This window comes from Microtus oregoni, unplaced genomic scaffold, assembly GCF_018167655.1.
Source record: "Microtus oregoni isolate MIOR12 unplaced genomic scaffold, Mior012 000050F_ref0000143, whole genome shotgun sequence".
NCBI classification, from domain to species: Eukaryota; Metazoa; Chordata; class Mammalia; order Rodentia; family Cricetidae; genus Microtus; species Microtus oregoni.
The window spans coordinates 8,445,352-8,517,440 of NW_024543256.1; the positions used below are offsets into that span (position 1 = coordinate 8,445,352).

Below are 72,089 nucleotides of genomic sequence, written 5' to 3' on the forward strand. Positions count from 1 at the left end.
TGTGCCTAGTGGGTACATGTGGGGACTAGAAGATGATGTCAGAATATCTTTATCAACTGCTTTTCTGCCTTATATGTTGAAGTAGGGTCTCTGTTGAATCTGGAACTCTATTTGGACAGTCAGCCAGCCAGCCCTCAGGAGCCACCTGTTTCCAATTATCCAGGTTTTCCTTATCCCCTCATCCTTCTGTGCCCCTCTCACACCATAACGGGGCTACAAGTATGTGCCACCATGCTTGGCTTGTGTAGGAGTGCCTGGGACTGAATCTTCGTGCATGGACAGCAAGCACTTTTCCTGCTGAATTATCTATCTCCCCAGCCCCGAGAAAGGTTTAATTGAGGGTGGGAGATGCAACTGAAATATGGGAAACACTGTTCAATGGACTGGAGGCCCAGAATGGTGGCGGGGGCGGGGGGGGCGATTAAGCTGAGTGTTCTCAATCTCTGCTTCCTTCCTGTAGATGTAATGTAAACTCTGAAGATGCTTTTCTTGGGTATTCTGGCACAGTAGAATAAGGGAATCATCACACCTGTGACTGGCAGGAAGGACTGTCTGGGGTGACACTAGGAATAAGACAAGCTCTTTGAAGGGAATTTGTGCTGATTCTGTAGTATTTACTACCAGCCCCCACCCCTTTCTTTCTTCTTTTTCTTCCTCCTCGTACTCCTCTTTCTTCAGATACTTTTTGTTTGGTTGGTTTTGAGGCAGAGTCTTATACTATAGCCCAGACAGGTCTGAAATTTACTATGTAGCGTAGGATGGCTTTGAACTCACAGCAATCCTCTTATCTCGGGTTTCTGAGTGAGTGGTGGGGTTAGAGGCAGGAGTCACTCAGCCCAGCTTGGACTGGGTAGGTGGGAGGAGTACGAAGGATTGGTGACCAAGATGGAAAGAGGCCTCTGAGTTACAGTGAGGGCATAGGCTTGGGGAGGCTAATCTTGGATGTCAACTTGACACGTCTGGGAAGAGAGAACCTTGGTGAAAGTATTGCCTCAGTCAGACTGTCCTGTGAGTACATATGCAGGGCATTTAATTGATTGCCAACTCATAGAGGAGGACTCAGCCCTCCTTTTCAGTTGAGTGGTGGTGGCGCACGCCTTTAATCCCAGTACTCGGGAGGCAGAGGCAGAGGCAGGCAGATCTCTGGGAGTTCGAGGCCAGCCTGGTCTACAAGAGCTAGTTCCAGGACAGGCTCCAAAGCTACAGAGAAACCCTGCTTTGAAAAACCAAAAGAAAAAAAGACGAAGAAAGAAAGATTCAGGATTTTCACCTCCCTCCTTGAGCAGTGCTGCTGGGGTTCTGCTTGTCTCTCTGGGGTGAGCTCTAGTCAGACATGGGGTGGTCACCACCCAGCTTGCCCAATTACCCTCTGCCCTAACAGAGAGACACACCACGCTCTGATCACTGACCGTTCCCGTGCAGTCTAGAAGGATGTTTGGATCCTAGTGTGTCACCTCCCCATTCATTCTTAGTGTGAGTTCCACACTGGCTATGTATTCTATATATCTGAGACCTCTGGTTACAAATTTGGGCAGCGGAGCAACAAATCTTATCAGAGGCTCTGATGTTCACTTTACCCACTCCCGGAGTAAAGATTTCATGTGTTTAACCAAACCAAATGAGCCTGGCTTCTAGATATAATTGTCTAGTCATTTGAATCCCATCAATGTCCCCATCCACAAATGGGGCTTCATATTTAGCTCACAGTATATATATTACAAGAACAGTTTCTTGCCCCTATTAGATAGTCGATAAGCATTGATTTTTGTAATAGAACAACATCAAAGGAGGAAAAAAAATCTCATGTAGCTGGGACTATATCCGGAGAGGCTTTATAGAGAAGGTGACATTGATGCAAAGGTTATTAGATGAATGACCTTTGAAGAGTAAGCACAATAGCCTAATGACTAGTAAGAAAAGGAAAAGGAGTGAGCAAATGCGTGGGTGGTAACAAAGCTCTGGTAGGATGGGGCAGTGGGTGGGGAGATGAGGGATGGTGCTTAGCAGTGGGGCCTATTGAAAGCTAAATCTTTTGAGAGACAGAATCAAATTGTGAAAAGTGGGGTGTCATGTAGCAAGCACTCTACAGACTGAGCTAGGTCTCCAGCCCCATGAAAAAATTTTAACTACTAACTAATCATAACATGGTTTCTGAGGAAGTAGAAGAAACAGTCTTCTTAAGTTGGTGTCAATCCTGAGAACTTAATGGTTTCTTTTTAAATTTTTTTTCGGGAGGATGAGTTTTCAGAGGGACTCTTGGTAAGTAGCTCAGGGTGGCCTTGAACTACCTATGTAGCCCAGGCTGGTCCAGAACTTATCATTGTCCTGCCCCAGCACCAAAATACTGGGATTGCAGACTTGAGCCACCAAGTGGGGCTTGCAGTTTTGTCCTTGAATTTTAGCACTTTCAGAAATCAACGATTTCATGAGTACTAAATGATCTGATTGAAGGAAATGATGAGGTTTGAAATAAGGATTGAATAACTGAAGTGTAGGTGTGAGGGGGGTTTCAAAATGTCCCTGGTGAAATAGTAGAAAGGACGCCTTTCTAAACTCCTTATTCCCGGTGCTGAACTTGAAGCATAAATTGCCTTCTTTGCACTTAAGAATTGGAAGTTCCCCGTCTCAGTTCAGGGCTTCTTTTAGACTTCTTCAGGGTCCTTTATGCCGTGCAAGCGTAGGGCATTAGGACCCAGCATTGTTGTAGTGAGAGTGGTTGAATCTCATCTCTCAATTTTTCTCTCCAGCTCCCTCCTCTCCCTTTGTCATTCTCTCTGCCTGCTGCCTCGGCAGAGCGCCTCTAGCTCTCCCTGTGCTGCCTGCGCCTTGACAGCCCCGGCTGCGCAAAGCAGAAAGATTAGTTGGGACCTGCCTTGGCGACTCCATGGCATCCCCACGAACTGTAACTATCGTGGCCCTCTCTGTGGCCCTGGGACTCTTCTTTGTTTTCATGGGGACTATCAAGTTGACCCCCAGGCTCAGCAAGGATGCCTACAATGAGATGGTAAGTGATGTAGACGAGCAATGAGGAGCGCACCCCTATGGGATTGTGACTACCTCTCCGTCTTTCTTTTCTTTCTTTTCTCCGCTCCGGTGCGGTGCCTTTCCCTAACCTCTCCTCTAACCGCGGACCCTCCCTTCTCCCTAACAACTTTACAGCTCAGAAGGAACAGCTGGACAAAAAACGATTTCATTGTGGGCTATGCCGGGAACAACTGTTTCGGTGCCACTGCATGCCAATTGGGGGAGGGGCTGCCCAGCGAGGACCCCCAATTTTAAGTCAAGCAAAAGGCTGAGACCTGCATAGCACCTGTCATTGACGAGCCTTTCCCTCTTCCCAGCACACACCCAAAGTCCCAGCCACAGCCAGTCTCCAAGTCGGAGTCTTTCCCTCTAAGCAAAGAGTTTAGCTAGCCAGAGTTTATTTATTTTAGGGAGGAACAAAGGGGAAAGAGAAGAAGAGCTGGGGGTGGGGTGAGGAGCCGGGCTCCTAAAGCTAGGGGTTTGTAGGGGCTGGCGAGGTATTCTTCCTCATCCCGTGTGCAGAGCTGACGGTATGCCTTTAGGCGCCCGGGTGCGATCTGGATCTTGGAGACAAAGCAGTCTTGCCCCAAATAAAGGTCATGGAGCTTCTTCTGCTTCTACCCCTTCACTGGAGGGGAAAGCTGGATGTCTTGTTTTCTCTATCAATCTATCAAGTCTGTTCGTCCTGTCCTGCAAAACCGTCTGTAATCCCCACCGTGCCTCCGGTGGCTGCCCAGAGCCAGGCCCTCTGCAGGTTTCCTCTCTGCAGAGTTAGAATGCCCAGAGGTGACTGGCCAAAACAGCTCCGCAAACTGGGGGCTGGGCTGCCTTTCCCAGTTAGGTGCCATGAGGACTTACGTAGTGGAGTACTTGGAGATAGCAAGAGATGTTTCTAGCACTTTCGGTCTCTCACCTCCGCCCCTGTCACTTTGCCGATTCCATTCCCCCGCCCCGGTTGCAGGGACAAGCTTCTAGTAGCCTACACCAGAGTGCCAGTAATGAGTGTAAGCACATTACTGGGCTCTCAAGGTCAAGATGAAAATGAGCTTAGGGGAAAAGAGAAGAAAGAGAGACAAGAGGCAAAAGGACCTCGACTTTAGGGCCAAGGCAGGAAGGAATAGCCTCACACACTGAGAGGGATTAATTGCCCTCCTAGGGCCCACCGCAGAGCTTTCCAGGGCCCCTTCAACAGGAGCCGTAAATGGAGGAAGTCTGGCAAATTGTAGATGTTCAGAAAATACTTGAACACAGCTCAGGCTTGAGCGTTCTGTTTCTTCCTCACCACAGGATTACTCTTGGGTGGGGGAAGCGGGCTTAGGTCTAGTCCCAGAGGCAAATCCTAATATGCTTCTCCTTCTCATCTCCCCTCCTCCCAGTATGTTAGACCAGATGGATTTGAAAGCAGGTCAAAATAAGTAGCCAAGGCTGCCTGCACTGGGGAAGGGGGTAGGGTGAGGTAGCAAAAGCCACCAAAGGGCTTCAAGAGGTTAGAACACTGGCAAGCAGTGGAGGGGAAATGCTTTTATGCTTTTGTCTTGGCTGCACCAGTTCAGTGTTTGATTTTAGAGGCACGAATGTGCTCTTGCTTTACTTTTCGTATGTACATTTATTTATACATTTGTGCACGTACACCAGAGGTATTTTAAGCTTTCCCTTTCTTTAGGTACATAGCTTTCTTCACTATGTTTCCTGTACTCTGAACCTCTACCCAGCTGCCTTAGAGGACCCCCAAGCTGCACCCTAAGTACAGTGTTAGGCTCTGCAGGCAATTCGGCTAAGATGGAGTCACCACCGGAAAGCTTCCTACCAGCTTGGCAGGAGCTCATGAGGAGTACTAGCCACAAATGGGTTTAGAGTGAGCTTCTTCCTAGGAAGTGGAGCTGTCTGTTGCAGCCTAACGAAAGCAAGAGAAAACAGCCTGGAGATCTCCTGGCATATACAGAAAAAGGTTTAAATTGGTATACTCTAACAGAGCAATAGGGAACAATTGCGTGTGTGTTAGATCACTTTTGTGTTTCTGTACTATGGGGCTTTTGGAGGGGTGGAAATCTAACTGCAAGGTGGATGTCGCAGTGGTCTGAAGCTTATAGAGGATTTTCAGACTGCCCTTTCCAGGGTCTCCTCCTGCACTGAGTGTCAGGCTGTGGCTGCTGATGGCTTTCTGACATCAGCAGGCTAACTGCGTAGTGCCTAGACTCATCCCAGCTTTAATCTTGAGCCCATTTGAAAATGAGGCAGTATTCAGTTCTTGAACAAAATGTGCTCAATATACGTTTGTGGACAGCATCCAGCATGCTAAGGCAAGAGATTTGGAAGTTCCAGGTTAGCCTGAGATACATAGCAAGACCTTGTCTCTAAAAGCATATATACATTTTCTCTCTCTCTCTCTCTCTCTCTCTCTCTCTCTCTCTGTGTGTGTGTGTGTGTATTCTCCAAAAAGAATATATATATTCTCCAAAGTGATATATATATATATACATATATACACACACACATATATATATTTGTGGGATGGTTGGGTGAATTAATGAGTCATTGTAGCATTGCCTCATCACCATCCTTCAATCTTTTCTGGTTTATTCTTGATTATGAACCATTTCTTGTTTCTGAGAGGGGGTCAATGGTCCTTCAGAACACCAAATGTGGGGCAGATGGAATGATTCGTTCCCATTTTGAAGTGACTTTTCTGCATTAGTGGAGTTAGTCACATATTGACTGCAGTGACATTTCTCATGAGATTTCAAGGGGGTGATGGGTGATGCTGGTGTAGTTATGCTGTTTATTCAGAACATCTCCGAGAGGTAGATTCATTTTATTAGACCTTTCTGTTTTACTAATGGATAATTGGAGCACACCAGGTTTAACGATTTATCCAAGATTATAGAGAAGGCTATTGTTGGAGAGGAGATTGGAAATCATGTGCACAGAGAGTCATTGAATTTTTTTGTTGATAAAACCTACAACTGACTCTTAAAAATACCTGACATTCTTCTTTCTTTTTCTTTTGTATGAGTTCAATTCCCCAATCTATATTTTGAGGGGTTGTTCTTTTTCTGAGCCAATTTTTAAAATTTTGACTTACACATCTCTTTTCTGTCTATTTTTTTTACCTCTACTTTAAAGCCATTATACGTTAGGCATGTCAAGCCCACTTTTAATCCCAGCATTTGAGAGGCAGAGGCACGTGAATATCTGTGAGTCTGAAGCCAACCTAGGCTACACAGAGAGACTCTGTCTCTAGAAAAAATAAATAAAGCTATTATGTTATCTTAGACATTACTTTCTCTATGAAGAATAACTAGAAAAAGTGCTAGAAACCAAACAAAAGACTATATATGAGGGCTGGAGAGATGGTTCAGCAATTAAAAGCACTGACTGCTCTTCCAGAAGACCCAGATTCAAATCCCAGCACCCACATGGCAGCTCACAACTGTCTGTAACTCCCGACACCCTCACACAGACACACATGCAAGCAAAACACCAAGGCACATAAAATAAGAATAAACCATTAAAACAAAAGACTATATATGAACTTTTCTCCTGGCTTGACTGGAGAATACAGGAAATATTAGTTGGAAGAGTGCAGGGTTTGGATTCATTCAAATCAGAGTTAGATTTCTGGCACTCTTGGTTCCCTTATTTGTAACATGGGAATGAGAATTCCTACCTCAAAAGGTTGTAAACATTAGCTGAGACACATGTTTATAATGTCTGATACAGTAGGTGTTCAAGGAAATCTTTGAGTAGGTGATGGTGATAATTGATTCTATTTTATGCAGTGGTTTTCTAACTAATTTTAATGGTCATTTAAGGGGCTAGAATCTAGTGCATAGGAAAACAAAATGTACTTTCATGTGCTCTTGTGAACAGACCTTTATGCAATCAGACAATACTGAAGACTCCACTTGCTGCTGTACAATACAGTGACACTCCTACAGAATTAGCACATGCATCTCTAAATAATCCATTTGGTATGTGTTGTCTCATACCTCCCCCAGATTAAGGAAGTGTTGTTATACAGTCTTCTATATCCAAAGTGAATCCTGTATGATCAGAGATGCCCTTGACTGAATGCCTCATTTGTTCACTTGAATTGGGAGACAATGCTTATAGATGCTGCTAAGTAGCTTCCTGCGCGGGAACTAGGGGTATATGAATGGCTAACCTGCATGCAATCTGTATTCAGCTTTTTAAAGTGGTGGTTTTATCCTGTGAGCACAGGAGACCACATATGTATTAGTAAGAAAACACCAACATGCTGTCACAAAGAAGCCAAAGGATTTGGACCTTGGGGACCATAGGGTAAGTCTCTAATTCTTTGCATCCCCTCACAGAAAAGATTTGTTAATTCTGTTAATTTGGTTATCTGTAGTTAGTTAAGTGCTCCCCTGTTTGTGTAACCCTAATGAGACATTCTCAACATGTTTGTGCAGTTTATTTAATGTCCATAGGCAATCTTTTATGCTTCCAATCAGTGCCATTAATTGCTTTCCAACTAGGTAATAGGGTAGTAATTCACCGATGCTTAGACTTCTTGGAAGAGGTGCAGTATATCTATTTCCTTAGGGAGAAAATAGACCCTCAGGTGTGATGTGACTTGCTTAGTTCGCACAGCTAGCCACACAAGCTGAACCATACACATTACACCAAAGCTGTGTCTGGAAGCTTGTAGACTCTGTTTGGCCAACATCTGCCTTTATTTCTGAGTGGTTTTGACTTAACAGTGGAGGACAGATTCACCTGCCCTGAGAAGAATATAGGCAGAATCCCCTTCGCTTAATGGGATCAGGTTTGTTAGAGTTCTTTTTAGGTAAGTATAAATGACAATGGAAAGTGGAAGCCCTGAAAAGGTGCTTATCATTCATGTGAATAGTTGGCAATTTAATGTGATGAGCTTTTATTGCATTCAGATAATGCTCTATGATTCACAGGTGGCTTTTTTTTCTACAAAAATTCATGAAAATCATACGTGAGTCAGCATATTTTGCAGCACTTGTGTAGGTTTTATGTGGTCTAAGATAGTAACTAGGCTGAGACTTTGGGCAAAATATATTTTTGTAAGTGCACCTTTCAACTTGCATATAATTCTGTCCAGAAATTTTATTGGAGTCTAACACACAGACAACACATACTTGTACTGTTCCAGAAAATTTCAGAATCTCCCCATATAAATATGTATGTACCCATTAGAAGCAGATGACCAGCACTCCATCAAGGTCTATGCCCTTCTCAGTTCTGCCCTGCCAAGGGTAACTTTGCTGTCCAGATTTCTAATTCTCTCTCTCTCTCTCTCTCTCTCTCTCTCTCTCTCTCTCTCTCTGTGTGTGTGTGTGTGTGTGTGTGTGTTACTCTCACTTGAAGCTATGGTACTGTGAATCTTTAATTACATTTCCAAAATAATCATCTAATTTATAAAAGGGGAAACTGAGGCAATAAGATACCTGTAATTTTATCCAAGCAATAAAACAAATGCAGGTCCAAGGATACTGTCGCATTGCCTTTGAAGAGATTCGAAACATTTGACTCAACACTTCTGTTTCCCACTTCTTTGCCTCTTCAGGAAACTATGGCTTCAGGGTCTGCTTCATTTGAATGGAAAAATAAAGGTAGACATAAAAAAGTGAATTGGGACAGGTTTTTTGGAAAGTGAGTCAGTCGGCTCTTTTTATTTTACCATTAATACCATTAATGCCTTCAGAGATCTAGTTACTACAGATCCATGGCATGTGAGCTTTCTATTGCTAGAAGTGAGGTAGCCGGGTGGTGGCGACACACGCTTTTAATCCCAGCACTCAGGAGGCAGAGGCAGGAGGATCTCTGTGAGTTTGAGGGCAGCTTGGTCTACAAGAGCTAGTTCCAGGACAGAGCTACAGAGAAATCCTGTCTCAAAAAAAAGTGAGGTAGCCTTCCTCAAGCATTAAGAAAGGGGCTGCCAATGGTAGGAGACTTTTGATGTCTCTCTTCTACTCTACAACAGAAAGAATATCATCCCATTTCTAATAAACTATACAGTCTCCATTTGAGTCATGGATAATAGGTCCAATGTGTGTGTGCTCAGTTTAGAACTAAAGATTTGATGAAATGCCTTACCCACATTCAGTTTTCTCTTGAGAAGAAAGAGGGAAGAAAGAAGCAACAAGGGTTCAGTGGTGCAGTGTTTTCCTGTCTTTGTGCATGAAGCCCTAGGTTTGATTTCCAGTGCTGAAAAGAAGGTTTCTTCTGGGTGTGGGTACAAGGACATGAGGGTGACTGCTTAAAGATTCCACAATACCATAGATAAAAATCTATTCTGGCGTGTTAAGTGATTTGTGCTGGGGGTGGGGGCTGGCATTCAGAGAAGCTACTCAGTCCATAGCTGGATGTTCTGGGACCTGAAGATACTATAGGATCTCTAAGAAGCCGACTTTCTCCCCTCTGTGCATCCTCCAGAAGCTCAAACTTTAGAATTTAGGGATCCCTCCTTGAAAAACTTAGTGTTAATTAAGAACAGTACTTGTAAACACTAGCTTTTCCTTTAGGGTCCCACTGTCACTGACACCATCTGAGGAGATTTGATATGCCTCCACTATACCCACTACATTATTTTATGTGACACTCAACACTCTATCACACTTACATAGCTCAGTAGCTATCCCTTTTCAACGTCAAACCACAAGAAGGTAAGGCCTCACGGAATCAAATAAGCAGGGCTCACAGGGACTCACAGAGACCAGAGAGACAATCAGGGGCCCTGTATGGGTCAAAGCTAGGTCCTCTGCATATACATTATTGTTATGTAGCTGGGTGTTCTTGTGGAACTCCCAGCCGTGGGAGTGGGGATATTTCTCTGACTCTTTTGCCTGCTCTTGGAACCCTTTTCCTCCTACTGAGTTGCCTCGTCCAGTTTTGCTATGAGGATATGTGCCTAGTGTTAATTGTAACTTGATATGCCATATTCAGTGGCTAGCTCTAGGAGGGCTGCCCTCTTCTGAAGGAAAAGGAGGAGGAGTGGATCTGGGGGAGAAAGGAGGCTGTAGGGGAAAGGGACTGGGAGGAGAAGAGGGGGCAAAACTGTGGTTGGGATGTAAAATATGGTAAGAATAAAAATTAATTAATTAAAAATAAGATAAGGCTTTCTTTTTTTAAAGGATTCAGATTCGTATTCAGAATACTTAGTGCAGTGCCTAGCATATGGAAATACTAAATATTGAGTCAGTGAAGGAACCAGGGTTTGTTCTTTTAGACTGTGGTCTCATATGTATCAGGCTGACCACTAACTATGTAGCTAAGGATGATCTTCGACTTCTGATTTTCTTGCCTTCACCTCTAGAGTGGTGGGCTTACAGGCAAGTGCCAACATGCCTGATTCATGCAGTCTGGGGATTGAACCCAGGGCCTCACACCTGCTAGACAACTACTCTGTCAACTGTAGCCCCAGTGCCTTTTTAAGTTGATCAGCAATTTTGGCAGACTCTACAAACATATATTTCACCTCTACTTTTTAAAAAAAAACCTACCATACTGCTGGGCGATGGTGGCATAGGCCACCCAGCACTTGGGAGGCAGAGGTAGGTAGATCTCTGCGAGTTCAAGGCCAGCCTGGTCTACAGAGTGAGTTCCAGGACAGCCAGAGAAATACACAGAGAAACCCAGTCTCGAAAAACAAAAACTACCATACAGTCCAATGAAGTAAGTCAAATTTGTGAGGTTTTCCCATGCATTGTCTTGTCCTTTGGGCAAAGCAAGTGCTAGAAAGTATGGATATGGATTGCCTGGACCAATTTTATGGTTCAATGAATTTCTTTTATTTCCTTAGTAATTTACAGGCAGCAACTTGTAAAAAATACTATGAAACCAGGTTTGCTGAGTTATTACTTTTAGTGCCTTCATCCATTCAGATTGCCATAACAAAATATTACAAACTGGCAGTTTGTGAACAACCCGCATTTATTTTTACGGTTCAGGAAGCTAAATCCAAGGTGGATGTGCTAGCAGGGATGGGGCAGCTGAGGGCCTTAGTGGTCTCATGGCCTCTTCTAATTTTCTTATGTGTATGAGAGCTTTTTCTGTATGTGTCTGTGCACATTTGTGCAGCGCCACAGAAGCGGGAAGACGCAGGTCCCCATGGAACTAGAGTTAGAAAAGGTTATGAGCCACCATGTGGCTGCTGGGAATCCAACCCAAGTCCCCTGCAAGAGTACCCAGTGCTCTTTTAATTATTGTGGTTGTTTTGAGACAGGGTCTCTAGACTATGCAATCCTGGCTGTCCTGGAACTCAATATATGGACCAGGCTGGCCTTGACCTCACAGATCAGCCTGTCTTAGTCCCCACCAAGTGTTGATGCTAAAAGCAAGTGCCACCAAGCCTTACACAGCTTAACTGCTGAGCCATCTCTCCAGTCCCATACTTTTTCTTTGAGCTTAAGTGAGGAGTTTATTGAGAGAAGGGTGAAGGGAAGGAAAGAGAGAGACAGAGAGACCTGCTTGCCTCTTCAGAAGAACAGAGGGAAGAAACTCCAGTCCCATACTTTTTATAGTTTTTAATCACAGAGATTCCAAACAGATTGCCTCCTCTTTTCCCTATTCACAAGGTTTTATTTAAGGAACAGGGTAAAAATGAGATACTTTTGGCTCGTGTAAAAAGGGAAAACAGACCCTTGCTGGTGTTTTCTTGATTTGGCTGTTAAAATTGTGATTAATGCATTGATTTCCTTATGCTATCCCTATTCTAGAAACGTGCATACAAGAGCTATGTCCGAGCCCTTCCTGTGCTGAGGAAACTGGGCATCAACTCCATTATCCTTCGAAAAAGTATTGGCGCTCTTGAAGTGGCCTATGGCATCGTCATGACCCTGGTCCCTGGGCGTCCCAAAGATGTGGCCAACTTCTTCCTGCTGTTGCTGGTGTTGGTTGTGCTCTTCTTCCACCAGCTGGTCGGCGACCCTCTCAAACGTTATGCGCACGCTCTGGTGTTCGGCATCCTGCTCACCTGCCGCCTGCTGATTGCGCGCAAGCCGGAAGACCGTTCTGAGAAGAAGGCCTTGCCTGAGAGCGCAGAAGAGCAGCCCTCCTTATATGAGAAGGCCCCGCAGGGCAAAGTGAAAGTGTCTTAGGAAAATGGAAGTGCAAAAAGTGGACCTTCTAGGCAGTTGCCTCCCTGACACCCAAGAAGATATCAGTGTGTGTTTTTCATTTGATTTATTGTTCTTAGGGGAAAAGCAAAAAGTACAAACTGCAAGTTAATTGGCTTGTGTACATCTATACCCTAAAATGACCTCCCCACATTGACATTCGTGCACCGCCTTTAGTCACCCTGGAACAACGCTCACATGTTGCTGCATGTACATGTGTGTGGCTACTATTGAGCTGTGTTTGTGAGGTGGACTCCAGCAAGCACGTGACTGTGAGATTCTGTGTGGGGGGAATGGATTGAACTGCCATGTGTGTGAGTATACATGCACGTGTGGAAGAGGGGGCTCTGAACTAATCCTGCACAGGTATCCTTCCCTTTATAAATTGATTCCAGCAAATGTAGAATAGGGAACCCTCCTGGTACGAGAATCCTATTCTAGCAGAAAAGAAAGAACCTATTTCCACGTGGGGTGGAACTCCCTCTCTGCATTAAGCTGTAAACTTAAACTCACCATTTTACAAGAAGAGTTTCTTCAATTTAATTAGCTTCTAGTTCGGCTTTTAAGTTCGAAACACTCAACATCAAGTTTAATTCAAACAGGGGATATGTGCAGGCAATAGATAGTGTGCTTCTTCAAGCGGCACAGTAGGAAGTCTCTCCTCGCCTTTGTTTGAGTCCAAGCGACTGAGCTCTTTGGCTAGCAGTTTGAAATTTAATTAACAGTCTTTTACTAGACACAGCCAAATTTGGTTTTAAGCCCAAAGCTGCCTCACTTTCACTATTCTCAGTAGCCAACCAGGCAGGGCCTGACAGCTTCCCCACAGTTTCCACCGGGGGCTAGCGATTGGTCCTCTTTAAAGTTTGAATCTCCAGCCCTAGCGGTTTTCTGAAACCTGAAATTGGATGGGAAAGCTGTATCCAGTGTTTACCTATCAGAGGAGTCCTCTACTCTTATTGATTTGTCACCGAACTTTGTGAATGTTTAACAGAGTCCCAAATACCCCCAGAAGTGTCTGTTTTACATCTCTTCAGCATTCCAGCAGGTGGAGTTAGCTAGGGGAAGGACATTTGACATGGCTTAGTTGGATTGAGCAGTATGGAAATTTGCTTTTGTAGTTACATACTGCTGTTTCTTTGTCAAATGTGCTTTGATGGTTTTAATGTTGTGCCAGGGATGGGAAAGGGGGCACGGGCTGTGTGCGGGAACAGTACTTACTGTATTTTCTTCAGTGTCATTGTCCTTGGTAATTGCTAACTGTTTTCTTTCGCTTGTTCTTTCAAAATAAAGGTTTTTGAAATTTGGAGGACATGGTGTGGATATCTGGAAAGAAAAGTTCCCATAAACAAGGGACTCAGAGTCTTCTGTTCGTGTGAATTTCTTGAGCTTCTTGTTGTTGGTGTTTGTTTGTTTTAAGGCAAGGTCTCACTGTATAGCCTAAACTGGCCTCAAAGTAGAGATTCTCTTTCTTTAATTCACAAATACTGGGCATCTAGGCCCGTGTCACTCATTACACCTAGCCCAGATACCTGCACCTCCCCTTCTCTGAAATAAGATCTCACTATGTAGCGCTGGCAGTCCTGGAACACAGAGAGATCCATCTGCTTCTGCCCTCTGAGTGTTGGGTTAAATGTATGTGCCACCACACCTAGCTCCAAGCTCTTAAAGAAACAAAAGACTAGATGAAGAAGAAAAGGGTGTTAATAGTTTCAGTATACAAATAAGGCTGCTAACGTGCACATCCTTTTAAGTTCCTTCATGCTTTTTTTTTTCTTCGAGACAGGGTTTCTCTGTGTAACAGCCCTAACTGTCCTGGAACTAGCTCTTGTAGACCAGGCTGGCCTTGAACTCACAGAGATCTGCCTGCCTTTGCCTCCTGGAGTGCTTGGGGTTAAAGGCGTGCACCACCACCGCCCGGCTTCCTTCATGCTTTTTTGATGTTACCATGTAAGAGGAGAAGCCTTAGAGTCTTAGGGTAAAGCCTTAGGATCCCAATACTATCTCCAGGTTTAGGAAGGCCTTTATTGAGTGAGTCAGAGGAAAAAATGAAATATTATTTCAGAAAAAACCCAAGGGTTCATTAAATAAATATGAAGCAGTGTCTTTTACTACACTGTGTCCACAAAGTGACAAGCTGTACTGTCACAAATTTGTCACGTTAAGTAAGTTATTTCATCACTTAGGGTACCATTTCATCTGCGAAAAGGAGGGTGAAGCCTTCAATCCTGTCCAGTTTACACTTATTTGAGTGTATTAAATCATTAAATGCATGAAAAATGGCTCAATAAAAATTTCAATTTTGCTAAAGAGCAGCTATCAGAAAAAATGGACAGTCTCAATTTTTATGCATGAGTAAATGAGTTTGTCAAACTACTCTAAAACCATGTTAGATGTGGTAGTCGTTTTTGCTGTAGTCTATATCAAATACTTCAAGTTAACCCTCGGTTATTTATGCTTGTCTGAGATGGCAAGTTTTTCCTGTAGAATTTTGCATAAAGTTCATAATAATCTTATGGCCTCAAGTCGCTGAGAGGCATTACATTTATAAATTCCTCCTTTATTCCTAACTTTCTTTTTTCTTTTTTAAGACAAGGTCACACTGTAGCTCAGACAGTCCTCCTTCGGTGGTCATTCTCCCCCAGTCTCTCCTGTGCTGGGATTACAGGCTTGAGCCTCCACTCTGGCTTTTATTCCTAGTTCAGTAGAGATTAAATTAGGGGCTAAAGTTAGATCATGTACTAAGTTTTTATTGCTGCTTTAGCTAGTTTAAGGTCAGTTTGTTCTTCAAGGTTAGGAATATTTACACGTTGACAGCCACTTTCAAGATGGATTAATAGCTGACCCAGAATTTTTTATTTTTTCGAGACAGGGTTTGTCTGTGTAGCCCTGACTGTCCTGGAACTCACTCTGTAGACTAGGCTGGCCTCGAACTCACAGAGATCTGCCTGCCTGTGCCTTCCAAATGCTGGGGTTAAAGGCATGTGCCACCACCGCCTGGCTGTTTTTAGTAAATTTATTTGTACCCATCTTCTGTCAAAAGCAGGCAGATCTTGTGATTTTTCTCTTACTGTCCATTTCCCCCGACCTCCACCTCGAACTCCACAGGAAAGCGACAGACCCTTTAAGTCACAACATATGGAAAAACCGCCTTTATTGTCAAGTTTTCAGTTTTACATTTTTCTGCAGATTCCAAGCCCCGACATTTGGGGTCAATGTGGGCAAAATGAAAACCACACTTTACCACGTAAAATTCAATGCCAAGTCACTTAGCACTGTTCCACTCACAATGACCGCTGCAAACCCCAGAACTCGGAGACCACCACCGGTCAATCAACTGACTTCCAGTAGCGACTGCCAGCTGGGGCGTACCCCAGGCCTCCGTGGGTGGGGCCAGTCACTTTGCGTCATTGAGGTGCGTCTTTCTCCGCTGGCGCGCGCGCCACCTCCCGCCTCAAAGCTGCACTCAAACCAATTAGTTTTCGGCTGAACTCGCTTCCCCCGCCTTTGCGGGCTCCCCCGAAGCGCATGCGCGGGGCGGGGCTGGCGCCTTTGAATCTCGGAGGCGGCTTTTGGGAGCTAGAGGACCAGTGCCGAAGTTCTTAGGGTGAGGTGCTGGGCGACTCCGACCAGGGTGGCACTGAGATCTGCAATACCGCGACCGGCGAGGGTAAAACTAACTCTGAAAAGGGAAACCGGCATTAGATTTTCCTCTGTGGTCTCAGGAATAGGCCTAGTCGGGGAGTTGTTTGCCTGTTTCGCTGTTAGGTGGGGAGGGAGGGCCACGAATTGAACCACCCCGTGGCGCTGGAGCAGTTCGCCCAGTGGGGGTCCTAATCTGCTTCCTGACCCTTCTTAAGTAGGATGCTCTTGTCACCAGACCTCCCCTCCTTCTGTCTTGAACTTATTATGTGTTCTCTTGCCCTGGTCTCATCTGTTCTAGGGGGAAGAGACTGAATGTCATTTCATCTGTTCCCGTAGATTTTCCTACTTGAAGATAAAAACTTAGAAGCCAGTCTTGGTTCCTTATTAGTTATTCTTGGTTTCCCTCATATCTGTGTCTAATTCTTTGTTTTATCTTTTTAACAGTCTACCCAGGTATATATGCTCCTGCACCGAGTATCTCATAGGACATGTGAGTCTTTTTTTTTTTACCCTACTTAGACCTACTGCTGGCCAGTCATTTGCTTTCTTTGGCAAAGCCTGGTAAGTGGTTTCTCAACACTTCTGAACTCTAGTCTCTACATTACAGAAAAGAAAAATGGTCTTACGTTTCCTCTCCCGTGATTTGATACTGAAAAGTCAGAGTCCTTACTCTTTGCCTATAAGACCCAATATGATCTCCCCTGTTACAGTTCTGACTCTCACTTTACACTTTAACTCTTTTGATCCAAACTGTTCACACTGGTGTTGACATGTTTTCATTAATATGCAAATTTCTTTCTTGCTTGGATGTTTTCCATTTTTCTTCTCATCAAATACTCTTCCCCTGCACCTTCAAATGGCCCACTCCTTCTTGGCACTTAGATTTCATCTTCCTTAAGGGTCACGAAAGAGGGCTGTCTTAATTACTTTTCTTCTTTCTTGGTGAAGAGACACCATGAGCAAGGCAACTTATAAAAGAAAACATTTAATTTGAGATTTAACTATTACATGGGGTAGCAGAACCCATGCAATCATGTGGTAGACAGGCACAGTCCTGGAACAGTAGCTGAGAGCTTATATCTTATCCACAGGCACAAGGCAGACAACTAAGTGGGAATGGTGTGGAGTTTTGAAGTCTCAAAGCCCACCCTCAGTGACTCATTTTTCTCAAACAAGGCCACACCTCCTAGTCATTCCCAGATAGTTCTACCAACTGGGGATCATGTATTCAAATATATGGGCCTGGGGGGGCATTCTCATTCAAACCACCACAAGAGGCTTTCTCTGGACACCTACTCAAAATTAGATTCCTACTCCACCTCATTTCTGTCACTTCACTGCACTTGTTACTTACTGGGTCCTTGGTTTATAACCCCTGTCCCCCAGTATAGGGTTCATGAATTCAGGTACCATGATGTTTTATTTTTACAGCCCTGGTAACTAGACTGTGTTTGGCATAAAGATGATGATGCATAGTATTTATTGAATGTGTGAATTAATAAATGGATAATATTGCTACCCTGGGCATTAGTTAGCTTTTTTTAAAATTTATTTATTATGAATATAGTGATCTGGGCACCGGATCTCATTACAGATGATTGTGAGCTACCATGTGGTTGCTGGGAATTGAACTCAGGACCTTCAGAACAGCAGTCAGTTCTATTAACCTCTGAGCCATCTCTCCAGCCCTAGTTAGCTTTTTTAACTGTGCAGTTTTAACATACTACTGGCAAAAAAAGACAGTGTAAAGATCGAAAGCAAAATCAAGGAGGGGTAGATAAAATAGGAGTAGGAAAATATTGCAATTATGAGATGGGATGGTTTTGTACTTAAAAATATAGCCATTTTAAAAGTTTAGCTAATATATATTACATTGGCAAGTTATGAATCTATTGCTGTTCAGGTCAAGGACTTTCTAAAAAAGCCTATGGGTTAATTGTCTCCTGTCATTGAATACCTGTTGCACATGGGAATGCAGACAAATATGGTCATTGTCTCTGGCTGGGTAATAGTAACTTGGTACTCATTTTTGTTTAGAACATATATACAGTGATGGCAACTCAAAGGAAAACCAGAAGCTCTGAGCTCCAAAACAGAATTTCTCAAGGTAGTAATACTTTTCAGACCAGTCTCTTAGCCTGGAAGGTAAAAGAGAAATCGGGCAACTCGGAGAGTGTCTTGAAAGAAAGTAGTTCAATGGAAGATCCTAAACATGCTGATGATCAAGACGAAGATGACCTGCAGATAGCAATAGGATACTTCCAGAAAGGTAAAGGCAGATGATTTTCCTTATGAAAGTGCAGTTTATTTTATTTACTTTTTTTGTTTTTATTGAGACCGGTCTCTATGTATCTGAGGCTGGCCTTGAACTCACTATGCAGCAGAGGGTGGCCTCTAACTTGATTGCTAAGATTACAGGTGTGCATTGCCATGCCTGGTTTATGTGGAGCTGGTGGTAGAACCCAGCATTCTCGAATCTGAGCTACAACCCCAGCCCAAGCCCCGAAATTCCTATTTCTCTCTAAAAATATTTCGGTCCTAATTGCTGGATACAGTGGCAGACATATCTGTAATCCCAACACGGGGAGTAAGACAGGTAAGAGTAGGAACCTGTCCAAAAATAATTTTTGTCTTTTTTAAAGATTTTTTTTTGAGATAAGGTTTCACTGGGTAGCCCTGGCTGTCCTGGAAATTGCTTTGTAGACCAGGTTGGTTTCAGACTCAGAGAGGTCCTCCTGTTGCTTCCTCCTGACTGATGGGATTAAAGGTGCACACCATCATGTCCAGCCTTAAATGCTTTTAAAGGGAAAGATGTTTTTGTTTATTCAAATTTTTATCTAATAGTCACTTATCGAGAATTTACTATATGACAACATTTATATACTATAGACAAAACAAAACATTTTCCTAGCATAGTGGTTAGCAGACACTGTGATCACTTCAGAATCTTTAAAACATACTAATTCTTATCATTTATTCTTAGACATCTGATTTTGTTGCTATGGGATGTAACCTGGCACTGTGACTTTTGAATGACATCTAGGTAGGCTAGGGAGATGGTCCAGTTGAAGAAGAGCTTGCTTTGTAGGTATAAGGACCTAAGTTCAAAGTATGTAAAAATCTTGGCATGGTTTATGTGCTTGTAATGCCAACACTGGGGTGGCAGAGATAGGAGACTCCCTGTAGCTTATTGGCCAGGTAGTCTAGCTGAATTGGTGAGTTCCAAGTTCACTGAGAATCCTTGTCTCCAAAAAAATAAGGTGGCAAGTGATAGAGGAAGATTCCTAGCATCAAATTCTCCTTCACACTCAACCTTACACATGGCTCACACACTCATAGGTACACACATGCTCATGTATATACACAAATAAAGGTTTCTAGTAAAATTTTGGAATTGTCCTAATATTGAAAGAGGATTTAATTAAAGTTGAATGTTTGTTTTTATATATATATATATATATATATATATGTGTGTGTGTGTGTGTGTGTATACACATATATATATATATATCCCATATCAACAAAATCAGATGTCTTAAGAGTACATGTTAAGTATTAGTATTTTGTAAAGATTCTGAGGTGATCACAGTATCTTCCAGCCACTATGCTGGAGAGATGTTTTGTTTTGTCTATAGTATATAATACATTGTGATATAGTATATTTCAATATATACTGAGCTGTCAGGGCATGAGGGATGTTTTCTTCACTGAAGATTCTATTGTTGCTAAGCACTGAGTAATATATAGGTTCTCAAGGTTTTTAATTTGCTTGTTTTATTTTTTGTTTTTTTAGAGGAAGACAGTTATTGCATAAATCTATTCCTTTAATGAGTCCCTAGGTTGTAATTATTGAGGATGAGCACTGAAAGATTGTCCAAGGTCTACTTGTTTAATATTGTTTCTTTTTCCAGGTCCCAAGAAAACTTCACTCAATAAAAATACAATGTTGGAAAAACACTTGAAATCTGTGGAAAACGTGGCTTGGAAAAATGGCTTAGCTCCAGAAGCAATTGATATTTTACTAAATGTGGCACTCAGTGGCAAGTTTGGTATGTTGAACTGATATATTTGTCATTAGTTTCCTGTTAGTTTTTGCCATTTAGACAGTTTTTGGGTTTTGTTTCTTTTTTCTTTCCAAAGAAAATGTACTGTGTCTGTTTTGCTTTTGTTTTTTATTGAAAATAATATTTTTCTACAGTATATTCTAATCATGGTTTTTCCTCCTTCATCTCTTCCCATATTATTCCCACTTCCCACCTGTCCCACTCCATACCTTCTTTCTCTCTCACAAACATGCGCTGGGTGGTGGTGGTGCACGCCTTTAATCCCAGCACTCGAGAGGCAGAGGCAGGCGGATCTCTGTGAGTTTGAGGCCAGCCTGGTCTACAAGAGCTAGTTCCAGGACAGAGCTACAGAGAAACCCTGTCTTGAAAAACCAAAAAAAAAAGAAAGAAAACAAACAGGCAAATAAACAAAATATACAAGCAAACAGAAAACAAAAAGAAGTACATACACACAGAGAGACACAAAAAGATACCTGAAGTTGACTTAGAATTTGCTAAGAAGATGAGGGTGATCTTAAATTTGCTTTGATACTCCTGCCTCTGCCTCTCAAGTGTTGGGAATAGAGATATGCACCACCACACCCAGGCTTTTTTTTTAAAGATTTGTTTATTTTATTCTATGTGTATGAGTGTTTTTGCTTGAATGTATGTATGTATACCATGTGTGTGTTTGATGTCATTGGAGGTTTTTCAAAGAGGGACTTTAAAGGATCAAGTATGTTTCATTGCTTTAGGTTTATTTACCTGACAAGTTCCTATTTATACTGTCTTTATTCCATTATCTCTGATCCTGGTAGTTAAGATGCTTTTCTCTTTTGTGTTTCCTATCCTAAGTACAGGACAGGCTTAGAAATATCACCTGATTAGTGTTCTATTTACTTGTAGCTTTCTCTCACCCATGTTCAGGCATTCAGAATAGCTTATCTTCATTTTAATATTCATTTGAGCTGACTCATTAGACCTGCATGCAAGCCTGAGGACTTGAGTTCAGTCCCTGGGACCCACATAGTGAACGAAGAGAACCAGTTCCGGTTCTCCCACTAGTTGGCCTCTGACCTCTACACTTACTAGTTCTGAGAACAGCAGCCTGAGTCACCATGCCCTGCCCTTGAAGAAAATTTTTAAATGCAACAACTCATGAAAATGCCTGTCAGTGGGTTTAACCATTAATAATAATCTATTGTGTCATTGCAAAATTAAAGTGAAAGCCACTTTGTTCCTTGTGATTGAAAGGCTTTTTTGAGGCAGAGTTTCTCTGTGTATCCTTGGATGTTCTAAAACTGTCTCTGTAGACTGGGCTGGCCTCCACAGAAATACGGCTGCCTCTGTCTCTTGAGTGCTGGGATTAAAGGTGTGTGCCACCACTGCTGGGTGGAAAGGCTTTTTAATGTTGAAGTGTAATTCACATACTATTAAAATTCATGATGCTTTAAAAATGGAATGTATTGGAGTGAGGATGTGGCACAGTAAGAGGGCTTGCCTAACATGCATGAGGCTCTAGGTTTAAGCCCTAGTAATGGAAAAAGCATCCACATTGTAGCTTTTGCATATTCAATGAGTCCAGCATTCGCCAAAATTATCTAATTACTAATTATTTTAATTACCTTAAAAGGAAGCTCTTTTCTCATTTCTTCTTTTTGAGACAATGTCTTGCTACATGGCTCACACTAGCCTTAAACTTAAGATCCTCTTGCCTCCACTTCTTGAGTACTAGGTTTACAGGTCTATACCTCCACCTTCTTTCTCCCAGCATTAAATTTAGTTTTCCCTACCTAGATCTATTCTGCTAAGCCACTGACCAAATAGTTTCTTTATTCATTAACCAATAAAAGCAACACATATACAGAAGGACTTTCCATATCCCCTCCCTTTTCTGTCTAAATAAAAAGGAAGATTTTAATTTTAACATAGTAAAATTACATATAACAAAACAGATATCAAGCAAGAATTAAAGTTAGAACATTTATACCTACTTTATCTTTTATCATAACTAAGGAAAACTATAACTTTAACTATCTATTCCTCAACTCCATGAAAGACTCCAAAAGGATATAATATTACCTAAGTAAACAGGAAGTGTATTGTCAGAAACTTCCAAAACTCTGGAATTGACAGTTCTTCTGTATCTTTGGAGCACGCGTCTTCAGCCTATAGACCCATAGTATCCAGTAGACTTGTCCATGAGCAGGAAATTTCAAAGACAGTTCCGCCTATATTAGCAGTTTGTCAGTCACTTTCTTCTGTGTCCTGCAGAATGTCTGGCCGACTCTTTCCTGAAGCAGGAACCCCGAAGGACTATTTCACCTTCTTTAGGCAATGTCAGCAGTCATTTTTCTATGGGTTCTGCAAGTCAAGTCAAACAGTTCAGACAAGAGCAGTTTCTTGTCCAAATGGCTAACAAACTCCATGAGGAGCCTCTTTGATGCCTATCATTCTCTTAAAGTAGATCGGTGCTGCCAGAAGCAGATGTGTCTCACTGTCATGAAAAGTCCTAAGTTCTTAAAATATTTTGAATGCCATATTCTCTAGTCTTTGAAAGTTTTGAAGAATAATTATCTATGTGAAATATATCTCTGTACATCTAGAAAGCCTAACTAATTGACCTAAAATTTCTATCAATAAACCAAGATCCGTACTAGTGCAAAGTATTGATCTCTATAGCATATCCCCCTTTAAATGTAAAGAAACATTAATAAACAATATTTGGGAATTTGGGCGTAGTTCTCTCCAAACTGATTTCTGCTTTTTGTTGGGCAAAGTAATTTTTCGGGGTGTTCACAGCAACCTTTCGGGGGTGGGTCTTTGTCCATTAAACCACATTAGTCTAGAAGGAATCCACAGGTTCTCATCCTCTGTGGAAATAAAAGTAGAACCTCTTTGCCAAAGCAACATATTCTTAGACCCAATTTTTTTGTTTGTTTGTTGTTTTTTGTTTTTTGAGACAGTGTTTCTCTGTAGCTTTGGAGCCTGTCCTGGAACTAGCTCCTGTAGACCACACAGAGATCCTCCCACCTCTGCCTCCTGAGTGCTGGGATTAAAGGTGTGCAGCACCACTGCCTCTCTAGACCCAAATTTTGAAGTCAAGATACCTTTTAAATATAAATGTTGGTTTAGCTTAGCAGCCCATACAATGAAATGTCTCTTAGTACTTAGCTTTTTCACATTCAAAAAATTTAAAGGCCAGGTGGTGTTGGCACACTCCTTAATCCCAGCACTTGGGAGGCAAGTGGATCTCTGTGAGTTCAAGGCCAGCCTGATCTACAAGAGCTAGTTCCAGAACAGGCTCCAACGCTACAGAGAACCCCTGTCTCAAAAATACCAAAACCAACCAACCAAACAAAAACAAAAAAATTAAAGAAAACACAATAATATACATAATTTAGACTTTCTGTATATCTATTATTTTTATATGGCTCATTTTTCTTTATTCCTTTTATCTATGACTGTCTGTACTCTGTCTCTTTAAAGACTTTGTTTTATTTTTTTAAAAAAACCATTTCTTTTTATAACTCTCTATATCCTTTTTCTTCTTTCTTCCAAGCCTACGTACATTTTTTAAACATACTGTGACCCATTTAGAGGTCTTTTTCAACATCTGAATTTGTTCTTATTGCATTTGTATCTGTAATTATTTTTTTGACCAGGAGTGGTTTTTTAATGCTAAGTGGGCATGGCTAGGTCCAACTACACAGCAATACACTTATGCAAACAAGATACCCTTACATAGAGAGATAGATGGATAAATAGGGAGGGAGAGAGAGAGAGGGAGAAAGCCTAGGTAGAGGCATGTATCTGTGATCCCAGCACTGAGGAGATGGAAACCAGAGAATCCATAGGACTCGATGACTAGCTAGTCTATCTGAATCTGCGAGTTCCAGGTTCATTGACAGGCCCTGTCTCAAAAAGTAAGTGGGGCTGAAGTGACAGCTCAGTGGTTAAGATTACTTAGCAGTGAAGAGTCCTGGCGGTTCTTCCAAAGGACCTGGGTTCCATTCCCAGTACCCACATAGCAGTTCACAACTGTCTGTAACTCCAGTTCTAGGGGATCTGGCATCCTCACGCAGACATAGATGCAGGCAAAACACCATGTACATAAAAAAGTAAGGTAGATGGGGTCAGTGGTTAAGGACGCTTGCTCTTCTTCCAGAGGACCCAGGTTTGATTCCTAGCACCCAATGGCAGTTCACAACATTTTTAAACTCCATTTCCAGGGGGTCCAGTGCCCTATTTTGACCTCAGTGGGCCCTGCAGGCACAGGGTACACAGACACACGTGCAGGCAAAATACCCATATACATAAAATCATCCAATAAAGATAATTTTGAAAAAGTAAGGCGACAGGAAGACAATACCATCAAGCTTTGACTTCCATACAGATGCATACTTTTAGGCACACATGTCTGCACTCATGTGGACACGTACACACACAAAATAATTTGCTTTTTAGTTTGTTTTAGAGAGTTATGACCATAGTAAAGGAACAATTGAGACACTGAAATCCAGTTTAATTTAGAGTGTTTTCCCCCCAGGGAATGCTATAAGCATACGGATATTAAAGTGCATGATTCCAGAAACTCTCATATCAGAAGATTCTGTGGTTAAGGCGGTATCTTGGCTCTGTGTTGGCAAGTGCTCTGGTAATACCAAGGTAATCTTTTAGATACTTTGATGATAAGTCCTTTAGAACCTACTTAAGGGCTAGCAAAGAAGAACCACTTATGGAGTAATGGCAGTGGCCCTTTGTACAAGACCTGTGGTTTCAGAACAATGTAGCTTGATACAAGGACCCTGTTCAAACAGAAATTTTTACTGAGAAATAAAAATCTATTATCCTACTTGGTGCTAGTATCTTTTAAACTAGTGCCGAGGAGAGATTAAAGCTCTTTCTCCACAATTAGTTACATTCTCTAAAGACACATTTTCTCTGTCAACAGGTGCTTTTTTATCGTTGGTTGGTCGCGATGTTTGACTTTATTGATCATAAGAAGCAAATTAATTTGCTCTATGGCTTCTTTTTTGCTTCCTTGCAAGATGATGCACTGGTAAGTAAACACTGAACAGCCTTGCGCTTCAGTTGAATACTATTTTTCTGTATATTGCCATGCCCCTTAATGTGTGTTCCATGCTTATTTCAAGATGTACTAAGAATACAAAAAGTAGAAAGAATTACACAGCAGAGATCTTCGCTGCACTGTCTCACAGATTAACAAATCTGTGGTATTTGCTGTATATTTTCTTTTAAGGAAATAATGGTACAGATAGAGTTTTGTTGATTTAGCTCAGTGATTGCTATTTTCCCTTTTAAACCACGTCAGCAGAGTCCTTTGGGTGACTTACTCTGAATTTTCTTGACATTGCAAAAACTACATCAGAATCCATGAGAAGGAGAACACTATCTTAAAGGTTGCAAATAACTTATTTTTTGATTAAATAGTATAATTATCCCTTTGAAGATATTGGTAATGCCAAGAAATCAACCTATTCACTACCTAGAAAATTTTCAAGGACAATCAGTTTGTAGACCACATAATGTACATACATACCTGACTGAATTCCTCTCACTTTGGGAATAGAATTCATGCATATGAAAATTCATGCTACATCTTGTTTCTTGCCTTGTTCTAGGTAGGAATAGGTTTATTTTTATTAAAGATTTACTTATTTTATTTCTACAAATGTTTTGTTCACATATATGTCTTTATTCTGCCTGAAGGCTTGATGCCCATGGAGTTCAGAAGAGTGTGTTGGATCCCCTGGAGCTAGAGTTATAGACAGTTGTGAGCTGCCATATGGGTACTGGGAATTGAACCTGTGTACTCTGCAAGCAACAAGTGGTCTTTTTTTTTTTTTGGTTTTTCAAGACAGGATTTCACTGTAGCTTTGGAGCCTATCCTGAAACTAGCTCTTGTAGACCAGGCTGGTCTCAAACTCACAGAGATCTGCCTGCCTCTGCCTCCCGAGTGCTGGGATTAAAGGCGTGCACCACCACCGCCCCATCCAAACTTCCTAGGCTAAAAATTTAGCTTTCTATGGTTTAGTAATGTAAAAATGTAGCAAGGGAATTAAAGAAATCACATGAAGGTAACAATCTAAGAGTTGAATTATGAAGCTAGAGAGATGGCTCAGTTGCTCTTTCGTGGGAAATGGATTCAATTCCCAACACTTACACAGTAGATCAAAACTGTCTTTAGTGTTGATCTGTTACCAGTTTCAGGGGATCAGGTGCACTCTTCTGGCCTCTATAGGCACTGCACACATGTTCTGTCTAGACACACAATGTAGTCAGAACACAGTACACATTTAAAAAAAAAGTTCAGGGCAGGTGGTGGTGGCACACGCTTTAAATAAACAAACCCTTTCTTCTCTAAGTTGCCTTAATCGTGGTGTCTTATCAAAACAACAGAAAATAAGACAGCCAACAAAATCACGTTTCAAAAATACTCAGAACTTGCAAGATAATGCATATAACTCATTGATTTTTTTTTGTGTAGGCATAGGTAAATGCATTTATCAGCATAGTCAGTTTTAGAACATGTTCATTACTTTTTTGTAAAAATTAAAGGAACCATGTAGTATGTGGTCTTTTAGAACTAGCTTGTTTTATTTTGAATTTTGTTAAGATTTATTTGATCATTTTTACTTATGTGCATGTCATTGTGAATGAATACTATGTATTGTGGGAGCCCTCAAAGGCCAGATTAGGGTGTTGTGTCTCCTGGGGATACAATTATGGAAAGTGTGAGCTACTTGATATGGGTCCTTGGAAGAGCAAGGAGTGCATTTAACCACTGAGCCATTTCTCCTGCCTCCTTTTAAATGAAGTATTTTCTCTTATTGCTTTAAGACACAGATTTTTTTTAAATGTGTGTGTATCCACATGTCGAGGCACATGTGTGGAAATCAGAGGACAGCTTGAGGGGGTTGATTGACCATTTCCACCATGTGGCTCCTGGGGACTGTACTCTTCTTGTTAGTCTGGGCAGCAGGTACCTTTACGTGCTGAGCCATTTTCTGCCCCTTACATTTTATTTATTTTGTGTGTATATGATATGTAGGTGTGCATTCCACAACAATGTGTGTGGAGGTTGGAGGACAACTTTCTGGAGTTAGTTAAGTTACTCTTTCTATCATGTGAGTTAAGTATATTGAACCCAGGGCATCAGACTTGGCAACAGCAAACTTTACCTGCTGAGCTATTTTGCTTGATCATGGCTGGCTTTTTAAAATGAGAGCAATGTTTCTATGATTTTTTTAAAAAGGTTTATTTAATTAAGTGTATGAGCATTTTGTCTGCATGTATGTATATGTATCATATGCGCCTAGGGCCCTTGGAGGTCAGAAGAGGGCCTTGGGTCTCCTGGTACTGGACTTACAGTTTTGAGCTGCCACGTGGGTGGTAGGAACCAAACTCAGGTCCTCTGCAAGAACAGCAAGCATTCTTAATCACTGAGATGACTTTCCAGCCCCTCTAGGTTTTTTCCCTAAGTGACTACATTTGTGTAAATATGACCCAGCTCAACAAACATGGAGAAAGGCTCTAAAGTTTTTTTCTTTTCTTGAAAAATTTTTAAAAATTATGCTGTGTTTATAATGCATTTGTGTGAGTTTGGGTGTGTACCCACCGTGGTGGGCACTGAATGCCAGAGAACAGCTTTGAGGACTTGGTTCTCTCCTTCCACTGTGGGTTCCAGGGATCAAACTCAGGTCATCAGGCTTAAGCAGCAAATGCTTTTAACCTGCTGAGTCCTCTCTGACCTCATTTTCTGTTATTTTTTCGCTTGTTTGAGACAGTATCCTGCATAGTCCAGGAGAGCCTTGAATTTGCTATATTTCTGCCTTCTCAGTGCTGGGATTATAGATGTGAGTCATCATGGATAGCAGCAGGATTTAGCATTTAAAAGAAATAGTTTTAAAAAGTCATTTCCATTGAGTTTGATAGGATTCTGACGCTGTGGTGACTCAGACGTGGCAGTTAAATATTTGCCATCAAGGCAACTCCGATGGTGACTGCATATGGAGTTTTCCTTTCTAGATGTGATTAAAGGAGAATGTCAGATTCACTGTGATACTGGCTGGAGCCTGAGGCCAGCCATTGTGTGGCGCTCATTTTGTATTCAACATGATGAATAGTGTTGCTAATGGTTCATATCCTAGGGGTGGGAGGTAATGAATTTGTACCAAAATCTAATTTTTTCTTCTTCTTATAATTACACTTGGAGTCTATCTCAATCCATTTCTAAGTGCAGAAAAAGCAGTATAGAATATGTTATACTTCAGATTATAGGGCAACGACTACTAATATGTCAATTTTTAAAAGAATATCATTTAAAAATTTCATGTATGATTTGTATGTGTGTGTGCCCATGCATGCATGTGCGTGGCTGTGATTCTTATGTGCAGGTGTGGTTGTGCACTTACCACTGTGAACAGGCCAAGATCGGCGGTCTGGAGATTGGTTCTTTCCTTCCACTGTTAGGTCTAGGGATTAATCTCAAGCCATCAGGTTTGCACAGCATGAGCTTTTATCTGCTGGGCCTTTTTCCAGCTCTGTTCCTTCTCTGTTTCCATTAAATAGTTGACTTTTTCTTTTTTGAGACAGGGATCTCACTATGCAGCTCTGGCTATCGTGGAACTCACTTTGTAGGCCAGGCTGGCCTTGAACTCACAGAGATCTACCTGCCTCTGTCTCCCAGGTGCTGGGGTTAAAGTCATAAACCACCATACCCGGCTATAATTGATTTTTTCACTTTTGGTTATTGAGAGCAAGTGTTGACAAACTTTCCTTAAAGGCCCAGAAGTAAATGTTTTACATATGACGGCCATACTATCCCATTTACAACTAGTGTAGTTTCAAACTAGCTGTGGACAAGACATAAGTGAATGGGAATGGCATACACCCATGCATCCGCCCGTCTGTCTGTCTGTCTGTCCGTCCGTCCATCCATCCATCCATCCATCCAAGCTAAGGTCTCATGTATCGTCTATGCACTATGTAGCTGAAAAAGGTCTTAAACTTCTGATCCTCCTGTTTCTACTACCAGAGTGCTGGGATTACAGGTCTAGACCACCAAATCTGTATTTAAAACCAGGACTTTGTGCATGCTAGGCAAACTCCTTACCAAGTGAACTACATCTTGAGCAGATGAACACTAAAAATGAAGATTAGTCTCAATAATTTAGTAAAAAATGTATTGAGTGGGTCCTATTTGCCAGACTGTAGACCAAGTTATTACATAAATTATGGTCTGTTTTGCAGGATTTATAACACAGAGATGGAGCTTTTACTCAACATGTGCAGAGCCCTGTGCATAAATATGCATTATATCTAACAATGGAAAATGAGGCATCACTGAAAATGATATTTTGAATAATAAACAACAGAATAAAATACTTTAAAGTGGGGAACCAGGATAAACATTATGTATTTGTGTGTATCTGGTTGTATATATGTGCACTGTGTGCATACAGGAGCCCAAGGAAGTTAGAGTGGGCATTGGATGCTTTGGAATTGGAGTGACAGATGATTGAGAGCTGCTTTGTTGTGTGCTGGGAATCAAACTGGGGTCCTTTGGAAGGACAAATATTTGGGAGGGTGGGGGGAATGGGAGGGAAATGGGAGGTGGAAATTTTTAATAAATAAATAAAAATTAAAAAAAGAACCAGTTTTCTAACACGCACACACACAAAAGAACAAATGTTCTTAGCCCCTGAACCATCACTCCAGCCCCAAGGATAAAAGCTTTAAGTTTGTATCTTAGTAAATATGAACTAGTATTGAAAGAAACACATAATTTAGTTTTGGAAGTTTTTGTTATATATGTTCATTGTACATGGTGCTTGCTGTATTACATAAGGACATTTTCATACAAGTGTGTATTACATAGTGAGCATGCTCCCCCATACTTTCCTACCTTGCCTGTTTCTTACCCTCCTCCTCATTAATCAATTCCCATTGTTCCCCTAGACATTTTTGCTTTACTTTCAAGTCATATATATGTACATGATTTTATGTATCTGTAAAAATTTATGATCCACATATGAGAGCAATTGGAAGATTCATTTCTGAAACTAGCTTAATTCTCTCAGTATGGTAATCTTCTAGTCCATCCCTTTTCCTGCAAGTAACATGTTTTCATTTTCCTTTATGACTAAACAATCCCATTGTGTATAAATACCACATTTTCTTTTTCTAAGGAAATTTTTGTTAAAATTTTGTTCAAACTTGTCCTATTGTTTTTATATTTTAAAACAAAAATATTGGACTGGAGGGATGACTCAGCAGTTAAGAGTATTTGTTGCTCTTGTGGAGGACTTGGATTTAGTTCCTAACACCTACATGATGGCTCACAGCTATCTGTAACTCTAGTTTCAGAAGATCCAGCGCCCTCTTCTGGCCACCGTGGGTGCCAGGTGGGCATGTGGTGCACATCTATACACCCAGCTAAGCAGTCTTACATGCTAAAAGTAGATCTTCAAAAAGTTAAATAAAAGGCAAAACAAAAAAAATTCCACTCATCTTGTTGCCAGTTGAAGCTATTTTCTAAAAAATCACTGTCACATACAGGTTAAGCATGCCTAGTCTGAGAATCTGAAATTGAAAGCATTCAGCAATTTAAATCTGGCCTCCAGGATTTAAATTACTGCATGTATGTGCATGTACTTGTACACATGTGGGCATATACCTCACAAAGAGAAAAAGTAGAAAATTCCTTGCTTCATGCAACAAGCCACAGTTAAAATAGACACATTAAAGTCAATGTGTAAATTTCCCTTCAAGCTGTCCGTATAGTGTGTATATAAATCACTGGTGAATTTTATGTTAGGTATCTTTTTTTTAAATGTTTTCCCCCTGAGACAAGGTTTCTTTGTGTAACTGTGGAGCCTGTCCTGTAACTCATTCTGTTGACCAGGCTGGCCTCGAACTCACAGAGATCCGCCTGTCTCTGCTTCCCAAGTGCTGGGATTAAAGGTTTGTACTCCCACAATCCAGCTTGTTGGGTATCATCCTTTAGCTTTTTTTTTTTTTGGTTTTTTAGAGACAGGGTTTCTCTGTGGTTTTGGAGCCTGTCCTGGAACTAGCTCTTGTAGACCAGGCTGGTCTCGAACTCACAGAGATCCGCCTGCCTCTGCCTCCCGAGTGCTGGGTATCCTTTAGCTTTTTCATTAAATACATGGAAATATCTCAGTGTATAGTCACTTCTGGTGTCAAGGATTTTTTGATAAAGAATGCTCAGCCTATTGTGTAATAAGAGAATGCTTTGTAAAGCTATTGTTCAGTATAGCCCTAAAGTTGTTTTACTTAGGATATGATTGACATTTGAGGAGGACATGGTGTTATTTTGTTCAAATAACATTGAATATATTTTGTTCAAATAATATTGTCATTTTTCTTGTTTTTTTTATATTTTAACAGTGCCCCCATGTGTGCCGTTTGTTATATGTACTGACTAAAAAGGAGAATGGTGAGTGTTTCCATTGCAGCCATCTTACTTTTATTCATATCGTCCGCATTTGTTTGGTCCTTTTGAAGCTTAAAAAATTATTAGCATTAGTTAGGTGACAGCATTCATTTTTCTAAAAATTGCTTTTTTTAGTACTTTTATCTAAAACATCTGCATAGTGGCTTAACTAAGGACGTATTTATATTTTTAATGTGTTGTAAAAAGAAATTATATGAATTACATGGTGGTTAAGTATAACTGACTTCTTTTGCTGAGGCAAATGCTTAGAACCTCTTTTTTTCTGTTTTCTAGTCAAACCATTTCGCGTGAGAAAATTGCTTAATCTTCAGGTCAAAATGGTGAGTACAGAAAATACCGTAGAGTATCCAGTTGCACTTTAAGCTAGTATTGAGCTAGGTTTTGGAGGGAGATACAAAGCCAAGTGCACCTTAGCTTGAAAGAACTTACTTTCTGAGAACTTAGTCAACAAAATGGAAACTCACTATCAAAACTGGAGGTATATATCAATGAGTAGAGTACTTGTCTAGCATGCATGAGGTCTTGGTTCAGTCTCCAGTACAATATGTTCATTTTTCACCAAATGATAAGTTGTTAGCTATACAATAAGTCTACAGTAAAGATGTCTACAATAATATGTATTTTTTTAAAACAATGATATATGTATATATTACATTGTGTGTATGTGTGTGTGTTGCTACAGATTGAACCCACGACTTTACACATGCTAGGCAAGAGCACTACCACTGAGACAATCCCCAGACTCCAAAGTTAGGATGTATATGTGTGTGCACATGTTTACAAGGATATACATGTGTGTGTGAGTGTACAGGGAAGCAGAGGACAGTCTTGGGTGTCATTCCTCAGGAGCTGTCCCCCACTTTATCTGTCTATCTACTGTGTGTATGAGTCTTTCTCACTCTGTGTATATGTGTGGATACGCATGTGCCATGGTGTGCTTATGGACATCAGAGGACAAAGTTGGTTTTCTCCTTCCATCATTCAGGTCTAAGGGAGTGAACTCATGTCATCAGGATTGGCTACAGTCGTATTTACATGTTGAGCCATTTTATCAGTCCCTGTCCATCTTTTTTTTTAAGATGGGACCTCTCACTAGTCTGCAGCTTGCCAGGTAGGCTAGGCAAGTGAATGACTGGCAAAGAAAGGCCAGGATGCACCTGTCTCTGCCTCTCTAACACTGGGATTACAAATATATACCGCCACACATGACTTCTTAAAACTGGGTTCTGGGGATGGAACTTAGGCATGTACTTTGTTGACAGCTGTTTGCTCAGTTCGGAAGTTAGTACTTTGGGAGACTTTGGTTGTGTCAAGCTTCTTGACTATTGTATACCACTAGAGAGGGCAGCTGTGAAGATTGAGTGGTCAGTCAACAACAGCAATTATATCAAGTGGCTTACGTGAATATCACAAGCTTCGTTGGCCTTCTTAATGAATTTTGCAGGGTTTATGATGATCAAGTGTTCCTGTTAAATTAACATCTCCTCTGCTCTGTTTTCTTGACTTTAACACTTGGTTTTATCTCCTTGATATTTAATTCAAAGATGAGTATGCTTTATTTATTTACTTGTTTTCTTTTGTTTTTTTTTTTTTGAGACAGTTTTCTTTTCTGTTTTGAGATACTGTCTTACTGTGTAGCCCTGGCAGTCCTAGAACTTGCTGTGTAGCCCATGCTGGCCTCAAACTCAGAGAGATTTACCTTCCTCTGCTTCCCCTTCCAGAGTACTGGAACTAAAGGCATATGCCACCACACCCAGTTTGCTTTATTTTATTTTTATATTTTTTTAGATTTATTTATTTATTATATATGCAGTGTTCTGTCTGTCTGTATGCTTGCAGTCCTGAAGAAGATACCAGATCTCATTATAGATGGTTTTGATCCACCATGTGGTTGCTGGGAATTAAACTCAGGACCTCAGGAAGAGCAGTCAGTGCTCTTAGCCTCTGAACCATCTCTCTAGCCTTTTTTTTTTATTTTTTAAAGATTTATTTGTTTTATATGTATGGGTATTTTGCCTGCATGTATATATGTGCATCACATGTGTAGAGGGCTGGAATGGTCCAGAATAAGGTGTCAGAACTCATGGAAGTAGAGTTACAGATACTGTGAGCTGCCATGTAGGTGCTGCAAATGGAACCTGGGTCCTTTGTAAGAGTGTCAGATGATTTTAACAGTGTCTTAGTTAGGGTTTCTATTGCTATAGCTAAAAACACCTTGGGGAGGAAAGGGTTTATTTCATCTTGCTTAGCCTATTTTCTTTCTTTTTTAAAAAATTACATATTTTCTTTTTATTTACTTTTAAGAAGAAAACAATCTTTTTCATTTTACATACCAATCTCATTCCCACTCCCTCCCCTCATCCTTCTCTCTCTACCTAACCCCCCCCCCACATTGCTTTGGGGAAGGTCCAAGGCCCTCTCCACCATATCTAGGCTGATCAAGGTATCCATCCAAAGAGAATGGGTTCCACAAAAGCCAGTATAAGCAGTAGGAATAAATCCTGGTCTCACTGCCAATGGTCCTGCAGTCTGCCTCAGCCATACAACTGTCACCCACATTCAGAGGGTCTAGTTGGACCTATGCTGCTTCCTTCCCTGTCTGAGCTCCCATTAGCTCAGGTAAACTGTTTCAGTGGGTTTATATATCATGGTCTTGACCTCTTTGCTTATATTCTCACTCCTCCCACTCTTCAACTGAACTTTGGGAGCTTAGTCCAGTGCTCCGATGCAGGTCTCTGCCTCTCTCCAGGGGTGGCCCCACTTATAGTGGGCTGGGCCCTTGAATATCAATCATCAGTCAAGAAAATGCTCTCCAGATTGGCCTACAGGACAATCCTATGGAGGCATTTTCTCAATAAATATTCTTTCTTTCCAAATGACCCCCCCCCTTGTATCATGCTAACATAAAAACTAGCCAGCACAGACAGTTTCTCACTTTTAGCCCTTGCTGGCCTGGCACTGTCTACGTAGACAAGACTGGTCCTGAGCTCATATAGAGGTCCGTTTCTTTCTACTTCTGCTTCCTGGTTGTTGGGATTGAAGGTGTGTGCCACCACATCCAGATGGTTACTTATTTCTATACTTTTTATAGCTTCTTATTTTTCTGTCAGATTATAAAATTAGAGTCTAAAGGTTTGGACTTAGCTTTTATAGCTTTTTGTTTAGTATTAGCTCTTAATTTGTATTTGGCCACTGAATTGAAAATGGAAAATTGTTACTTTATTTCAGGGCCTGCAGCCTCATCTCCAGGCTTTGTTGTCACTATATAAGACCTTTGCTCCTACTTTGATTTCTGTATCGTTGCCTATGAGGAGGAAGGTAAGGGATTACTGAGAGATAAGTCCTACTGAGATCGAATACATTTTTATTTACTTTGTTTTGTTTGAGAAAGAGTTGTATGTAGTGGCATTTCATTTGCATTTTAGTAAACAACACTTGCCTGAGGATCAGAAAGTAAAACAGCCCAAGTGGTCAGCCTTACAGACCAGGCAGTAGTAACACACACCTTTAATCCCAGTAGCCACAGTAGTTGTTGCCATAGAAACCGGGCAGTGCATACCTTTAATCCCATCAATGCACACCTTTAATCCAAGCCCTAGAGAAGACTTTAAGACCGAAGGAGACAGCTCACAGGTTCAGTCTCATTTTGAGATTCCTGGAGGCAGGATCATCATTTTCGGACTGAGGTAGAGGTAAGAGCCAGTTTTTATTAATTGTGCTTCATTGGTATGGTTGCTCAGACTAGCCTTAACTCTTCTTCCTTCCTTGGCTTCCCAAACGTCAGGATTACAGGTGTATACCACAACCCCTAAAAAAATTCATTATTTTTCCATAAAGTTAATTTAAAGATTTGGGCTAAAATCTTTCCCAACTCTTTTGGGAGAAGTCATATTAGAGATTACCCTTTCGTAGTGTTGATCCCTTTGATGCATTATAGTAGATTTCTGATTAGGAAAGGATAAAAGCATTAAATGGATTTATAAGAGTATAAATATTTCATAATTAATATGCAACCAGTTAATACTTTGGTACTCTTATTATGTTGCTTTTACTCGTAAGTACCTAATCTTCTGTACTTTATACCTAAATCTGTAGATCTATTTTAATAATTCAAAGAACCTATGGACTTCAGCTCTGGTTGCTGTGAAGCTAAGAAACCAGCGAGCTTTTCCAGAACCTCCAAAGCTGACGTTAGGTCCAACTAAGAGCTGTTCTCTAAAAAGAGTAAGTAATCTAAAGCAACAAAGGACTGTAGTTTTAAAAATAGTAGCCATTCAGATGGTGGTGGTCATAGGTGTTTTATGCATTTTATTTTATTTATTTATTTTTTTTGGTTTTTCGAGACAGGGTTTCTCTGTGGCTTTGGAGCCTGTCCTGGAACTAGCTCTTGTAGACCAGGCTGGTCTCGATCTCACAGAGATCCGCCTGCCTCTGCCTCCCGAGTGCTGGGATTAAAGGCGTGCGCCACCACCGCCCGGCTTATGTATTTTATTTTATGTGCATTGGTGTGAGGGTATCAGATTCTCTGGAACTGATTTATAGACAGGTTTGAGCTGCCATGTGGGTGATGGGAATTGAACCTGGGTCCTCAGAAAGGGCAGCCAGTACTCTTAACCACTGAGCTATCTCTCCAGCCCTGATCATAGGTATTTAAATAGATGTTGATAATCTAGTATTCTATGTAAACCACATTCATACTTCCATTAAGTGAAACAGCTTAATAACTGATTTTATTTATTTATTTTTGAGATTGTAGCTTTCTAAAATATAGCCTCAGATGACCCAAAACTTGCTATGTAGATTAGGCTTGGCCTCTGTCTCTGAGTACTGGGATTAAAAAAGTATATCACCATATCTGACTTGCTTTAATTTTTTTAGATTGTCTTTTTAGTGCACTGACAGATTATTGTATTATCTTTCTTCTTTAGAAATGGAGTTCTCTCTCCGTTATACCAGCACTCAATTCTGCTAACAAAGACTGTGGGGAAAAGATGTGGAGTCTCTCTGATTATTTCAGCAGCAGTACGTCATTTCCATTAGAAGAGCTTCAAAGTTTCCCTCACCTTTTACAGAACATTCATTGCTTAGAGGTATGTGACTGGAGCAGGGACTGACGCGAATTTTCTGTGTGTTCTGGATAGCCTCTGTTTTCAGTACTTGAGTTTGGACTCAGCCTCACACATGTTGAGAAATCCTATACACTAAACCTTATCTCAGGCACCATATCCTCTATTTTTGTTGTATGTTTCCTATTTAATGTTTTGCTTATTGTTGGGACCTACATTTCATATACTTATTGTTGATTGTTCCATTTTACAGCTGCCTTCGCAGATGAGTTCCGTGCTAAACAACTCTCTGCTGCTTCACTATATTAATTGTGTCAAAGATGAGTCAATCTTACTGAGGCTCTATTATTGGTTGAGTCAAGCATTGCAAGAAGGTAAGAATTGATGGTGTAAACTACTGTTTAAATGGGAGTGGAAAAAGATAGTTTGTAGATACATTTCTTATTCTAGAGCTGGAGCGATGGCTCAGAGGTTAAGAGCACTAGTTCCTCTTCCAGAGGTCCTGAATTCAATTACCAGCACCCACATGGTGACTAACAACCATCTGTAACGAGATCAGGTGCCCTCTTCTGGACTGCAGGCATACATACTAAATAAATAAATCTTTAAGAAAAATAATTTCTTATTTAAGATTAGAAATTCTAGGCCAGAGATTATATGCTATAGTCATCTGGTACAATATGTTGAACATGAACATGGTGTTGTCATTTTAAGACATTCAAAAGGGAGTGGTATTAGGTGAACACTGCTAAATGATCATCAAAACTTACCAGATGGCTGGCCTCAATCTCAGAGTTCTTTGTATTCCTGGGAGTGTGCAAGAACCATTAATAGTAAACCAACTCAGAGAAAATCAATTTATAAGACAGGATATCAGCTTATTATTTTATAATAGAAGTGATTCTTTCTGTTAACCAAAATACTCATGTGTGCCAAGTAGATTACCTCCTCTAATGGCACATCGGTCGTTAGAAAATTTTTTACTCATGGAATTAAAGGAAGTGACAGTGGGGAGTCTTTCATGCAGGCCATAGTAAAGCCACTTTATTATCCACAGTGACATTTTCCCTAGTAAGTTCGTTGACTATCAAGAGTACTTATTTCGTGGATATGTAATTCCTGACTATTCAAATCTTTGAAGTCAGTTTTAGTCACTATAGGCTATTGCTCCTTTGACATAGAGTATTTCTTTGTGGGATATGTGATGCAGTTAATATGGGATAAGGGTAAGTTCTCACCACTTGTAGTCTATACTCAACTCACCCTACCTATTTTCAGCTGTGCATTTATAGTCCTTTGCGTTACTGTGACTTGAACCTAATCTTATTCATTATAAGTGAACTTTCCCAGTGCTTTTACTATAAACTTTCCCCTGTGTTACTGTTTGTTGACTGTCACTTGCAAATCCCTGTTATAATCTACAATGTCACTTAGGGTAGTCCAATCTTACAACATTTTAATCTGTCTTTTCTTTGTCACTTCAGAGTAGTGATATATTTTGTTTCATTTTTATTGCATAACCAGATGCCAATTTTTAATATTTCTGCTCTAGAATGTGTATGGTATAATATGAATAATTATGAACAAGAAAAAGAATTTGTAAACTTGCTGGACATTGTCATCAGGGTGCAGTGCTTCTTACAAGTAAGATTCCATTTGTTTTCTATAGATGCTATTATTCTTAAGATTTATTTGGATGTCCATTGTAGTATTTTCTTGTAGTTGACGTTTTCAGTTTTAGAGATAGGGTTTCATGTGTCACAGACATGTCCACCACACCTGGTTATTTGCAGTATCGGGAATCAAACTAAGGTCCTTGTGCATACGAGGCAAGCATCCTACCAACTGAATCATACCCTAAGCCATTGATTTTTATTTTTACTTATTTATTTTCCTTATTCTTGGCTTTTTCAAAAGATACTATTTGTTCAATTTGAAATTTATAGAACAAAGTTGGAATGATGTTTATTTTTACACTATCATGTTTGAAGAAAGAGTAAGTTTAAAATTTTAAATTAGTAGAAAGTTCTATAATTTTAACAAAATAAATGATTTAATGCATTCAATTAATTGAATTAGCTAGCAATATAAATCTTATAGGGTTGTTTCTTGTGTTCTTTTTTTGGCAGCCTTGTGCATACTGTGTGAACACTTAGTTACCACTGATCCACATCCTCCGCCCATGACTTGTGTTCTTTTTAATTACTTAATCCTTTGACAGGGCCTCATTAACCCAGGCTGGCCATAAAATTAGTATGTAGCTGAAAATAACTTCGAACTCCTAATTAGATCTTCCTACCTCTACCCCTTGAATGCTGGCTGTGCATGACCACACCCAGTTTAGGTGGTTCTGGAATTAGGCAAGCACTCAACTGAGCTCCAGCTCCAGCACATGACTTATGTGTTTAATAGCTATGAATAGCTATGAATCTTTTGGAGTTTGAGATGTATTTCAGCATCTGAATCATTTGTCCTAGGTATCTCTGAGTTGTAGCTGAAGCTAGAACTCTTGAATTGTCTCTGTCTGTTGCTCTCATGCCTCTGAAACAGCTATAGCACAAAATAGAGTGGTTGTTAGAGAGTATTTCTGATTTTTAGTTTGAGACACAGTTTCTCTATGGAGTCCTTGGCTGGACTAACAAATGGCTGTTTTAGGTTTTTGTTATTGTTTGTTTGTTTTTGCTTATTCAAGACAGGATTTCTCTGTGTAACAGCCTGGCTGTTTTAGAACTTGCTTTGTAGACCAGGCTGGCCTCAAACTCACAAAAAAATATTTTTCGTTTGTTTTTGAGTCAGGGTTTTTCTGTGCAGCCCTGCTGTCCTGGAACCAGGGTGGCCTTGAACTCAGAGATCTGCCTGTCTCTGCCTCCGAAGTATTGGATTAAAGGCATACGTTGCCATTATCTAGCTTAGAGTATTCATGATTCTGTATGAGATTTTGCAATCACCTTGTGTTTCAGGAGGGGTTTTACTCCTGTGAAGCGTTCCTGTATAAGAGCCTGCCTCTCTGGGATGGCTTCTCCTGTCAGTCACATTTCCTTCAGCTTCTGACCTGGGTTCCATTCAGTAGCTTCTCTGGTATGTATTATGAAAAGTTATTAGTTATTTTTCTTTTGCTGTGATTAAACACCATGACTAAGGCAACTTAGAAAGAGTTTATTTTGGCTTATGGTTCCAGAGGGTTAGAATCCATGACAGTAGAGCAAAGGCATAGAGGTGGGGCCAGGAATCGAAAGGCTTGCATCTTAAACCACAAGCACGAAGCAGGGTGGACTGAGAATGGTGCTTGGCATTGAAACCTTAAAGCCCATCTCCAGTGACATACTTCCTTCAGCAAGGCCAAGATTCCTAAACCTACTTGAATAGTGCCACCAACTGGGGACCAAGTTTTGAAACGTCTGAGCTTAAGTGGTTCTCATTTAAACTACAACTTGAACTCGTTTAATTCAATGTGATATAAATTAAAACTATTTTGAATACTCTCATTTTCTATTTCCTAGAGATGAAGCCACTTCTTTTTAATCATCTAGCACCTCTCTTCTTTTCATCAACAATTTATTTCAAGGTAAAAATCCAAAAACAAACAAAAGAACCCTAAATAAATCTTACTTATACTGAAGAAAAAGCATACTTCTATTAACTGGTGTTAAATAATTCGAAACTGGAATTTTGGCAGTAAATTTCTTTCTTCTTCTCTTTTGAAATGTTGTAACATTTAGAGTGTATGTGTGTGTGCGTGCATGTGTGTGTTACTGTGTATACGCCACAATAAATGTGCCATCAAATGGAAATTTGGCGGTCAACTTGTGGTTTTCTCCACATGTGTTCTGGGCCTAGAACTGAGGTTGTCAGGCTAGGCAGCAAGTTCCTTTACACCCATTGAGTCATTTTACCTGCCTACCTTTTTTTTTCTCTCCTACCTTCCTTCCTTCCTTCCTCCTTCTTTCCTTCCACTTTTCTTTTCCCTTCCCTTCCATTTCCTTTCCCTACCCCTCCTCCTTCTCCCTCCCCTCCCCTCCTTCCCTTCCCTTCCCCTTCCCTTTCCCTTCCCTTCCTTTCCTTTTCTCTTTTTCTTTTTTCTTTTCTTATGTAGCCCGGTCTGGGTCAAACCCAATAAACCTTCTGTGTAGGTATGGATGTCTTTGAACTTCTGCTTCTCCTGTCCCCCCCTCCCGAGTGTTGGAATTACACTCATGCAGTGTCATACCCAGTTTCTGAGATGATGGGGTTCAAACCCAGGCTTTCATGCATGCTAGGCAAGCACTCTACCAATTGAAATGCACGTCTAGTCTTCCAGCAACGATTTCCTTCCTTCCTCCCTCCATCCATTCCCATTCTTTCTTTTGATATTAGGGTTTGCTAGTTATTGTAGCCAATGCCTACCTGGAATTTGTTATATAGACAAGGCTGCACAGCAGTTCTCCTGGCCCTTGCTTCCCCAGTGTTGACAGTACAGGTGTGTTTCACCACACTAGCCTCCGCATTCATTTTGTAACTGCACTGTATTATGGAATAGAAAGTTCAAGTGTGTAGAACTTTCTGGTTTGAAAGCTTCATCACACCTTTTTCCTGAATTGTTACACTAGTAAGCAGCAAATGAGATCACAAAAAGCGTGTCAAATGCATATTAACTTGAATGTAAAAACAAACTAACTGGGAAATACTCAACAGTACTTGGAGTACCATTATATTTTTTGTGTGGATTGAATGCATTGTTATTAACTCCGAGCCACTAACAGCGCATCAGTATCACATTAAAGAAATTAATGTCCTTCCCCTTGGGGTCATTTCTCCAAGAGCAAGAATATGATTCTTTGCTGAAATCTTTAACAGACTTTTACAAGGGTTTAATCCACTGGTTCCAACTAACCCAGACAACAAACAGAACTTCAAATGTCATTCTTTAATCTGTAAGTGTTGTGTTCAACATTTCTGGTGGATAGTCCCTTTAGAGGGTTACTTTCATTCTCCGTATTTGCTGCTTTCAGCAAAAAAGCAAAACAAAAACAGCCACATACATTTTTCTGGGTTGGGGACATGGAAAAGCACATAACTTAAGGTTACAGCTATGTACTAGCTTGGATTGTAAAATCAGATGACACAGGAAGTTCAAGGCAAGTAAGGGTGATTGTTACATTGTTCTCATAAAGACAGGATAAACAAACAGGCTGGATACCCAGTAGGCTAGCAGGTCCTTAAGTTTTAAGTGACCTCAATGTGTGTTCTTAACTCAGACTGTGAGGTCCAGCCAAAGTTCCAGTCTCTAAGAACATAAGGGTGGTTTTATCATAATGCTTTGCCAGTTATTTGACCATAATGCTTGTTTATTTCATACATATACTAATTACCCTTTTTTGAGGCTTTCTGGGATGTGGGGATGTGAAGTTGAGACAGGGTCTAACTATGTAGCCCAGTTTTCCCTGGAACTCAGAATGACCTTTTACGTGCATCTGTCTTCTTGCCTCTGCTTTCCAGGCTGTAGGATGTTCTGCTTTAGCTCTTCATCACAACCGTGCGAGTGCAGTAGCAACCAAAGCCAACCAAACACCTGAGCCACTTTCCCATTGAAGTCATTCCTCTGGGAGAGCAGTGACGATAGACTATTTCTCCTACAGACGTTTGACACCTGAAATGACTCACTGTTGGCCACATTTATAGGAAAAATAGGTTGTTCTGGTCAGTGTGTCTCACAATTTGTTTCATATCACTTAATTGCCTATCACATTAACTTGAGTTTGCTCATTTTATTTTACTTGTAACTCACTGCTGTATAACCACTGTCATTCAAATGAAAATCCCAGTTATCCTAGCTAATAAATTTTCAGAGACTATTTTGAAAAAAAAATTGCAATTCTCTCCTAATCGTCTAGTTGAGTTCTTTTTAATTTCTTCACTCATCCCATCAATCTAAAGAGCTGTTGAGTTAGCTTTGAACCGTAGGCACTTGTCATTTTTGTGGGTCAGGGTGGTTGATAATTAGCAGTTGTTCATGATTTAACATTCATTTAGACATACTATTTATGTATGAGAGTAGGGGATGGGGATAAGGAGGGAGAAAAAGAGAAAAGGCAACCGGAGATGAATCAAGAATAGAGAACAGTATTTAACTTTCAGGCTCAAAATGAGACTCAGTGAAGATAAAGAATTCTGAATGAGGCCTGGAAAGACAGGATAAAGTCTGAGAACATAAAGATTAGGAATGTTTGTTTTCCAGAGTTACAGGAGACTCATTTTTAAAACTATCAGCAAGTATCTTGTACTCCAAGACCACAAAGTAAAAGGGGTAGAGAAGTCTTACTTGTAACAACTTCAAATGATCTCTGAGGTGACAATAAGGATGATTTTCTTATGCAGCCCAGGTTGACATCAAACTTGGTATGCAGATAACACTGGTTTTGAACTCCTTTAGCTCCCTAACTCTACTTCCTAAGTGCTGGAATTGTAGATCTGTGCTGCCATGCATGGCCAAGGGTGATGCTTTTTCTTTCTTTTTGCTTTTTTAAGACAGAGTTTCTCTGTGTAGCTTTGGAACCTATCCTAGAACTTGCTGTAGACCAGGCTGTCCTTGAAATCACAGAGATTCACCTGCTTCTGCCTCCCGAGTGCTGGGATTAAAGGTGTGTGCCACAACTGCCTGGCCAAATGGTGATGGTTTATTTGATGATGTAATGTGTGTTATAGAGGAATGTGATTTAGAGAGCATTGTTCCTGGGCTAAGCTGGAAGTCTTGTTGAGGTATGTTTCTCCTAGAAAAAAAGTGCTAGCACAAATCTGTGTTTGCATTCATCTGCCCTTTGTAGACGGAACACGTGGGAATAGCAACTATTTGACTTCTAGGTGGCTATGGCCATCCAAGGTCCCTTCCATTTCTAGCCTCTGCTGGGTCTAAATACTGTTTGCTTTGGATGATTTTGTTTTGTTTCCCCCTCAGTGTAGTCTTCTTCAAAGCCTGAAAGAACTACTGCAGAACTGGCTCTTGTGGCTTTCGATGGATGCCCACGTGCAACCGGTGACAAGCAGTCCTCTGTGAGTTATCCTGTGATCGTCACAGAGATGATCTATATAAAACTGTGCATATAGAATCTAATAGTATGGCGTGAGACTTACTTATTTCATGTACATAATTAGTAGAACTTTTAGTTACTCTTCACATTTCATTCCCACAGTCCTGAAAGAAAAGTAAAATTTCCAAGTTACTATTTTTTACGTAAACCAAAAAGCAACCTTTTTGAATGACTTGGTACTAGGTAATATAGCAATAAAGGCAGGAAAGCTGAAATTACAATATAGCTTTGACTTCCATTTACTTTAATTTACTTTATATAATGCAGTTTTATATGTTGAGCCAATTTTAATGAGAGGTTTTGTTCCTGAGGTGTATTTTGTTTACATACCTTAATTTATTTTGGCTTTGGAGTTAAAAATGAATTTGATTTTTCCATTAAATGTATGCTTTACCCACAAACTGAAAGACTGAATTTTTTTAGGAACTGCATAATCAGGATATTTTGATTCTTTCTGCCTATTTGGATTCTCTTATATCCTGTCAGCCACGTGATTCTTTAGTGTTTACAGAGTTTATACTGCAGGGAGTTGTAAGCATAATGGAAAGGAGAGCTGATAGAGCACCAAGATCGTGCGGGTTACATCTCTGGGTGGACTGGAATGAAGCAGCGTCTTCTGCACATACCAGGACCACCGCACTCAGGAACTCACAGCACCTGTGCTTACCTGCACAGGACCCACATAAGAACAAGCCAGTCAGTATGCTAGCATGGAGCCTCCGCTGCTGAGTAGCTAAGGACAGTCAACTTGTGGGATACATTTTGTTTCTTTAAGAGTATGACTCCTGGTCAACTGACCATGCCCCAGTGAATGACCATGCTACCAGAAGTATGTGAACAGCACAAATGGACAGGAGTTGATGGCTTATTACATTCAAAAAAGAGGACATGGAATTGAAGGAGCATAGGGTGGGAGGAGTTAAGGGGAGGAGATGCTGAATATGATCAAAGTACATTGTATGAAATTCTCGAGGAATAAAATGCTTTTAAAATTATAAATCGAGCCGGGCGGTGGTGGCACACGCCTTTAATCCCAGCACTCGGGAGGCAGAGGCGGGCGGATCTCTGGGAGTTCGAGGCCAGCCTGGTCTACAAGAGCTAGTTCCAGGACAGGCTCCAAAACCACAGAGAAACCCTGTCTCGAAAAACCAAAAAAAAAATTATATCGATAATATAAATAAATTTCAGCTGGGTGGTGGTTGTGCACGCCTTTAATCCCAGCACTCGGGAGGCAGAGGCAGGCGGATCTCTGTGAGTTCGAGACCAGCCTGGTCTACAAGAACTAGTTCCAGGACAGGCTCCAAAGCTACAGAGAAACCCTGTCTCGAAAAACCAAAATAAATAAATAAGTAAATAAATAAATTTCAAATATAGAAACACACACATACACACACACACTCACAAGTACAATGTTGTCAACCCCTAGTATATTACTTTTCTTGTTGCAACAACAAAATTCCTAACAAAAGCAGCTTAAGGGAGGAGGGTTTATGTGGCTCACAGTAGAGAGGGTGCAGTCTGTTATGGTGGGGAAGGCGTGCTTGTGGGAACACGAGGCAGCTGCTCACAGTCTGTCCATATTTAGGAAGCTCAGGAAGCAGAGAACAAGGAATGCTTGCTCTCAAGACTGCAGCCCTAAATGCCACCACCTCTGTTTAGAGTGAGCCTTCCTAGATAATCTCTTACAGACATGTCTAGAGGTTTGTTTCCGTGCTGATTTTAGATCCTGTCAAGTTAAGAATGAAGACTAACCACTGCACCTATGTATCTGTCATCCAGTTTCAACAGTTAGCAACTCAATTTAGCGACTTTTTAAGAACATTTTTTTTTAATAAGTGTATGGGTGTGGGCGTGTGTATGTGAGTACAGGTACCCTTGGAGGCCGAAAGTTTGGATTCCCTGGAGCTAAAGTTTACTGATGATTGTGAACCATCCACTGGCAGCCAAACTTAGGATCCCTGGAAGAGCAGTGTGTTTTCTTAGCTGCTGAATGATGTCTCTACCCCAAACTGCCTTTCACTATTTACTTTTCCTTAGACTATTCTTTAGAGGAACCCAGATACTATGTCACCTGTTAAAGTGGTGCTGTTACAATACCTAAAATCAAGAGTTTTTCAAATGTCGGACTATTATTAATCCATGTGTTTATGTATTACACCCACCTGTACACATGCATGGCAACAGTATGTGGGAAGGTCAGAAGGCGATGCTGTGGGGTTGTTTTGCTCCCTCCACTGTCCATGGGTTCTGAACGTTGAAGTCAGGTTATCAGGCATATATGACAAATGCTTTTTCCTCTTAGCCATCTCTCCAGCCCAACACATATCATTTTCATTTTCTTTTTTCATACAGGGTCTCATGTATCCCAAGTGGCCCTCAAACTTATTGTGCAGATGATACTGGCTTTGAACTACTGATCCTCCTTCAAGTGCTTTCCAAGTGCTAGGCCTGTAGGAGTAGAGCACTGTATTCAGTTTGGGTGGTGCTAGGAATCACTTCCAGTGTTTGTTTGTGTTGGGGGAGCATTGTACCAACCGAGCTACATACCCAGCTCTCCCACATAGCTGTTAACTGCAAATTGAACCAATGTCCAAACATTGAGCTCAGATTTGTTTTCCTTTTTATCCTTAGAGTGGGTTATAGTTTGGGTGGGAGAATGGAGAGTTAGAAATAGGGTAGCCTGGAAAAATTGTGTTTAAATTCCTCCTATTTTTTATAGTGTTTCTCTATATGTTTATGACCACTTTTAAAAGCCAATGGAACATGGAGCATTAGTAGGTAGTGAAGACATCTTTTTTAAAAAGATAGTATTGTACTGTGTAGCCTTGACTGGCCTGGTACACACTTTGTAGATGAGGCTGGCCTCAAACTCACAGAGCTCTGCTTGCCTCTGCCTCCTGAGTGCTGGGATTAAAGATGTGTGCCACCATGCTTAGCTAGTGAAGAAAGATTATGAAGGTCTAATTCTCAATAAGTGTATGGTAGTGTCAATACCACTTGGGAACTTCTCAGATATTAAAGTCGTTAGGCCCTCCTCTTGATTTACTGAGTTAAGCCCTACAGGTGACTCAGTAATTTGTTTTACCACTCCCATAATTCTAGTCAAGCTTTAATTTATGAGCCACAATTATAAAGAAATACTACCAGAACAGTGTTTTTGCTGGTATAACCTTTGGTCAGCTTGCAGTGTATCTCAGAAACCCCTGAAATAAGTACCTTACCGTTTCTGTAAGTCTTTCCACACGTCCTCCTTCTCCTTTTACTTTTGTGTGTTTCTGGGAATGAAACTCACACCTCATACATGCTAAGCATTGCTTTACCACTGAGCTAAATTCTTAGCCCAGATTTTTCATAATTGTGTCATAAATTTAGGGAGACCATCTGAAAAGGAACTGTGCTTTTAAAGCAGACAAATGGGCATGTGTCTAGATAACCTTGTCATAATATTTGGAATTAAGTAATATTGCCTGTGTGCCAGTCACTTAGCAGATGCTTGACTAGAGGCCTTACAACCTGAGTCCAAATGCAAGATCCCACAAGATGGCAGGCAAGAATAGACTTCTAAGAGTTACGTTCTGACCTCACATGTGCATTGTGACCTGTATGCCTGTGCATGTGTACACACGCGATAATTGATAAAACAGACACAGCAAAGGTCCAATATAGCTTAGAAGTTTTCAGTAATTCATTCTGGAAAAAATAGTATGTTTTATTTCTATTATATGGCCATTTGCCATGTAAGCTCCCAGAAGAGAGTAAATTGTAGTGATAGATCCTAAGAAGAAAAGGGTAGAAGACTATCCCACTATCATTTTCCCGGGGCATTTCTGGCTGTAGCAATGATTATCAAGAAGGTTATCATTTAACAGGTGGCATCTGGGAGTGCTAAACATACTGCAGGGGTTGGGGTAGGAGTGTGAGGCTGTTCTGAAGCATGGATTGTTTTCTTTAGAATACAGAGATTTCTAAAGAAGTAGTCACCAAGAAGTCTCTTCTGGGACTGAGGATGTAGCTCAGTGGCAGTGCACTTGGCTAGCATGCAGCAGGGCTTGGGTTGTGTATCCAGTACCGCCTTAAAAAGGAAAGGTTTCTGGGAGCAGTCATTGTTTGCAATCATTTGTGACACATTTGGGAAGTCCTGCCAAAACTCAAGTATGCTATGTCAGTTTGCAAGTAAGCAGGTTATTGTCTGCTTTGTTAAATGATCGCTAATATTTCCCTGCTTCTGTCATTGGAAGCATTATGGTAGTGAGTGTGGAAGAGTCAGCATCTCCTAAACTCTGAGACTATATGTTATCCCAGATTGTGTATTATTATACATTCTCGTTTTTTCAAGGCTGGTCTGGTCTATGTAGTAGTGAGTTCCAGGACAGCCAGAGCTACATAGTGAAGCCCTATCTGAAAAAAAAAATTAAAGATCAAGAGTAATCACTATGCTTTTAAATTTATATTTAGCTTTAATTCTTTTGTTATACATTAATCCCAACTGCAGTTTTCCTTCCTTCTACTCCTCCCAGTCCCTTGCCCTATGTCCCTTTTCCCCCAGATCAACAGCTCCTTTGTTTCCCTTCAAAAAAAGGAGCAGGCCTCCTAGGGATAGCCACTGAACATGCCTAACAAGATTCAGTACGACTGGGCACAAAGCCCCTCATATCACAGCTGGATGTGGCAACCCAGTTGGAGGAATACAGTTCCAAGCACACGCAAAAGTGTCAAGAGATACTCCCACTCCCATTGTTGGGAGTCCACAAGAACATCAAGCTACACAACCATAACATATCTGCAGAGGACCTAGCTCAGACCCATACACGGTCCATGTTTGTTGCTTCAGTCTCTGGGAGCCTCTATGAGCCCTGCTCGGTTAACTCTGTGGGCCCTGTTCTAAGTGGTGTACTCGGCCCCTCTGGCTCCTACAATCCTTCCTCTCCCTCTTCTCTGGGGTTCCTGTGTCCACCTTGTGTTTGACTGTGGGTCTCTGCATCTGCTCCTGTTGGTTGCTGAATTACACCCCTCTGATGACAATTGGGCTAGGCACTGATTTATAAGTATAGTGGAATATCATTAGGAATCATTTCATTGCATTTTGTTGCAGTCATATTTGGTTCTACCCTGGGTCTCTGAGCTGTCCAGCCTCTGGTCCCTGGCAATCCATGCAGTGGCAGGCATGTGCTCCCTCTTGTGGCATGGGCCTCAAGTTGGTCCAGTCATGGGTGGTCACTCCCACAAGCTCTGTACCAGCTTTATTGCAGCATATTTTGCAGGCAGGACAGATTGTAGGTTGAAGGCTTTGTGGCTAGGTTGGTGTCCCAGTCCCACTGTTAGGAGCCTTGCCTGTTTATAGCAGATGGCCAGTTCAGGCTTGCTATTCCCCATTACTAGGAGGCTTCACTCGGGTGTTCCCACTTCACTGAGTTTCTACATCTATCCCGAATGCTCCCCAGTTCTAGTTGTCTTTTCCAGTACTCTCTCCCTCCCCTCCAGATCCCTCCTGTTCCCATCCCCATCTACCCTCAGTCCACCCACAAAATCTGTTCTATTTCCCCTTCTCAGATCCATGTGTCCCCCTTGAGCCTTCCTTTTTACTTAACCTCTCTGGGTCTGTGGATTGTAGCTTGGTTATCCTTTATTTTACAGATAATCTCCACCTATGATGACATCATACCCTGTTTGTCCTTCTGGGTCTGGGTTATCTCACTCAGGATGATCTTTCTAGTTCATCCATTTGCCTTCAAATTTCATCATGCCATTGTTTTTAACAGCTGAGTAATATTCCATTGTGTATTATGGTTTTTATCCATTCTTTAGGTGAGGGGTTGGTGGATTAACCACAATACTATGGTTGATAACTGTGTGTTGTTTTTTTTTAAAGAAAGTGAATTATACATTGGAGAACTGATAGTTTTTTAATTCGCTATCCATCTATTGCTTTATATTGCTTACCTTTAGCTTGGAAACTGAGCACTTTTTCTGGTGTATATCTGACTATTATAATCTCTTATTACAGAGAGACAACTTTGGGTGAATCCATGACCTCTCTGGCTCAGTTGATTGAGTACGTGGGCTGGCTGTCCCTGATGGCATTGCGCTTGGAGAACAATAGTACATTGTTGTTGCACTTTATTTTGGACTTCTTTGAGAAGGTAGTATACAAATTACAGTTATGATAGGTAGTCACTTTATTGGCCTATGGTTTAAATTTCAGATATAATCATGAAGGTAAGTTATGATCTTACTATGTAGTTAAAATCACCATGTTTTGAAATTAATAGTTTATTTTCACCTGAGTGACTTCAATAGAACAAGTGTAGTTTAACATGAGTTACTGACTTTCATATGTTTACTGAGGTTTCTGACCCATCCAGTCCTAGTCCTGCCCAGTTCCTGCAGTTGTTAAGTCCCAGAGAAATCACACAGAAGTCTACATTAATTATAAACTGATTGACCCAGTAGCTCAGGCTTATTAATTAATTCTTATAATTTATATCAGCCCATAATTCTTGCCTGTGTTAGCCACATGGCTTGGTACCTTTTTCAGTGAGGCAGTCACATCTTGTGTCCTCTGTCTGGGTAACAGCTGCAGACTGCGCTTCCCTCTTCCCAGTATTCTTGTTGCCCCGCCTCTACTTCCTGCCTGGTTGCTCCACCTATATTTCCTGCCTGGCTACTGGGCAATCAGCATTTTATTAAAATACAATTGGCAAGGTACAGACCATTGTCCCACAGCATTCATAGAACAATTGTAGAAAAATATTTGGTTGGTTTTTAGTTCAGATACTATTTTATAATACATTGATTGACCAATTAAAAAACTGGCCCTAGGCAGAAGTCTGTGTCTAGAGTCATTTTGTTATATAGTCATTTACTGTTTTATAGGATCTAACATGGGTAAATCTATAACTACCACAAAGTACCCATTATAATCTTCCTTTCCCCAGTTTTCTCTATTCATTCACCAACACCTAGTTAGTTTTGTTTGTTTTGAGACAGGTCTCATGTAGCCCAGGGTGGTCATAAATTTGATGTGTAGGCAAGTGTCTTAGGATTTCTATTGCTTTGATAAAACACCATGACTAAACCAACTTGGGGAGCAAATGGTTTATTTCAGTTTGCCTTTCCCAGTCACAGTCTATCATGAAGGGAATTCAGGACAGGAACCTGGAGGCAGGAGCTGATGCAAAGATCATGGAAGATCACTGCTTACTGGCTTGTTCCTCATGACTTGCTCAGCCTGCTTTTTTATGCCATGCAGGATTACCAGCCCAGAGGGGGCACCATTCACAGTGATCTGGGCCCTCCCACATCAATCATCAACCAAGAACATGCCTCACAGGGTTATCCATAGTGCAGTTTGAAGGAGCCCTTTTCTCAATTGAGGCTTCTTCCCTGTTTCAAATGACTTAAAACTAGCCAGCACATTGAGGATCCTCTAATCCTCTTGTGGAGTTCTGGGATTAAAGACTTATAGTACTATTCCTAGTTTATATTGGTACTGGGTATTGAAACCAGAGCCTTGTTTATACTAGACAAACATTCTGCCTTCTGGCACTAATCTCTGCTCTATGTTATGTATTTGTTTAAAAGAATGTGCTCCGTTGTTTTCCAGGTTGCCAGTTAACTGATTATGATAAATGAATATTTCAGAGATATAAGGAGACAAAAATGTTCCCTTGCCGTAACATGTTTTTCAAGTTCTAAGATAAAATGAAAAAAATTTAAAGATTTAATTCCTTTTATGTGTATGAGTGCTTTGCCTGCATGTATGCATGTGCACCACATGCATACTTTGTGCCACAGAGGACAGAAGAGGGCATTGGATTACCTGGAACTGGAGTACAGATGGTTGTAGGCCACCATATGGGTGCTGGCTCTTCTGGAAGAACAGACAGTGCTCTTAACTCCTGAGCCATCTCCCCAGCCCCAAGATGATGATGATGATGATAGTAATCGTAATAACTTATATAATAATTATATAAATTATTATTTTGAGACCCGATTTTACTGTGTGTCCTTGGCTGGACTTAAATTCATAGAGAATTAACTACCTCTGCCTCCTGAGTACTGGGAATTAAAGACATGCACCGCCTGGCCTAGCTAAATATTTTAATAGTGATCTTATAGAAATAATTTTCAGAGTTAAAGTTGATGTTTGATGAGTTGTATTTTAAAAAAAAACTTATAGCTATCCTTTTAATTTAGAAATTAGTCAGGTTCAAATGTAATGATATATTATTGCCTATCTTACATTAATTATTATTTGATTAAACTTCATTGATGTACAGAAAGTAATATATATTGATATTAACATTCTTTCCAAAAGGTGTGTGACATATATGTAAATTATGACCTTCCATTATTGGAGCTGTTTCCCCCTGTGATCTTCCATTCTGCACTCCTAAGCCTGGATGCCAGTATCTTGAACCAGCTTTGTTACATTATGTACAGGTACAAGTCTCCCTCTCCCTTTAAATCATTTGATGAATTACTACATCATAATTCTATCTTCAACATTTACTATAATAAAATTAAAATTCCTATCAATTTTCTTCCAGGGTCTATGAAAATGGGAAACTTAGTTTTTGGGAATATGTTCTTCTAATGTGAAGCTCTAATAGTTATGCTGTTATTTTTTATATTTATTGAGCTCTACATTTTTCTCTGCTCCCCTCCCTGCCTCTCCCTGCTCCCTTTCAGCCTTCCCCCAAGGTCCCCATGCTCCCAGTTTACTCAGCAGATCTTGTCTTTTTCTACTTTCTACTTCCCATGTAGATTACATCTATATAAGTCTCTCTTAGTGTCCACATTGTTGTCTAAGTTCTCTGAGATTGTGGTTTGTAGGCTGGCTTTCTTTGCTTTATGTTTAAAAACCACCTATGAGTGAGTACCTGTGATAATTGTCTTTCTGGGTCTGGGTTACCTCACTCAAAATGATGTTTTCTAGCTCCATCCATTTTCCTGCAAAATTCAAGATGTCGTTATTTACACACTCCATTGTGTAAATAAATATACCACATTTTCCGTATCCATTTTTCGATCGAGGGGCATTTAGGTTGTTTCCAGATTCTGGCTATGACAAAGCTACTATGAGCATAGTTGAGCACATGTCCTTGTGGCACGATTGAGCATCCTTTGGATATATACCCAAAAGTGGTATTACTGGGTCTTGAGGAAGGTTGTTTCCTAATTTTCTGAGAAATTGCCACGCTGACATCCAAAGGGGTTGTACCAGCTTGCATTCCTACCAGCAATGCAGAAGTGTTCCCTTTACCCCACAACCTCTCCAGAATAAGTTGTCATCAGTGTTTTTGATCTTGGCCATTATTGCAGGTGTAAGATGCAATCTCCAAGTTGTTTTGATTTGCATTTCTCTGATGACTAAGGATGTTGAACATTTCTTTAAGTGTCTTTCAGCCATTTTAGATTCCTCTGTTGAGAGTTCTATGTTTAGGACTGAACTTCTTTTTTTTATTGGATTATGTGTTCTTTTGGTGTCCAATTTCTTGAGTTCTTTATATATTTTGGAGATCAGACCTCTGTCTAATGTGGGGTTAGAGAAGATCTTTTCCTATTCTGTAGGCTGTCGTTTTGTCTTGTTGACCATGTTCTTTGCTCTACAGCTTTGCAGTTTCAGGAGGTCCCATTTGTTAATTGTTTCTCTCAGTGTCTGTGCTGCTAGGGTTATATTTAGGAAGTGGTTCCCTGTGCCAGTGCGTTCAAGTGTACTTCCCACTTTCTCTTCTATGAGGTTGAGTGTGGCTGGTTTTATGTTGAGGTCTTTGATCCATTTGGACTTGAGTTTTGTGCATGGTGATAGATATGGGTCTATATTCATTTTTTTTGTGGGGGGTGGTGGTGGTTTGAGACAGGGTGTCTCTGTAGCTTTGGTTCCTGTCCTGGAACTAGCTCTTGTAGACCAGGCTGGCCTCAAACTCACAGAGATCCGCCTGCCTCTGCTCCCGAGTGCTGGGATTAAAGGCGTGCACCCCCACCGCCGCTATTTTCATTCTTCTACATGTTGCTATCCAGTTATGCCAGTACTACTTGATAAATATGCTTTCTTTTTTTCTATTTTATATTTTTTGCTTCTTTGTCAAAAATCAGGTGTTTGAAGATGTATGGATTGATATCTGCGTCTTCTATTTGGTTCCATTGGTCCTCCTGCCTGTTCTTAAGCCTATACTAGGCTGTTTTCAGTACTGTAGCTCTGCAGTACAGTTTGAAGTCAGGGATTGTGATGCCTCCGGAAGTTCTTTTATTGTACAGGATTATTTTGGCTATCCTGGGTTTTTGCTTTTCCATATGAAGTTGATTACCTTTCTTTCCATGTCTTTGAAGAATTTTGCTCGGATTTTGATGGGCATTGAATTGAATCTGTAGGTTGCTTTTGGTAAGATTGCCATTTTTACTATTTTAATTCTACGTACCCAAAAGCATGGAATATCTTTCTACTTTCTGGTCTTTTCTTCAATTTCTTTCTTCAAAGATTTAAAGTTCTTGCCATACAAGTTTTCCACTTGTTTAATTAGAATTACTCTGAGATATTTTTTGCTATTTGTGGCTATTGTGAAGGATGATGTTTCTCTGATTTCTTTATCAGCCCATTTATCATCTGTGTAAAGGAGGGCTACTGATTTTTTGAGTTAATCTTGTATCCTGCTACATTACTGAAAGTGTTTATGAGTTGTAAAAGTTCCTTGGTAGAATTTTTTGGGTCGGTTATGTAAACTATTATATGATCAGCAAATAGTGAGAGTTTGACTTCTTCTTTTCCAATTTGCATCCCCTTGATCTCCTTTTTTTTTTTTTTGTCTTATTGCGCTAGCTAGGACCTCAAGAACTATATTGAATAGATATGGAGACACAACCTTGCTCCTGGCTTCTGCTTTTCTAGAGGATTTTTTCAATTAAGGTTTCTTCCTCGTGGATGACTTTAGCTTGTGTCAAGTTGACATAAAACTCATCTATGAACTTCCCATGCTGCTTCTTCCGAGTCTGCTTCGAAACTCTTTATGTTGTTATTTTCTTATTTTGAGACAGGGTTTCTCTGTGTAACAGCCCTAACTGTCCTCGGACCCACTCTGTAGACCAGGCTGACCTCAAACTCACAGAGATCTACCTCCCTCTGCCTCCCAATTGCTGAGAATAAAGGTGTGTACTACCATTACCTCATTATTTACAAATTTTAATTACTTAATAAATTTAAATTTAATAAAATTAAAATTTTTATTGTAAAAGTTTGCTTATTATTTAAAATTTTTATTGTATTATCCTCATTGTATATAGTGCTGATTTTTCTACAGACATGTTTCTTGTGGCGCATCATGTTCTTTGGCTTATTTCCACCTTTTTCTCCTTTGCTGCTAGTCCACTTCCTTTATCTAGTCTTGCTTCTGCTTACATATCACACTACATATCAAAGATATTTTCTATCTATATAAACTATTGGATCCACAAATGAGGGGAAACATGGTATTTATCTTTCTGAGTCTGGCATATTTCACTTCAAAGTGATTTGAAGATTATAGAGGTGCCTTAAACACTAGAACTGAAGCTGTGCTATTTTTCCCCTCCCCCCGTAGGGCATATGGAATTAAAGTCTTTGCTGTAGATTGGCTTATTATATAGTGGCAGTGTTGTACTCAGCTTTGTTAATTAAAATTTCTGTGTGTTAAAGAACAGTTAATCAGTGGTTGCTATGTGTTGAAGTGTATGTGTTTTCTCTGGTAAACGGGACATTTTCTGGGAGGCAATAGGAACTATTTATTGTCAGTTATGTGACCCTCTAAGCATTATTTCTAACCTTTTGCTCTTTTACTTGTGGACCAAGATTATTTTTAATCCTTAACTTTAGGACCTTTCAGCCTAAGTTTTATCAGTGTTAAAATATATATAAATGAGTTAGATGATAGTTCGCAGATAGAAAAAAAAATGTAGTTGGTTGTTTTACTCTTTGGGGGGCCCCACCACCCAGCTCCCAAATGAATACCCTTGGAGGCTTATTATTACTTATAAATGCCCAGGCTTGGCTTGGCTTGTTTCTAGCCAGCTTTTCTTAACTTAAATTATCCCATCTACCTTTAGCCTCTGGACTTTTTTCTTTTCTTATTTATTTATATTTTGCTTTCACTATTACTCTGTGGCTGGCCCCTGACATCCAATTCTTGTTCTCTTGCTTCTTCTTTTCCTCATTTCTGCTTCTATTTATTTATCTCTGCCTGGTAGCTACACCTATCCTTGCTTCTGCCTTGCTATTGGCCATTCAGCTCTTTAGTAGACCATCAGGTGTTTTAGACAGGCAAAGTAACATAGCTTCACAGAGTTAAACAAATGAAACAAAAAAAATGCAACACATCCTTGCATCATTAAAACAAATGTTCCAGAGCATAAACAAACGTAACACACCTTAAGATAATAATTCTACAACAAAAATTACATTTCTAGATTTCTGTACCTTTTAACTTTCTCACATTTATTTGGTATTTTGGTGTGTGTGTGTGTGTGTGTGTGTGTGTGTGTGTGTGTGTGTAAGTAAAACAATACATGTGGAGTCATAGGAGTCAGTTCTGTCCTTCTACCACGTGGGATACAGGCATCAAGGTCGGGTCATCAGGCTTGAGGTCAGGAGTCTTTGCCTGCTCAGTTATCTCACTGGCCTGCTGTACCTTGTTTTACATAAGGAAAATCTGTTCTGTATCAGTGATTGGCTGCTTTCTTTAATAACAAAATACTAAAAGAATGTCCTTCCCTGTTTGTTTATATTTACAGTAAGAGCACACCTGAAATGTCTCGTTCAGTCTTTAAAAACTCATCAGTATTGTGTATTTATGTGTGTGGATGCGCATGTGCCACAGTGCATCTGTGGAGGTCAGAGAACAGCCTTGTATAGGCAGTTCTTTCCTTAGACGTTCTTGTGGGTTCTGGGGATTGAACTCGGGTGGTCAGACTTCATGGCAAGCACTTTCCCCCTGAGCTTTCTTGTCATCCTCCAACTAAATTTAGAGCCTCTTGTTTGTTTGTTTTGCAGTGCTCAGGATTGAATTCAAGGCCTCATGCATGCTACACAAGTGATGTAATACTGAACTCTACCCATAAACCCTAACTTTAAAAATTCTTTGTGGAAAATGTACCATAAAAGTGCAAAATCCTTAATGAGCTAATTAGATATTAGTGCTTTCCACATTTGCATTTGTTTACTTTAAATTGTACTTGTGCATATATGCGTGATTGTGTTGTGTACTTTCAAGAATATTCATGTGGAGGTCAGAGGTCAATATCAGGTGTCTTCCACTATTGCTTTGCATTTTATTTTTTGAGACAGGTTTTCTAACTGAACCATGCACTCACTAACTGCCTACAGTGACTAGTTGAAGAACTCCAGAGACTTGCCTGTGTCCGTTTAGTCCTCCCAACCCCCACAGTGCTAGGGTTAGGGATACATGCAACCAAACCTGGTTTTCTTTCACATGGGTGTTAGAAATCCAGTGTCAGATACTTGTACTTCTCTAGCAGGTATTTTACCAATAGAACCATCTCCCTGGCCCTAAAATATGTATTTTAAAATTTTCATTTTACATTCCGAAGAATTACATCTAATAACATTTTAAATGCTTTCTTATATTTGATTTTATTATTAGGTATCACGATAATTTGATAGCTGCAAAGAAAAACAGCGTTTTAAAGAAGGTATGAAGGCTGAATCTGTGTCAAATCACCATTTTAATAAATAACTGAGTATAGATATATGGGGCCTGTTAAGAATAAAAAGCAAAGGAATAACAGATGTTAATGACCATTCTATTTCTTTCCCGTTAGGCAAAATCAGAATTCAATCTCAGCAGCAAGATCTGTCAAGAATTTAATTACTATTTGACAACTATGGTTCGTTGCTTATGGATATCCAAACCATTTGATAAAGGAATGTACATTGATCCCCAAAGCTTAGAAAATTCTGGAGTAACAGAGTATAAATACAGTTTAAATTTAGTCCAGCATCCTTCTCTTTTGAGCTATGCAGCTTCCTTTTTGCTTCAGGTAAGTGTGTTTAAAGTGTCTTTATACTTCCTAGGGTTACACTGACTGTGAAAACAGGAGCTATTATATCTGAATTGCAAGGCATGTTTGGAAATTTTAGTGCTGACAAAATTTTGGTGATTGTGCTAAGCTTTAAGGAACTTAAATCTCTATTCTCTAAGAGAGCTTGGCCTTGTTGCAGAGACAGAATTGTTAACAAATTGCTGTAATACGGTGCCGAGAGGTGAGGGAAGCTACAATTGTAGGGAAGATAGATGACTAATTCAGTTCTGCTTGAGTTGAAGTGGTGCCAGGAAAGGAAAGGCTTCATAGAAGTAAAAGCTCCTGTCCGTCCCTCCTAAGACTAAAAGTGAAAGCTAGGCACTGGTGCTTAGCTCTTCATCAAGCCTGCTAATTAAATGTATTGATGATGTATGGGCGTGGCAGAAGTGTCTGTGTCATCTTAGATCATGGGCAAGATTACCATTTTCAACCTTATTAGTGACTTGGGGGCCATTCATAAGGTGCGTTTATCAAATGCATCATTGATACAATGTTAAGATTACAAATGTATTGGAAGAATTTGGATTCACAAGTCTCTTTAGATAGAAAATTGAGCTGGGTGGTGGCGCACACCTTTAATCCCAGCACTCAGGAGGCAGGGGCAGGCGGATCTCTGTGAGTTCTAGCCCAACCTGGTCTACAAGAGCTAGTTCCAGGACAGGCTCCAAAAAATACAGAGAAACCCTATCTTGAAAAACGAAAAGAAGAAAAACAAACAAAAAGAACATTGAAAACTCTAACAATGAAAACAGTACAGAGTTAGAGAAATAGTCATTGACTAGATATCTCAAATATACATGTAATGAGCAAAACCCATCCGGATGTTGGCTCTTACAGTTTGTGTAGTTGGAAGGCTGTCAATAAACAAACATGTTCATGGCTGAGGCAGGAAGAGCAAGTGTTCCAAGCTGCCTTTACTCAAAACCAAAACTCCAAACAAAAGCAAACACCAAAACAGGCTTTGTGTAGTGCACATGGGAAGCCAAGCTTAGGGGTCAGGAAAATGTTCGTGAACTCTTTTTTATGTTTGGGTATCAGGGTAACTGTAACCTCGTAAGAAGAGTATGGTAGTGTTACTTCTGCTTTTATTGTGTGGAATAATTTGAGGAGTGTTGGTATTAGCCTTTCTTTGAAATTCTGGTAGAATTCTGTGCTGAAACCATCTGGCCCTGGGCCTTTTTTGGTTTGGAGGCTTTTGATGACTTTCCATTTCTTTATGGGTTATAGATCTATTTAATTTATTTGGTCTTGATTTAATTTTGGCATATGGTACTTATGTGGAAAGTTGTCTGTTTCCTTTAAATTTTCCAATTTTGTGGAACACAGGTTTTTGGAGTGTGGCCTGATGATTTTCTGGATTTTCTCAGTGTCGGTTGTTAGGTCCCCCTTTTAATTTCTGGTTTTGTTTGTTTGGATATTCTCTCTCTGTTAGTTTGGATAAAGGTGTGTCAGTCTTGTTGACTTTCTCAAAGAACCAACCCCTTGTCTTATTGATTCTTTGTATTGTTTTCTTTATTTCTATTTTATTGATTTCGCCCTCAATTTGATTATTTCCTGCTATCTACTCCTTCTGGGTGAGTTTGCTTCTTTTTGTTCTAGATCTTTCAGGTGTTTTGTTAATTTGCTAGTGTGGGATTTTTCCAACTTTTTCATGCAGGCATTTAATGCTATCAACTTTTCCCTTAGCACTGCTTTCATTGTGTCCCATAAGTTTGGGTATATTGTGTGGTCATTTTCATTGAATTTTAGGAAGTCTTTAACTTCTTTTTTTATTTCTTCTTTGACCCAGTGGTGATTCAGTGAACATGGTTCAATTTCCATTTGTTTGTGGGCTTTCTGAAATTAGTGTTGCTGTTGAATTCTGACTTTAAGCAATGGTGATCCAATAAAATACTTGGGATTATTCCTTTTTTTTTTTGTATCTTTGAGGTTTGCTTTGTTGCCGGGTATGTGATCAATTTTAGAGAAGGTTCCATGACGTGCTGAGAAGGTTATATTCTTTTGTGTTTGGATGGAATGTTCTATAGAGGTCTGTTAAGTCCATTTGAGTCATAACATCTGTGAGTTCCCTTGTTTCTCTATTAATTTTCTGTCTGGCAGTCTAGTCCAGTGGTGAGAGTGGGTTGCTGAAGTGTCCCACTATTAGTGTGTGGGGTTTAATGTGTGATTTTAAGCTTTAGAAGTGTTTCTTTTACATATGAGAGTGCCCTTGTATTTGGGGCATATCTGTTCAGTATTGAGATTTCCTCTTGATGGATTTTGCCTGTGACTAATATGAAATGTCCTTCTTTGTCTCTTTTGATTGATTTTAGTTTGAAATCTATTTTGTTAGATATTCATATAGCTACACCAACATGTTTCTTAGGTCTGTTTGATTGGAAATTTTTTTCAGTCTTTTATTCTGAGGTATTGTCTGTCTTTGAGATCAAGGTGTGTTTCTTGTATGCAACAGAAGGATGGATTCTGTTTTCATATCCAATCTGTTAGTCTGTGTCTTTATAGGCGAATATAATCCATTTATATTAAGGGATATTGAGGACTAATGATTGCTATTTCCTGTTCTTTTTGGTTTTCTTGGTGTTTGTAGCATTGTGTGTGCGTTTCCTTTCTTTGAAATTTGGTGCTGTAGATCATCTATTATCTGTGTTTTTGTGTTGTATCTGATTTTCTTGGGTTGGCATTTTCTTTTAGTACTTTCTATAGGGCTGAATTTATCGACAGGTATTGTTTAAATCTGTCTGGTTTTGTCATGGAATATTTTGTTTTCTCCATCTATGGTGATTGAAAGTTTTGCTGGGTATTGTTGGGGAATTTTATTTTAATGTGTGTAATTTTTGTTTATACTGTATTTGTTGAACTCTGTGAAGCTGTGTTTCTTTGCCTGTCTAAAACACCCAATGGTCATAATAAGGAGCTAAATGGCCAATAGGCAGGGGCAAGGATAGGCAGGACTGGCAGGCAGAGAGTATAAAGAGGAGAAATTTGGGATGAGAGGGAATGAGGAAGACATCAGGGGCCAGCCACCTAGCTACACCACAGTAAACCAAAAGGTAAGAAGAAAGGTCTACAGAAATGAGAAAGAGAAAAGCCCAGAAGCAAAAGATACTCAGGATAATTTAAGAAAAGTTGACAAGAAACAAGCTATGCTAAGGCCAGGCATTTATAACTAAGAGTAAGCTTCCATGTGTGAGTTTTGGGAGCAAGATGTTGGGCCCCTCAAAAGCCAAGAGGCCCATACACATCACACAATAGGGTATGGTAGACTGGCATCCATGGTCTCTAAGTGTCTGTTCAGGATCTCCTGGCTTTGATGGTTTCCTTAAGAAGTCAGGTGTAATTGTAATAGGTCTGCCTTTATATGTTACTTGGCCTTTTCTCTTTACTGCTCTTAATATTCTTTTTTTATTATGTATGTTTAGTGATTTGATTATTATGTGTCAAGGGGACTTTTTTTTCGGTCCAGTCTATCTGGTGTTCTATAAGCTTATCTTCTTGTACTTTATAGGCATGTCTTTCTTTATGTTGGGAAAGTTTTCTTCTGATATTTTAAGATATTTTCTGTACCTTTGAGCTGGAGTTCTCCTTCTTCTATCCCTATTATTTTAAGGTTTGGTCTTTTCATGGTATCCTTGATTTCCTGGATATTTTATGTTAAGAATTTGTTGGATTTAACATTTTCTTTGACCAATGAATCAATCTATTTTCTTTATTGTATCTTCAACTCCTGAGATCCTCTCTTCCATCTCTTGTATTCTGCTGTTTACGCTTGCATTTATGGTTCCTGATCGTTTACCCAAATTTTCCATTTTCAGAATTCCCTTGGTTTTTTCTTTATTGCTTCTCTTTCAGTTTTTAAGTCAAACTGTTTCCTTTACCTTTTTCTTGGTTTTCTTTAATGAATTTGTTGATTTCCAATTTTTTTATCTTTTCCTGCACTTCTTTAAGGGAATTTTTCATTTCCTCTTTAAGAGCTTCAGTCATCTTCATACAGTTATTTTTCAGGTTGTTTTCGTCCACTTCATCTGTGTTGGGAAGTTTAGGTCTTGCTGTTGTAGAACCACTGGTTTCTGACTGGTGTACTTAATTGCTCCTGCAGGTTCAGGTAGAGCAGAGCCTCCGGCGATCACTCCTCCAGGTGCAAGTGAGCCCAAGGTTCAGATAGATGGTCACTCCTCAAGGTGCACGTGCGGCCACAGCTCCAGTGGTTGCTCCTCCAGGTGGAGGCCACTCTAGGTGTAGGTGTGTGTGGCTGAGGTTCTGGTGGTCGCTCCAGAAATGGAGTATCTCATATCAAGAATGGCAGTGGATGCTGGCTGGGGCACAGGTGCTCTTTCCCAGAGGAACTTCTACAAAAGCTTCTGGAAGATAGCCTCTGGAAGCCTCTGCTGTCTTTGCTTCCAGCAGTCACTGGCCTCTGATGCTCCCCAGCAGCGGTCACTTTGTCCTCTGACTCTCCCTGGCGGCAGGTCTCTCAGGCCTCTCAACAGTTATTTCTATCATGTGGGTTCTAAGGTTTGAACTTAGCCATCAAGATTTGGGACATACTCTTTTATCCACTGAGTCAGTTTTTGTGGTCCTGTCCTGTTTTGTCAGTGTCTTTTTTTGTTTGTTTGTTTGTTTGTTTTGTTTTTCGAGACAGGGTTTCTCTGTTTAACATCCCTAGTTGTCCTGGAACTAGCTCTTATAGACCAGGCTGGCCTTGAACTCACAGAGATCCGTCTGCCTCTGTCTCCTGAGTGCTGGAATTAAAGATATGCACCACCACATACATATATGTACATTTTTGTAATATTTATATAGGACCCATACAGATTGTAATTTTTTCTTATATCATTTATGCTTTTGTTATCAAAGTTTATTTACTGCATAATCCAAGGACATGTTTCAGTTTCTTGAAATACTTTATGAATTTCAGTTTGTCAGTTTCTTTTCTTTCGTTCTTTTCTTTGTAAACAGTCTAGCCTGGAACTCATCATGTATCAGGTTGGCTTCAAACTCCCTTGCCCCTGCCTCCCAGGTGCTTGGCTTAAAGGCATGCACCACCTTGCCATGCTGTTTTCACTTTCTGTAAATAATCCTACTGGGATTTGGGTAGGTAATATTTTGATTCTGTAGATCAATTTGAGTTGTATTGTGACCATAATGTATGTATTAAGGCCATCGTATGCCTTTCCATTTCTTCAGGTCTCCTTTAGTTTATTCTGCAGTGTTTTATAGGCTTTGTTTTGTTGAGACAGTCTTGCTGTATGTGGCTCAGAGCTCACTGTGTACACAGACTGACAGCTGTCAAACTTGAGCTAATCATCCAGCCTCGTCCCCTGAGCTGGGATTACATCTTTTGCTAAGTTTATTATATAGGTTATTTTTCCTGATGTTATGGTAACTGGCATTTATCTTCAGATTATTCATTACTACTGAATAGAAATGCAATTGAAATAAAGTTGATTTGTGTATATAGATTTCATATATATATATATATATATATATATATATTTGGTTTTTCGAGACAGGGTTTCTCTGTGGTTTTTTTTTTAATATTTATTTATTTATTTATTATGTATACAATATTCTGTCTGTGTGTATGTCTGCAGGCCAGAAGAGAACACCAGACCTCATTACTGATGGTTGTGAGCCACCATGTGGTTGCCGGGAATTGAACTCAGGACCTTTGGAAGAGCAGGCAGTGCTCTTAACCACTGAGCCATCTCTCCAGCCCCTCTCTGTGGTTTTGGAGCCTGTCCTGGAACTAGCTCTTGTAGACCAGGCTGGTCTCGAACTCACAAAGATCCGCCTGCCTCTGCCTCCCAAGTGCTGAGAAGATTTCATATATTCTACAGATTTATTCAGATGTTTATTAGACATGTCTTTTTATGGGGTTCATAGGATATTGTCTGTATAAATGTGTCTTCTTTCTTACCCCAACCCTTTCTCCCTTTTCTTTTTTTTATCTGGATGCCTTGTCTTCCCCAATTTGATTGCCACAGAACTTTAGGAACAGTGTGGGAGAGAAACAGTGGCAACTTGATGAGAGCTAGACTGTTTGATTTGCTACCAGGATGGTAAGGGTTTGTTTGCGTGTCCCTTTCAGGCTCAGGAACCTCCCTTCTATTTCTAGTTTGTTGAATGTGGAAAGATTGTTGAATGAATAAGCGTTGGGTTTTGTGTAATTTTTTTCTCCTACATCTATTAATGTGATCATATGGGTTTCTTTTGTTTTCTGTTTTTTGAAGTTTGGTTATTTTCATGTGTTTGGTGTTTTGTTTGCATGTATATCTATGCACCACATTTGTGCAGTGTCCACAGAAGTCGGAAGAGAGTATCAGACCCCCCCACACACAAAGGGGTTAGACTGGGGTTATAGACAGTTGTGAAGCATCATGTGAGTACTGGGAATCATACATGGGTCCTGTGCAAGAGCAGCCAGGGTGCTAAGCAATGGAGTAAACAGCAGCCACTCCTCTGTGATATTCTTATGGCATATTACATTGATTGATGTGTGTGAGTTGGCATTCCCAGAAAAAATTCCTCTGTCATTGAGGACAAGTCCTTCTATGTGTTGCTAGTTTTAGTAATTTATATAATTTTGTGTGTATATTCATAAGATATGTTGGTATTTTTCTTGTGGTATCTGTCTGGTTTTGACTTCGGGGGAGTACTGAGATCAGGGAAGAAGTTTGGAAATGTGCTCTCCTCTCCTACTTTTTTTTTTTTTTTTTTTTTCGAGACAGGGTTTCTCTGTGGTTTTGGAGTCCTCTCCTACTTTTGAAAAACTCGGTGAAGAGTTGGCATTCTTTACATAGTTGGTAGTGAAGTCACTGGCCATGGGTGTTGTAAAAGTCATTGGTTCTTTAATAGAGATATAGTGGTAAGTATATAGTTTAGAAATGATAACTCATTAAACAAACAAATTAACATTTCCTTTAACTCTGGGCTATATCCAGTCTGTTCTGCATGAATTGTTTCCTGACTTTGTGACTGGGGTCTCTCCTCATTGAAAAAAATGATTCTGATATTAAGTCAAACTTCCTTAATGCAAAAGTCTATCAACATAATGTCCCATTGCTCAACATTTGGTGCATTTTAAGTGTATTTTTAAAATTTATTTTATTTTTGTATATGAGTTATGAGTATTTTCCCTGAACGTATATATACATATATATACACATACATACATACATACATACATACATGCATGCATGACTGATTTCCTAAGAGGCTATCAAAGGGAATTGAATTCCTTGGGACTGGGATTATAGGCAGTTGTGAACTGCCTTGTGGGCAGTGCTGGGAATTGAACCTGGGTTTTTTTGGAATAGCAGGCAGTGCTTATAACCACTGAACCATCTCTCCAGCTCCAAATTTGCCGAATTTTTGCTTCATCTTAATTATTAAAGGAGATACTTAATAAATTTAGAAGTTTAGAAGTTCTTTTGAGATGGGTCTCATCAAAATTAAAGACTGATCCAAGTCAGATTCTTTCCTTAGGTCTATAAATGATGTTTTAAAAATTGTGTATTTGCCATGCATGGTATAGCATACATTTAGTCTCAGCACTTAGGAGACAGAAGCAGGTTGATCTCTGTGAGTTCAAGGCCAGCCTGGTTTACAAAGCGAGTTCCAGGACAGCAGGGCTACATAGAAAAACTGTGTCTCAAAACAGCAACAATAAAAATATGTACTTGCAGCCGGGCGGAGGTGGTACATGCCTTTAATCCCAGAACTTGGGAGGCAGAGTTTGAGGCCAGCCAGGTGTACAAGAACTGTACTAGTTCCAGGAGAGACTCCAAAATTACAGAGAAACCCTGTCTCAAAAAACAAAAAAAAAATTATGTATTTGCTAATAGTAACATCTGTGAAAACTCAGTTCTCAAATATATACAGAATGTATGTATATATGTTCTGAAATTCTTTTTCATTGCAAACTCATTTCTTATCATTCTGTTCTTTGGATTTTATATATCACATTATTAATCTTTTGTGCATGAATTTTTATAATTTAGTTAATATACCATACAAGTAAGAATTTAGTTTTATGTTGCTGCTTTTTTAAAAATGAGAATATAGCCAGGAGGTGGTGGCACACACCTTTAATGGAAGCACTAGGGAGGCAGAAGCAGGTTGATCTCTGTGGGTTCAAGGCCAGCCTGGTTTACAGAGTGAGTTCCAGGACAGCCAGGGCTACATAGGAACCCTGCCTCAAAAAAAAAAAAAAAAGAGACGCACAGAGGCGCAGCGGCAGTGGCGCCAGACGCACAGAGGCGCAGCGGAGGCAGCGGCGCCAGACGCACAGAGGCGCAGCGGCGGCGCCAGACGCACAGAGGCGCAGCGGCGGCCAGACCCAAGCGGCTGGGACAGGCATGCAATAAGGAGAGCAGATCGCCCTACTACAATTGAATCAAAGAGGTAGGCCTTTGGTTGGCCAGGTCACTGACACAAGGGGAGACTGGTCCTGTCCTGAAGATCCTTCGGAGGGGTGAGAGGGTCCTTGGCCTGCAGCAGGAACCACGAAAGAGAGTGAGGGCACTTTGTAAGCGGAGCCTTTGGCCAGCAGGGAAACCTGATCTGGTTTCTAAAGGATCCATTGGATAGGATCAATAGGAGGAGATGGGCAGGCGCCAAGGCAAGAACTCACCCAATAATCCGAAAAACAACATGAAAACATCAGAACCCAATGATCTTACAACAGAAGTATTTGAACAACCTAACACAGAAGAAGTGGAAAAAATCGACTTTATGAAGATAATAGAGTCCCTTAAACAACATGTAAAAAATGCCCTTATAGAAATGGATGAGAAGTATAACAAAAAGTTTGAAGAAATGAGTAAATACGTACATGATACCCTCGGAAACCAAGAAAAAACCATCAAACAGGTAATGGAAACAGTTCAAGAATTGAAAACTGAAATGAAGGCAAAGAAGAAAATACAAACTGAGGACCAGCTGGATATGGAAAATCTAGGCCAACGAGCAGAGTCTACAGAAACAAGCATAATCAATAGAATACAAGAGCTAGAAGAAAGACTCTCAGATGCTGAGGACACCATAGAGAAAATAAACGAACAGATCAAAGAAAACAGCAAAGCCAACAAATTCTCAACACAAAACATTCAGGAACTATGGGACACAATAAAAAAACCAAACCTAAGAATAATAGGAATAGAAGAAGGAGAAGAGTCACAGCTCAAAGGCTCAGAAAATATTTTCAACAAAATTATGGAAGAAAACTTTCCCAACTTAAAGAAAGATATTCATTTAAATATTCAAGAAGCATACAGAACACCAAACAGACTGGATCAAAGAAAAACATCTCCTCGCCATATAATAATCAAAACACAAAATATACAGGTTAAAGAAAGAATATTAAGAGCTGCAAAAGAAAAAGGGCAAGTAACTTATAAAGGTAAACCGATCAGACTTACACCTGACTTCTCGATGGAAACTATGAAACCAGAAGGTCCTGGATAGAGGTTCTGCAGAAGCTAAGAGACCATGGATGCAAACCCAAACTACTATACCCAACCAAGCTATCGTTCACTATCAACGGAGAAAACAAGACATTCCAGGATAAGAACAAATTTAAACAATACGTAGCCACAAATCCAGCCCTACAGAAAGTAATAGAAGGAAAATCGCAACCCAAGGAATCCAACACTGCCAACACTGCCTACAATAACCCAGGCATCTAATGACCCTTCACGAGCACATCTCAAAGAAAGGAGACACACAATCTCTACTACCAAAGCAATAAGAATAACCGGAGTAAACAACCACTGGTCATTAATATCACTTAATATTAATGGGCTCAATTCACCTATAAAAAGGCACAGGCTAAAAGATTGGATACGAAAACAGGATCCAACATTCTGCTGTTTGCAAGAAACACATCTCAACCACAAAGACAGGCACCTACTCAGAGTAAAGGGTTGGGAAAAGGTGTTTCAAGCAAATGGTCCTAAGAAAAAAGCAGGTGTGGCCATACTAATTTCTAACAAAACTGACTTCAAACTAAAATCAATCAGAAGAGACCGAGATGGGCACTTTATACTCATAACAGGAACAATTCATCAGGAGGACGTCTCAATCCTGAATATATACGCCCCCAATATAAAAGCACCTACTTATGTAAAAGAAATATTACTAGAACTCAAGGCAGACATCAAACCACACACACTAGTAGTAGGAGACTTCAACACACCTCTCTCTCCAAGGGACAGGTCAATCAGACAGAAACCTAATAGAGAATTAAGAGAATTATTGGAGGTAATGAAGCAAATGGACTTAACAGACATCTATAGAACATTCCACCCAAATAGGAAAGAATATACCTTCTTCTCTGCAGCTCATGGAACCTTCTCAAAAATTGACCACATACTCGGAAACAAAGGAAACCTCCACAGATACAAAAAAATATCAGTGTCCACCTGTGTCTTATCAGATCATCACGGATTAAAGTTAGAAGGCAACAACCACGCTGCCCCCAAAAAACCGACAAACTCATGGAAACTGAACAGTCAACTACTGAACCACACCTGGGTCAAGGAAGAAATCAAGAAAGAAATTAAAGTCTTCCTTGAATTTAATGAAAATAAAGGGACAACATACTCAAACCTATGGGACACAATGAAAGCAGTGCTAAGAGGAAAGTTCATAGCACTAAGTGCCCACTTAAAGAAAACGGAGAATGCATACATTGGGGACTTAAAAACACACCTGAAAGCTCTAGAAAAAAAAGAAGCAGACGCGTCCAGGAGAAGTAGAAGACTGGAAATAATAAAACTGAGGGCTGAAATCAACAAAATAGAAACACAGAAAACAGTCCAAAGAATCAATGAAACAAAAAGCTGGTTCTTGGAGAAAATCAACAAGATCGACAAACCCCTATCCAAACTAATTAAACGACAGAGAGAGAACACGCAAATAAATAAGATCAGAAATGAAAAGGGGGACATAACCACAGACACAGAGGAAATTCAGAGAATCATTAGATCTTACTACAAAAGCCTGTATGCCACAAAACTGGAAAATACAAAAGAAATGGACATTTTTTTAAATAAGTATCATATACCAAAGCTAAACCAAGACCAGGTGAATGATCTAAATAGACCGGTTTCTCGCGAAGAATTAGAAAGTGTTATCAAAAATCTCCCTTCAAAAAAAAGCCCAGGACCAGATGGTTTCAATGCAGAATTCTACCAGAACTTCCAAGAAGAATTAATACTTATACTCCTTAAGGTATTTCACAATATAGAATCAGAAGAGTCATTGCCAAATTCCTTTTATGAAGCTACAGTTACCCTGATACCAAAACCACAAAAAGACCCAACCAAGAAAGAGAATTACAGACCGATCTCACTCATGAACATCGACGCAAAAATCTTCAATAAAATACTGGCAAACCGAATCCAAGAACACATAAGAAAAATTATCCATTATGATCAAGTAGGCTTCATCCCAGAGATGCAGGGCTGGTTCAACATACGCAAATCTATCAATGTAATCCACCATATAAATAAACTGAAAGAAAAAAACCATATGATCATTTCACTAGATGCGGAAAAAGCATTCGACAAAATTCAACACCCCTTTATGATAAAGGTCTTGGAGAGAATAGGGATACAAGGGTCCTACCTAAATATAATAAAAGCTATTTACAGCAAGCAGACAGCTAACATTAAATTAAACGGAGAAAAACTCAAAGCCATCCCACTAAAATCAGGAACACGACAAGGATGTCCACTCTCGCCATACCTCTTCAATATAGTGCTTGAAATTCTAGCAATAGCAATAAGACAACATAAGGAGATCAAGGGGATTCGTATTGGAAAGGAAGAAGTTAAGCTTTCGTTATTTGCAGATGATATGATAGTGTACATAAGCGACCCCAAAAATTCTACCAAAGAACTCCTACAGCTGATAAACAGCTTTAGTAACGTGGCAGGATACAAGATCAACTCCAAAAAATCAGTTGCCTTCCTATACACCAAGGATAAGGAAGCAGAGAGGGAAATCAGAGAAGCATCACCTTTCACGATAGCCACAAATAGCATAAAATACCTTGAGGTAACCCTGACCAAGGAAGTGAAAGATCTACTTGACAAGAACTATAAGTCTTTGAAGAAAGAAATTGAAGAAGACACCAGAAAATGGAAAGACCTCCCTTGCTCTTGGATTGGGAGGATCAACATAGTAAAAATGGCAATTCTACCAAAAGCAATCTATAGATTCAATGCAATCCCCATCAAAACCCCATCAAAATTCTTCACAGATCTGGAGAAGACAATAATCAACTTTATATGGAACAACAAAAAACCCAGGATAGCCAAAACAATCTTATACAATAAAGGATTGTCTGGAGGCATTACCATCCCTGACTTCAAACTCTATTACAGAGCTACAGTATTGAAAACAGCTTGGTATTGGCATAAAAACAGAGAAGTCGACCAATGGAATCGAATAGAAGACCCTGACATTAACCCACAAACCTATGAACACCTGATCTTCGATAAAGGAGCTAAAAGTATACAATGGAAAAAAGAGAGCATCTTCAACAAATGGTGCTGGCAAAACTGGATGTCAATCTGTAGAAGAATGAAAATAGATCCATATCTATCACCATGCACAAAACCCAAATCCAAATGGATTAAAGACCTCAATATCAGTCCGAACACACTGAACCTGATAGAAGAGAAAGTGGGAAGTACTCTACAGCAAATGGGCACAGGAGACCACTTCCTATGTATAACCCCAGCAGCACAGACACTAAGGGCATCATTGAATAAATGGGACTTCCTGAGGCTGAGAAGCTTCTGTAAAGCAAAGGACACTGTCACTAAGACAAAAAGACAACCCACTGACTGGGAGAAGATCTTCACCAACCCTGCAACTGACAAAGGTTTGATCTCCAAAATATATAAAGAACTCAAGAAACTAGACCGTAAAAGGCTAATCAACCCAATTATAAAATGGGGCACTGATCTGAACAGAGAATTCTCAACAGAAGAACTTCAAATGGCCAAAAGACACTTAAGGTCATGCTCAACTTCCTTAGCGATCAGGGAAATGCAAATCAAGACAACTTTAAGATACCACCTTACACCTGTCAGAATGGCTAAAATAAAAAACACCAATGATAGCCTTTGCTGGAGAGGTTGTGGAGAAAGGGGTACACTCACCCATTGCTGGTGGGAATGCAAACTTGTGCAACCACTCTGGAAAGCAGTGTTTCGGTTTCTCAGGAAATTCGGGATCAACCTACCCCTGGATCCAGCAATACCACTCTTGGGAATATACCCAAGAGAGGCCCTATCATACAACAAAAGTATATGCTCAACTATGTTCATGGCAGCATTGTTTGTAATAGCCAGAACCTGGAAACAACCTAGATGCCCTTCAACGGAAGAATGGATGAAGAAAGTATGGAATATATACATATTAGAGTATTACTCAGCAGTAAAAAACAAGGACTTCTTGAATTTTGCATACAAATGGATGGAAATAGAAAACACTATCCTGAGTGAGGTAAGCCAGACCCAAAAAGAGGAACATGGGATGTACTCACTCATATTTGGTTTCTAGCCATAAATAAAAGACATTGAGCCTATAATTCATGTTCCTAGAGAAGCTAAATAAGGTGAATCCAAAGACAAACACATAGGCATCCTCAGGAATATTAACCTTCATCAGGCGATGAAAGGAGACAGAGACAGAGACCCACACGGGAGCACCGGACAGAAATCTCAAGGTCCAAATCAGGAGCAGAAGGAGACGGAGCACGAGCAAGGAACTCAGGACCACGAGGGGTGCACCCACACACTAAGACAATGGGGATGTTCTATTGGGATCTCACCAAGGCCAGCTGGCCTAGGTCTGAAAAAGCATGGGATAAATCCGGACTAGCTGAACATAGCGGACAATGAGGAATACTGAGAATTCAAGAACAATTGCAGTGGGTTTTTGATCCTACTGCACGTACTGGCTTTGTGGGAGCCTAGGCAGTTTGAATGCTCACCTTACGAGACCTGGATAGAGGTGGGCAGTACTTGGGCTTCCCACAGGTCAGGGAACCCTGATTGCTCTTCGAGCAGATGGGGGGGGGGGACTTGATTGGGGGAGGGGGAGGGAAATGGGAAGCGGTTGTGGGGACGAGGCAGAAATCCTTAATAAATAAATAAATTAAAAAAAAATAAGCCTGAGCAATAGGCCAAACAGTTTATAATTAAAAAAAAAAACCTCAAAAACTATAATTATCATCTGAAATGCATATATTCTTTTTTATTTTATTATTTGATAATTTCATACATATATAATGTATTGTTCTGAACAAACTCATCCCCTATTTCCCCACCATCCTTCCTACTTCATTTTCTGTCCTAACATCATGAGCTTTTAAATCACTGTCTACTTGGTGCTGGCCATATGTTCATGGGTTGGTAGGTCCTAGCTGCTCATGTCCTACCTCCCTGAAGAAACTGTCACTACTAATAGCTCTTCGGCTATACTAAGATTTTGTGTCGCTTGGTCTTTGACAATTCTGTGAATGGTCTATTAACTGCTGTGAGTTCATATATGTG

General features: G+C 40.2%; 2 protein-coding genes across 2 annotated transcripts; both read left to right on the forward strand.

The window, feature by feature from the left end:
* Nucleotides 1-2,884: 2,884 nt before the first annotated feature.
* Nucleotides 2,885-13,317, forward strand: LOC121437181 (transmembrane protein 35A-like). Its single transcript, XM_041637032.1, has 2 exons — nucleotides 2,885-3,004; nucleotides 11,736-13,317. Exons 1-2 carry the CDS (start codon nucleotides 2,885-2,887, stop codon nucleotides 12,114-12,116), a joined length of 501 nt encoding a protein of 166 aa, XP_041492966.1. The 3' UTR covers nucleotides 12,117-13,317.
* Nucleotides 13,318-15,749: 2,432 nt separating this feature from the next.
* On the forward strand, nucleotides 15,750-43,415 carry LOC121437207 (centromere protein I-like). Its single transcript, XM_041637063.1, has 16 exons — nucleotides 15,750-15,801; nucleotides 16,221-16,266; nucleotides 17,814-18,045; nucleotides 19,688-19,825; nucleotides 24,369-24,487; nucleotides 24,774-24,881; nucleotides 31,253-31,301; nucleotides 31,593-31,639; nucleotides 34,548-34,637; nucleotides 35,415-35,543; nucleotides 36,248-36,409; nucleotides 36,639-36,759; nucleotides 37,938-38,029; nucleotides 39,346-39,463; nucleotides 39,886-39,950; nucleotides 43,317-43,415. The coding sequence occupies exons 3-16, from the start codon at nucleotides 17,829-17,831 to the stop codon at nucleotides 43,413-43,415; spliced, it is 1,554 nt and encodes a 517-aa protein (XP_041492997.1). The 5' UTR covers nucleotides 15,750-15,801; nucleotides 16,221-16,266; nucleotides 17,814-17,828.
* Nucleotides 43,416-72,089: the final 28,674 nt, after the last annotated feature.

Coding starts and splice junctions, on each gene's coding strand:
- LOC121437181 (XM_041637032.1), top strand. CDS start 2,885: ATGGCATCCCCACGAACTGTAACTATCGTGGCCCTCTCTGTGGCCCTG. Junction 3,005..11,735: donor AGGATGCCTACAATGAGATG/GTAAGTGATGTA, acceptor TCCCTATTCTAG/AAACGTGCATACAAGAGCTA.
- LOC121437207 (XM_041637063.1), top strand. CDS start 17,829: ATGGCAACTCAAAGGAAAACCAGAAGCTCTGAGCTCCAAAACAGAATT. Junction 18,046..19,687: donor AATAGGATACTTCCAGAAAG/GTAAAGGCAGAT, acceptor TTCTTTTTCCAG/GTCCCAAGAAAACTTCACTC. Junction 36,760..37,937: donor GAGTCAAGCATTGCAAGAAG/GTAAGAATTGAT, acceptor TTTCTGCTCTAG/AATGTGTATGGTATAATATG.